This window comes from Hypomesus transpacificus, chromosome 21, assembly GCF_021917145.1.
Source record: "Hypomesus transpacificus isolate Combined female chromosome 21, fHypTra1, whole genome shotgun sequence".
Lineage (NCBI taxonomy): Eukaryota > Metazoa > Chordata > Actinopteri > Osmeriformes > Osmeridae > Hypomesus > Hypomesus transpacificus.
Window position 1 is genome coordinate 7928023 of NC_061080.1, and position 61419 is coordinate 7989441.

The 61419-nt window shown below is 43.6% G+C and overlaps 1 protein-coding gene, 2 long non-coding RNA genes and 1 pseudogene across 5 annotated transcripts; 3 read left to right on the forward strand and 1 right to left on the reverse strand.

Moving 5' to 3' along the window:
* The first annotated feature begins 7904 nt into the window (after positions 1-7904).
* LOC124483737 lies at positions 7905-9250 on the forward strand (annotated as a pseudogene).
* A 38319-nt stretch (positions 9251-47569) lies between these two features.
* LOC124483157 lies at positions 47570-52159 on the reverse strand. Of its 3 annotated transcripts, none has more exons than XM_047043450.1 (14): positions 51251-51593; positions 51074-51152; positions 49922-50033; positions 49700-49819; positions 49525-49575; positions 49375-49434; positions 49179-49217; positions 48974-49030; positions 48842-48895; positions 48696-48746; positions 48478-48570; positions 48067-48207; positions 47848-47942; positions 47570-47724 (listed from the first exon to the last, which is right to left on the reverse strand). In XM_047043450.1, coding segments are annotated over exons 5-13 (519 nt in total). In that variant the 5' UTR covers positions 49547-49575; positions 49700-49819; positions 49922-50033; positions 51074-51152; positions 51251-51593; the 3' UTR covers positions 47570-47724; positions 47848-47940. The 3 variants fall into 3 exon arrangements, with proteins under 3 accessions (XP_046899406.1, XP_046899405.1, XP_046899404.1); XM_047043449.1 differs by having other exon boundaries at positions 48376-48570; XM_047043448.1 differs by lacking the exons at positions 47570-47724; positions 47848-47942; positions 48067-48207; ... (4 more) ...; positions 49179-49217; positions 49375-49434 and having other exon boundaries at positions 49537-49575; positions 51251-52159.
* Positions 52160-52175: 16 nt separating this feature from the next.
* Positions 52176-54118, forward strand: LOC124483158. The gene is made up of 4 exons (XR_006957776.1): positions 52176-52244; positions 52421-52648; positions 52748-52837; positions 52928-54118. It is a non-coding gene; the product is annotated as an uncharacterized LOC124483158 (long non-coding RNA).
* A 649-nt stretch (positions 54119-54767) lies between these two features.
* LOC124483159 lies at positions 54768-55620 on the forward strand. The gene is made up of 3 exons (XR_006957777.1): positions 54768-54830; positions 54940-55020; positions 55157-55620. It is a non-coding gene; the product is annotated as an uncharacterized LOC124483159 (long non-coding RNA).
* The last annotated feature ends 5799 nt before the right edge of the window (positions 55621-61419 follow it).

Here is a 61419-nt window from a genome sequence, read left to right on the forward strand (position 1 = left end):
TTCACGTGACCTGCATAGGCTCTGTACTGATAGCTAGGGGAAACGAACGATTGGTTCATTTCCCGACTTTGTCTTTCTACGAGTCTTTGGATAATTTTTCACGTGACCTGCATAGGCTCTATACTGGTAGCTAGGGGAAACGAACGATTCGTTCATTTCCCGACTCGGTCTTTCTACGAGTCTTTGGATCCTTTTTTCACGTGACCCACGTTGTATTTTTTAGTAGCCTAGAGGAAACAGTTTCCTCATTCCCTTTCGCGCGGCCGCTTTTTTTTGTAAGACGTGAATGATATTCGCTCAAGTCATCATACTGACTGGTTTTGTTATTTTCACTTTACATTTACACTTACAGTTTAGTGCAGTGTAATGGTTTGCCGTTATAGTGTGATAATAAATGACAATTTAAAACCATACAAACTGTCATGTTGTACTGTATTTAATAGAGGTTTTCTTAAAAAAAAAAAAAAGATCTGGCACACAAATGTGCAATTCAAGTAAAATGGTCTTATATTATATGGACAATTCTGTGTAAGAAAACACTTGATGTGTCTGTGAACTTTGAGTGACATTGTCCATAGGAGGGGGGCCAAATAAGGGTGGAGCCAGTGTTGAAGTACAGCTGTCAGTCTTGGCTGTCTCCAAAGGGACTGTGACCCTTCCCCACCCTCCCCCACTGTTTTGCATTAAGTGACTTGCAAGCAGAAGAGACCCCAGACAAATTGGAATAGGTCAAGAGAATGAGCACTCGAAAAAGGAGTGATGTTTGGTCTCATTTTGAACTTTTATCCATTCAAGGAGGAACCACCTCAAACTTGAGAAGGCACCTTAAATCTGCACATCCAACTGTGCTCTTAGCACAAGTTAGAGGACACAGTGATGATACTGTGGCAGCAGGAACTGTTTCCACCAGCAGCACCTCTACAACTGGGCCTGCAACTGCTACCTTGACCATGTCCACATCATCCACTATTCCAGCAGCACTTACCACCACCAAAGCAGCAGTTAGGCCATGGAGGCCACAACAACAAACCTCAATGGGCAGTTTTGTGACAAGGCCAATGGATCCGTTGAGACATAGTAAACTGGATGAGGCTCTAGTCAAAATGATTGCTTGCGATTTCCAGCCCTTTTCTGTGTTTGAGGACAAAGGCTTCAGGGAATATTCAAAGTTTATGGACCCATCATACAGTCTACCAGGTAGAAAAACTATATCAACAAAGGTTCTACCTACGATGTATGAGAAATTAAGAACTGAGGTCATGGACAAAATCAAGTCTGCCACGGCTGTATGTCTCTCAACAGACTGCTGGACCTCAGTAACTACCACAAGTTACATGTCTGTGACTTGTCATTTCATGGAGGATTTTCAAATGACTTCAAATCTCCTGGACTGTTTTTTCATTACAGAAAGACACACTGCTGACAATCTTGCAAGGGAGCTGACCAGGGTTAGTGAAGAATGGGGTGTAAAGGACAAAATTGTAGCCTGTGTTACAGACAATGCTGCCAACATTGTGTCAGCTGTGAGAGACCTTCACTGGGACCACATACCCTGTTTTGCCCATGTTCTGAACCTAATTGTCAGAGCTGCCCTGAAGATGGTCCAAAGCATTGTGCAAAAGGTCAAAGCCATTGTTGAGTTCTTTCACAGGAGCACAGTGGCTTCAGAGAAGCTCAAGGCCACACAGCAACAGATGGGACAGGAGCAATTACGCTTAAAGCAGGATGTGGCCACAAGGTGGAATTCAACATTCTACATGTTGAAAAGAATTCTAGAGGTCAAAGATCCTGTCATCTCCACCCTGGCACTTGTGAATGCTTCTCTGCCAACCTTGTCCCTGGAGGAATGGGACATTGTTAAAGAAACAGTGGATGTTGTCAAGCCCTTTGAGGAGGTCACAACTGAAGTGAGCGCTGAGAGGTATGTAGATTAAGTGATTAACACCTATTTTAAATCATGATTGCAAATTCTATTTCTCCCTAATGATGGATTGTTTTTGTGACCTTTTCACAAACAAGTATGTATTGGCTTTTTAGTAATACATTGTATTCATTATATTTAAATACTTGTTCATTTCTTTAAGTTTGTGACTGCCTCCAAAGTCATTTTAATGACAAGAGGCCTTCAGAAGATTGTTGCCCGCAATCAAAGGAATCCCTCCATCCATAAATCTTTCAAAGACCTCGTGGACAGCCTGATGACAGAAATGTTGAAGAGGCTCAGTAAAGTGGAGTTCACTGAGAAGCTTGCTGATGCTACCTGCTTGGACCCGAGGTTCAAAAAGCAAGCCTTTATCAACATCAAAGCAGCAGATGAGGCAGTGAAGAGAATGACATCAGCTGCAGCACATGTTAACCCCCTCCATAGGGAGGAAGAGGAGGATCAACAGTCTACAGCTGCCAGTACAGGGGCCATGTTTTGGGAGGACTTTGATGAGAGGGTTGCAAGCTTGAGGCCTTCTACTACAACACCAACTGTCTCAACTGATGCCATGATGGAGATGCGGGCTTACCTTACTGAGCCACTTTTACCCCGCACATCAGACCCTCTGGTATGGTGGATGAAGTATTCACCCGTTTATGAAAGCCTCTGTGAGGTCATGAAGACAAGACTGTGCATTGTGGCCACATCCCTGCCTTCTGAGAGTTTTTTCGATAACGGGGCAGATCATTTCAGATCGAAGAAACAGGCTCAGCCCATCCAAGGTCCGGGAGCGTGTTTTCTTGAATGCAAACCTGCCTTAGAGTACGCCCTAAACTGCAGAATGTTACAGAATGTTCCTTTGGTTTTTAGTGTGATTTAATTACTATTATTGTTGTCTATCTGTGACTGTATAGTGCGATTTAACTAAATTTTTATTTAAGTCTATCCTTTTGAGATGTATATCTTATATATATATATATATATATATATATATTTATATATTTTGTTACAAAGCTCTGCTTGACAAACTTTTTTAACTTAAAACATACGGTTGTATACTGTTTTCTATAATGTAAAGTGTGTTATTGTTATATGCAAAGAGTAAATTATTAATAAATGTAACATAGTGCAATATTAGGATTTTGGGCTACAATAAAAACATTTGACACCACATTTGATTAATTTGGCATTTCATTCAAAGAGACACACAAACTTCTAGATGACTTGAAAGTCACCTGGTTCAAAACTGTGGGTGAGGGTGGGGAAGGGCCACAGTCCCCTTGGAGACAGCCATGACAGACAGCTGTACTTCAACACTGGCTCCACCCTTATTTGGCACCAACATGAAGTGCAGTAGGCCCTACATGTGTAACCTGATCTCTTTCAATTGGTGTTAACTGTGAACTTGCTGCATGCCCCCCTCCTATGGCCAATGTCACTCAAAGTTCACAGAAATCAAGTGTTTCTTACACAGAACTTTCCATATAATATGAGACCATTTCACTTGAATTGCACATTTGTGTGTTAGATCATATCGTTTTTAAGAAAACCTCTAATAAATACAGTACAATATGACAGTTTGTATGGTTTTAAATGGTCATTTATTATCACACTAGCATTTAATTATCACGGCAAACAATTACACTACACTAAACTGTAGGTGTAAATGTAAAGTGAAAATAACAAAACCAGTCAGTATGATGACTTGAGCGAATTTCATTCACGTCTTACAAAAACAGCGGCCACGCGAAAGGGAATGAGGAAACAGTTTCCTCTACAAAAAAATACAATGTGGGTCACGTGAAAAAAGGATCGAAAAACTCATAGAAAGACCGAGTCGGGAAATGAATGAATTGTTTCTGTTTACTTGGACAAGCCTATGCAACAGTACCGATGGGCGGCCACGAGAAAATGAACGAATCACTCTTTGAGAGGACTCGTAAAAAGACAGAGTCGGGAAATGAACGAAATCGTTCGTTACCCCTAGCTACCAGTACAGAGCCTATGCAGGTCACGTGAAAAATGATCCAAAGACACGTAGAAAGACCGAGTCGGGAAATGAACGAAATCTTTCGTTACCCCTAGCTACCAGTACAGAGCCTATGCAGGTCACGTGAAAAATGATCCAAAGACTCATAGAAAGACCGAGTCGGGAAATGAATGAATTGTTTCTGTTTACTTGGACAAGCCTATGCAACAGTACCGATGGGCGGCCACGAGAAAATGAACGAATCACTCTTTGAGAGGACTCGTTACTCCCAAGTCCTTGTAAAGATTCGTTCAAAATGAACGAATCGTTCACGAACGACACATCACTACTGTTTACAGGCAAAGGTCGAGCTGGTCTTTGGTCAGATGTGTATATTGACCAGTTTAGAGCTAAATACTCTTGGCAGAGCCTGGAATCGAGCCAAATGTTTGGAGTGACTTTGCATGGCTGGGTCTCAATCAGTTCAACACATTTGGATTCAAGTTCAAGTAATGCCACTGCATTTCACAGTCAAAACTGCAGTTTATGTCAAGTGTAGATGTAAAAAGCTTCATTTCACAACTGACATGGATCCTTTCTTCACTTTTACAGGTCTGAAATTCAACAGAGGATGCTGAGAGAAAAACAGATCCCTTGCTACCCTGCTATAGCTGGACAGCTTTTCTTCAGCCCTGACCCCAGGACAGCTTCATCCAGCTGGCCTGCCCTGACTGCCTGCAGGCCCTGCTTGCCCCTGCCTGTCAGCCCTCCAGAGACAGACAGTGACCCCACAGACACAGTAGCTCTGCAGACTGCTTTTTTGAGGACATTGATGAAAAAGGAAAAACCTGCATTTTTTACTTTGATGAAAGTCAAAATGTTTAAGCCTTTCCATGTCCCAGCATGCCAAGCTGCTGACTTTTAATCTTTCGCATTACACACATTTAGTCAATGTACTTAAACTCCACCGATTGTTGTCATTTTACCATACTGTTCATATTGAACAAACATAAGTGTTTGGGAAGATTACTGTATATTTCCACTTTTGATCTGTATTTCCATCGTAAATTTGGTCTTTAATTTCAATTGGAAGGGGTATTAAAAGGTCTTAAAAAGTCTTAAATTTAACTTGTTTACACCTGTAGACACCCTGTGAAGCCCCGACCCCCCACTCCAGAGACAGTTGGTGACAGAGAGGCGCAGACATTAAGTTAAACATAGTTATGCCTTAAGAGTAGAGTAAAATATAGAGATTAAATGTGTAAATGGATGTTGAAACTCAGTTCTCTGAGTTGGTGCATGTCAGTTTAGGCAAAGGTTGTCTTTTAAACCTCTAGGTTTAAAAAGAATTCAGATTTGATTGGAATTCTCTTTTATAAATTTATAGTTGGATTTGACATTTAACAGCCATTGAATTCATTAAGCAAGTTGTTTAACTCAAACAAACAAGCGGAGCTGGTTCATGCAGGGGGACGCGAGACATAGCGCCTCATTAGCAGCGAGTCACTGGCAGCGCATCATATCGCACAGTAGGGGCACACCTTCTTAGCAGGGCGGGCTATTTAATCAGGATAGCGCTGCACTCTCTTTGCTAGTGCGACACAGGGTGCTTCTGTTTAATCTGCTGCCTCCGCCTCCCGGCCTCCACCCTTGGTTCTGTGTTTCCTGTTGTAGGGGGAATGCGTCGCTGCTCTCTGCTCGGAGGTCGAGACGGTGTCTCCGTTGGGTGCGGCAGGGAGCCGATGCAAGCAGAACCATAATGCCAAATCAAATGTTACAATGATGTGTTGTACCGTGTGAATAAGTATCAAGTAAATACTATACTGAGTCCTCCTGCCTGAACCATAACACAGTACATATGGTATACAAAGCTGCAGTCAGATTTGGCGAAATTGTTAGCTTGGAAGTTACGCCGAGACCTTAGCGCGTCACTAGCATCTCGTCATATCACGCAGTCGGAGCACAGCTAGATCATCAGCATCAGCGCTCTTGGGTACCCAGCATGCAGTGCGGCATGTCAAAAAACGCCAAGACTTGTGGAAAATAGTTTGGTTACAACAGCTACGCAAGGGATTTCAGTTGTTGCGTTCGTTCAGATGTTTGTAATATTGTTGTTTGTTAGTTAAAATAATCTTGTTGGTCACTCTGAGAGTGCATGTTATGTGGTTTAATGGGAAATTAAATGAGTCGCCCGGATTTCTTAGACATTGGCAAGGAGATGATCATTGGATGTGTCACAGTCCTGTTGCCAATGAGGCTCTTCTTGATTGTCAGTTGACTGTGGTTCTGGAAAGCGGTCTTCAAGCCATCTTTGAGAAATTCTTGAAACTGTGTTGCAATTAATGTGTTTAGATTGTAGGAGGCAATTTTTGGTCCGCTACAGCAGTGGTTCCCAACCCTGGTCCTCGGGACCCTCTGTCCTGCATGTTTTAGATGTTTCCCTGCTCCAACACACCTGATTCAAATGAATGATCATTAACAGGTTTCTGCAGAGCTGGATAACGACCCATTCATTTGAATCAGGTGTGTTGGGGCAGGGAAACATCTAAAACATGCAGGACAGGGGGTCCTGAGGACCAGGGTTGGGAACCACTGCGCTACAGCAATCATGCTTTGGCGTGACTTGCGCTGGAGGGAGGTAAATGACATGGATTCGGATAGTGTGCGGGCAGGTGTATTTTTATATAGGGTGAAATGGAATGAGAAATGTAGTACAAAATGTCTGAAATTTGTGTATTTATGTAAATGTCCACATTGCCTCGATATCTTTGTGTCGATAAATCTAATATCATTTTGACTGATGGTTTTGGAACACTTATTGGGTTCAAGATGACATCACGAAGTACCATCAACAATTTCACCTTGGTATGTCAATATATGATTGAATTAAATTGAATTGCTCCACAGCGCGCACGCTCCAAATTCTCACAGACTCATCCTGCCCCTTGACACCAGGGTGACCACTTGTCCCGGTTTGCGTTGTCGCACAGCATTTTCACTCCTTGTCCCGCACATCTCATATTGAATATGCTGTGCGATACAGCGCAAAGAGGGACAGGTGGTCAACCTACTTGACACGCGCGAGCTTGGCGAGACACACACACATCCTTTCTGGAAATGGTGTGCTGACCAAGCCCCCACCCTTGGTCTTTAGCTCCTGTTTCATTTCGCTTCCAATCGCAGCTCGCCGTTACGAATATACATTATTTTTCGGCGGCCATTGTTGTTTTCAACTGGAATCGCCTAATAGCCGTGTTGGATCAATGATTGGGTTCGTGAAAGTACACTACTCTTCAAATATGGTGAAGGTTTGAGCACCAGGTTAGATCGTGAGTTTGAAGTGACGGAAAACCAAACTCGAAAAGTAGCTAGCTTTTTCCCTCTGTGTAGTTGGTGAATCACGTAGGGCAGCTTTTAGGAGAACAAGCAATTCCCCACAGGCCTGTCTGCTCAGAATTTTGATTTGGGTTGTGAAAGTCTTTGTAATAAGCCTATGCGCCAGGGAGACCGCATAGGCTTACGCGGCAGCCATGTTTTGGTCGCGTCATGTTCATAAGTTCACCATTTTACAGTTTGGTCGACACCAAAACTACTTCTACTCCTAAACGTCAGAGGGCTGCTTTTTGAAGTCAAGAAGCCGCTGAAGATAGGCTTATTTGAAAGATCGTTCATAATGGCTATTTAATTTGTCATTTGCCTGAGAAAGCGACCTACGTTAACCAGGCTAGTTTAACTCGTCAGCCTATTTAAAGGTCTCTGACAGTCAGCATCACTGTTTACAGGCTAGGGTCGAGCTGGGGCCTGTACTACGAATCAAGATTTGACGTTAGCGAGGTAACTTCAGGTTCAACCCAGGGTTTTCTGTACTACGACGGTGGATCACTTGTTACCGGGGTAGATTGCCATGGTAACACATGCTGAACGGATAACCTGGTCGGGAGCAGGATAAGTTTGAGATCAGAGATGAACCGGTATAAAAACCCCGCCCACTAACTCATTCTTGAGAGGATAATGGCGTCACAGTTCATAGAAGACCCCGTGGAGCTTGGTGCGCGGATAGTGAGAGGTGCGCTCAGAAGAGCCAGAACTTTTAGAGACCGGCAAAATCCGTTGGCATTCCATGATGACCATCTTAATGAACTATATAGATTTTGAGCTGAGGGAATGACCTATCTTTGCCAGCTTCTTGAGCCGTATGTTGCAAATGCGACACATCGAAGCCGTGCGCTCCCAGTCCCACAGACTGTATGCATAGCGTTGCGGTATTTCGCAACGGGTACTTTCATGTACAGTGTGGGTGATGCGGAGAACATAAGTAAAAACATGGTCTGCCGCGCTATTCGCAAGGTGGTGCTTGCTTTAACGGCACATGTGGACACATTTGTTGTGTTCCCAGGGCACCTGCCCACACAGACAATAAAAGTGGGCTTTTATGAAATAGCAGGTAAATATTCACTTAAATTTAAACTTCATCTATAAATAATCCTGCATATGAAATATATATATAATAATATTGGATATTATATTCATCATACTCTTTAGGCTTCCCAAGGGTGATTGGGGCAATCAATTGCACCCATATCCCCATTGCTGCATCGCTGGAGGAGAATGAAGGCGACTTCATAAATCGCAGGTCATTCCACAGCATCGACGTTCAGGTAAAGCATAAAGGACAGGCTACACATGTTTGGTCATACTGGTAAAGGAGGAGTCCTTCTAATTCACATTGATGTATCCCTCACGTTAATGCTTTTATGTGGATGGATTTTAACACAAGATTATTTGCAGATGACTTGTGACCATCAGTGCTTGGTGACCAGCATTGAGGCAAAGTGGCCTGGGTCAGTCCATGACTCCAGGATCTTTTATGAGTCAGCACTGTGCCACAGACTAGAGCAAGGTATGGCAATTGCAACTAACATTTTGTATTGCATTTTGGTATGGCGATTATGCTAATATTAATTTTCTTCTTCAGGGCTCTTCAGTGGATTGCTGGTAGGGGGCCGAGGGTACGCCTGCCAGCCCTTTTTGATGACCCCCTATCCTGACCCCAACACACGGCACCGAATGCCTTTAATGTGGCCCTTAGCAGGACAAGGGTCAAGATAGAGATGACCTTTGGCATCCTGAAAGCACGCTTCAACTGCCTGCGTGGCCTCTGAGAGGCCCCAGACCGGGCTTGTCAAGTGGTGACAGCCTGTGACGTGCTCCACAATGTGGCCTCCATAAGAAGGGAGAGAGCACCACCTGTCAGCCAGAAACCCCCAGATGTGGTAGACCCTAACCCTAACCATCATCCTCGACTACCTACTGGCAGGGCCGGGAGAGACGCTATAATGCAGCTGTTTTTTGTTTAAGGGGAGACAGGCTAAGCCATTTTTCTTTACATTCAGTCATGTAGCGGCATTCTTTACCTTTTACTTTTCAGTTGGGCTATTTTGGTTCCATAGCATTTGAGCTATGTAGATTTTATTTGTGTCCTTGGACTAGGCACTTCACCCTACTTGCCCTGGGGGAATGTCCCTGTACTTACGCAAGTCGCTCTGGATAAGAGCGTCTGCTAAATGAGTAAATATAAATGTATTTAATGTTGCCACGATATTCAGAATATGGAATGATGAAAGATATCCAGAGTGCCCTCTTTAGAAACTTTGGACTCTTAATATGGTGACAAAATGAAACAAGGATTTGCATATTCTGTCTTTATCCAATGTTCTGATTTCCGTGCTGGAAATGTATGCAAATTATATCATATTTTACAACTTAATGCATCATTTGCTCATTGAAACATTTACAGGTGACTAGTATTGAAAACAATATTTGACCTAATATTAGTTATCAACTGCGGAGGTTTCATATTGATATGTTATCCCTATTCACTGGGGTGTCTCCCCTTAACCCTTTTGTCCTTGGGTTGCTTTGACCCATTTTCTAATCATTTCCATATCAGAAATTGGGGTTTCTTTCAACCAAAACATTTCAAATAAAAAAGAACAACGTGTATGGTACCATGCAATGCTCTTCACAAGTTAAATACATGATTTCACTACTTTCATTGAATTTTGATGTTTTTGTACATTTATTTCAATTTGCACAAACAATACATAGAATATTGAAAGAAAGAAATGTTGAAAACCCCCTCAAAGGACTAAGGCACAAAATAAATCTTTGGACAAGCCACAAAAAAAGGTATAAAAAGTCCAAAACATAGAAAACAAAATACATCCTCCTCATGCGTTCTCCCTTTCCTAGGAACACAGAAAAAGAATGTCAGTGTAACTGTAAGTTGATTGTAAGTCATTCATAAAAAAACGGACAGAGCAGGCAAAACTGGGTTCAAAAAAAAGAAACTGGTTTATTTACCAAAAACAGGTCAGGAAGTAAAACAAAAAGTTCCGTCAAACACAAAAACGTTGCTATGCTTGGATCCTACCAAGTATCAAAAACTCAGAAGTCTGGCACCGACCTCTGCTTATGCCAGGTACGCTCTCCTTCTCTTGGTCTCTGTATCAAACCTTTTGTCCTCTCTCCCTCCCCCGCCTGTGCTCCTGCCTCAATCAAAGGACTGAGGCATTTGCAGCTGTCGGCGTGGTGCATTCTGGGAGGTGTAGTTCTCACGTCAGCCATTCGCAGAGGGACACGTACCGCCCCTCTACAACACGTCCTCTCGTGATGCCCCACCCCCCGGGCCTGACGTCCTCAGCAGGACGAACGAGGACCAAAAGGCATCACGGCGGGATAGTGCATCAGCGTTTCCATGACTACAGCCGGGCTTGTGAACGACAGAGAAGGTAAAAGGTTGGAGCCCTTAAAACCACCTGGTTACTCTACTGTTAGACTCTTTGTTCTTGGCCATCCACTGCAACGGAGCATGAGTGAACGTTACTAGAGTGAACCTCCTTCCCAACAGATAGTATCAGAGTGTGTCCAGGGCCCACTTTATTGCTAAACCCTCTTTCTCAACCGTGGCATAGTTCCCTCTCCCTTAGCAGCAACTTCCGACTCAAATAAAGAACTGGATGTTCCTCACCCTCCTGGACCTGGGACAGGACAGCACACAGCCCCACCTCAGAGGCATCTGTCTGGACCACAAACTCCTTGCTTAAGTCGGGAGCCATGAGGACTGGTTTCGAACATAAGGCTCTCTTGAGACTGCCAAATGCTTCCGAGGTCCACTTCACCATCCTCGAGTGCTTCTTAGTGGTAAGTTCTGTGAGAGGGGCAGCTATCCCAGCAAAATCAGGAACGAACCGTCAGTAATAATTTGCAAGGCCTAAGAATGATCTCACCTGCTTCTTGGTCAAAGCCTTCGGCCACTTCTGGATGGCAGCAAGTTTCGCCTCCTGTGGGTTGACGAGGCCTCTGCCAATGGTATACCCCAGGTAGTTTGTCTCACTGTAAGCCAGCTTGCACTTTTTGGGGTTCGCTGTCAAGCCTGCTTCTCTTAGGGACTCCGGGACGCTCTCCACCCGAGGTAAGTGACTATCCCAATCTGGGCTCTGGATCACCACATCATCCAAGTACGCAGATGCGTAGGTTTCAGTACCTGATCCATGAAGCTCGCAGGTGCTCCACACAAACCGAAGGGCATCATCCGGTACTGCCAGAGACCTCCTGGGGTCTGCCAACGGAACCTGCCAATAGCCTTTTGTAAGATCGAGAGTAGTTATGAACCGGGCATTACCCAGGCTTTCAATGAGTTTGTCCACCCGAGGCATGGGGTAGGCATCGAATTCAGACACAGCATTCAGCTTTCTGAAGTCATTACAGAACTGTATAGTGTTATCCGGCTTGGACACAAGGACAATAGGACTTGACCAGGCACTCTTTGAGTCTTCGATCACATTCAATTCCAACATCTTGCTTACCTCCTCCTCTATAACTTTTTTGCGGGCCTCTGGTACCCGAAACGGCCTTTGGTTTACAGTTTTTCCCGCCTGGGTGCTGACTTCATGCTCCACCAGGTGGGTGCAGCCCGGGAGGGTGGAGAAAACATCTTGGTTGCGGTCTACCAGCTCCTTGGCTTGTTGTAGCTGGTGAAGGGGACAGTTCAGGGCCAAAACACATTGCTTCCCGGGCTAATTCTCTTGGCTCCCTTGGGGAAAAGGCGGTAAACAACGTCTCCCTGTCATGCCATTTCTTCAAGAGGTTAACATGGTATAATTGCTCCCCTTTACGTTTTCCGGGTTGTCGTATCTTGTAATTAACTGCCCCCACCTTTTCGATTACTTCGTAGGGTCCTTGCCAGGTGGCCAGGAATTTACATTCTGTGGTGGGTACCAGTACCAAGACCCTGTCCACGGGGTGGAACTCCCTGGGTTGAGCAGTTCGGTCATACACAGTCCTTTGATCTCTCTGTGCTTTCTCCATGTGCTCCTTCACAATGGGAAATATGGCAGCCATTCGCCTGCGCATTGCCGTCACGTGCTCGATCATAGTCCTATGGGGACATGGTTGTTCCTCCCAAGTCTCTTTGGCTATGTCTAGCAGCCCTCTAGGTTTGTGAGAATACAGAAGGTCAAAGGGCGAAAACCCAGTGGAGGACTGGGGAACTTCTCTAACTGCAAACATGAGGTAGGGGAGGAGCTGGTCCCAGTTTCGTCCATCCTGGCCGATTGCCTTCCGTAGCATGGCCTTAAGTGTTTTGTTGAACCTCTCCACTAATTCGTCGGTCTGGGGGTAACATATACAGAGGTACGGACCTGTTTCACTCGCAGCAGAGCACACAGCTGCCTCATGACCCGGGACATAAAAAGACTCCCTTGATCTGTCAGTATTTCTTTGGGCAAACCTACTCTGGTGCTGAAGAGGAACAGCTCGTGGGCTATTTGTCTAGCGTTAGCCTTTCTAAGGGGGATGGCTTCGGGATACCTGGTTGCGTAGTCCACCAGGACAAGGATGTACTGATGGCCTCAAGCGCTCTTGGGTAGCGGACCCACAATATCCTGCCCCACCCTCTCAAAAGGAGTTTCTATAATGGGTAAGGGAACGAGAGGACTCTTGTACCTTTGTTTTGGAGCGGTGACCTGGCACTCGGGGCAACTGCGACAGAAATTCTCTACCTCCCGGTGAATACCCGGCCAAAAGAACCTCTGCAGTATTCTCTCTTTGGTTTTCTCCACTCCCAAGTGAGCCCCGAGAATGTGCGTATGGGCTAACTGCAGGACCGTGGGTCGGTGAGGTTTTGGCACCAGGAGTTGCTCCACTACTTCGTCTTTACACTGAATGACCTGATACAAGAGCCCATTCTTGATGGCAAAGTGGGGGAATGCAAGAGTCGGTCTAGGTCCCACCCGGGTTCCCTCTACAACCTGGACATTTTGTAGAGCATTAGTTAGGGTAGCATCTTGTATTTGGGCCGTTCCAAAATGACCTTTCAGGGGGGGGTTCGCTTCCCCGTCCCCCTCCTCCTCCTCACTAGGCCCAGGTTGCAGCTCTGAGTTGGCCGTCTCTTCCGGTTCGGAATCCCTGGAGTCTGCTGCAAACACTTGAGCTACAACAGATGGCGGAATGCACGGCTTGGCCGGACCGACCCATGACTTATTAACTTTTGTGATTGAAGACTTACGTTTTCTGGGCGCTCGCTTACACATCTTTCCACAGCATGGAGAAGGCGGGGCAATCCCGACCGATCAGAATGGGGACAGGGAGGGCCTTGATCACCCCCACTTCGACATCGAACGTGCCTTTGGTAGTCGTCAGCCTCACCCAGGCAGTTGGTGTCTCCATGAACACACACGACCGGCACGTTTACTTTGAGTGTCAGAGGCGATGCTGCCAGCACGGACTCCTGGACTAGGGTTCGGGCACTTCCCAAATCGAGCAAGGCTTCTACATCACATTGTTTAACGGTTACGGGGTAGGTCGGTCGACAGTCCACACTTTCCCCCAGTAGAGCAGCAAAGTTGGCTTGCGGACTGCTGGAGGCCGCAGCTGTGGGCATGGGCTCATCCGGCTTGTAACACTGCCACGAGATATGGCCTATTTCGCCACAGCAGAAGCACTGACGTGGTTCTGGGTTAGCGGCCCCCCGTTCAACCCAGTTGAAACAGGTTGTTCATTCCTCTCTATGAGCTAGCAGGGGAACCAGCCTGTTGCACCCCTCCTGGGCGACTTCCGCTACGTCGCACAGGAGCCGGACAGAGCAGGCAAAACTGGTTTCAAACTAAAGAAACTGGTTTATTTACCGAAACAGGTCAGGAAGCAAAACGCTCCTCGCCTTGGATCCTACCAAGTATCAAAAACTCAGAAGTCTGGCACCGACCTCTGCTTATGCCAGGTACGCTTTCCTTCTCTTGGTCTCTGTATCGAGCCTTTTGTCCTCTCTCCCTCCCCCGCCTGTGCTCCTACCTCAATCAGAGGACTGAGGCATTTGCAGCTGTCGGCGTGGTGCATTCTGGGAGGTGTAGTTCTCCTGTCAGCAATCTTGTGGCATGGTAGCCATTCGCAGAGGGAAACGTACTGCCCCTCTACAACAGTGGTTCCCAAACTTTTCTGGCTCACGTCACCCCTAAACATATCTCTCTCCATCCACGGCACCCCTATTGTTTACTTTTTACTTTCAACCTCCTTTGTGTCATATTTGTACTTACTGCCATTTGATTTAACCCTGTGATATGTTGAATAGGCTATAACTGCTTTTATTATAGGCATTACATTGAGAAAGTGGGGTTTATCTAATTTTTGTTATATTCAAATGAACCACTCTCATTCAACTCATTTAATAGAACTTTTGAATAAATAGTGAACAGAATATGAACAGACAACATCTGTCCCTGTCACAACTATATCACTGTCACCCTGAATATCTCATTTCTGGTAACTTGTTCAACATGCAACATGTAACTTGTTCAACTACATGCTCCTATGGTTCTTCCCTTTGGGACTTATTTTGTGTTTACACTGTATGCTTCATGTTTTGGCTACCCGCAATGTTTGGGACTATCTCGTTGTTATGATCAGTGACTTATGCAGTTTTGTAAAACTCTCTTTTGGAAGTCGCTTTGGATAAAAACGTCTGAATGCATAAATGTAATGTAATGTAATGGTAGCATTGTTGTCCAGTTCTTTGCAAACTAAAAAGTTATCTGTAAACGTGTCCATTGTCCTCATCCACGTATTTCACGTTAGCAATCAGCTGGCAAAGGCCACTAGCATCAGTGGAGTCTATTTGAAGCGCCAATTTCCACTTTAGCCGTAGTTTCTCATTCAGTATAAAGATTTCATGTTCTCCGACATATCATCAATGCGATGTTTGATCGTGTTATCAGAGAGGGGGATTTTTTCTTTTGCAGCATCTGGCCCTAGCATTACCCCATCTCTTTTTTTGCAGACTGGTAATATGAGCGACTGCTAAAGTGTGTGGCTTTTTTGATTTAGCAAACAACTCGGCAACAAAAAAAAACAAGCCTTTTGTGCCTTCTCATACACGCACGGTGGAAAGCATACATTCGCTCTGTGTGGTGTTCTGTGTTTTAAGTTTTTTTTAATATTCTATGTCTTTGTTCTGGTGTGCCGGGTGTTACGTGCACCCCTAGAGGCAGGGTGAGAGGGAGGTTTATTGTCTTTTCTCAAAGTAACTTATATATATGATATATAATGTAATATATAAAATATATATGATATAAAACTTTAGTGGCGCGGCGGCCTTGCACCTGGTGGTGATTGGAGGAGAGTGGAACGGTGTCCTGATTGGGGCCCGGGTAATTAAGGGGAGGGGTTTATTGTTTTTAAACGCCCGGATGGCGGAAAGACGGGGGGAACCTGAGAGTTGTTTCGGTGTCACCATCGACGCGACCGGTTGTCCCCTGTGTGTTCCGTTTCCCCACGTCTGCGGATTCATATTACGTTGCACACGCCGTGCTTAACATACCAACTAAATCTATATACGCTGATCAACCCAACCAACCAACAGGCGAGCTGTCCGCCCAACTGAACGGCGGCTTGGGCTGTCCTGAAGCCCGGGTCAGGAGTCTACTTGAAAGGGGTGAGTGTTCCAGTCTTCTCCTTGTCACTTTCCACCTGTCCGGGCCGGCCGCGGTTTAGTGTAGCCTTCGGTTTAGCCTTGATATTGCCCCCTAGACAACGACGAGCGTAACAATTGGGGAGCTCGTCCGGGATCGGAATAGGAAGATGTTGGTTTAATTATATTAGCTAGCAGGGATCGTTTTTCTGACTTTAGACTAGTCTAGTACCGCAGTGTGGAGCTCCGTTTATTTTGTCGGGCTTGTTGTGGAACTAGATTGTGAGGTTAGGTAGTCAGGTTAAACAATTGTTAGTGATCGAGTTTAGTATTTGTGACGGCAGGTTGCGGACTGTGCGTGTCGAATTTGAGGTGGTAGCTAAGCTAGCCAGTTTTGGGGTTGACGGTCTGTGACTGCGAATTGGTTGGTGCTGTCTGGTTACTGTTTGGGAGAAGCTTGTTCGGTGGTGCAGGTCCCTTTGCTGGTTGGGGAGTTCTCTAAGTTTTGTGTCCGTGATTACCGCTGCCATGTCAAATGAGAGCTCCGACAGCTTTCAAAAGCTCACCTGCTGCAGTTGGCGGCAGAGCAAGAGGTAGAGGTGCCGGAAGGTACCCTGAAACCCGCTCTGGTTAAACTCCTTACTACCTCGCTGGAGTTGGAAGAGTTGTGGGCGGAGGAGGAGCGGGACAGGGGCCTTCGTGCAGAAAGGGAAGAGCGGGAATCTAGGGAGCTGTTGGCCCAGTTGGAGTTGGGGCGAGTAAAGGCCACCAGGGGGGGTGGCCCATTTGAGCCCCGGTTTGATGTCCGCTCCGCCCTGCCTTTAATGTCACTGTTCTCGGAGGAAGACGTGGATACTTTTTTTTATGCTTTTGAGGTTGTGGCTCGGGAATGTGACTGGCCCAAAGCTAAATGGCCTCTGCTGGTGCAGAGTGTGCTGAAGTTCAAGTTCAAGTCTTTTACTTGTCAGATGCACAGAACAACACAAGGTTAGACTGGGCACTGAAATTCTTAAGACAAGACAACGCAAGCACCTGGCATGACATAACATATAAGTACACGGAACAGATTTACATCTATGCTGAGCTTAGATAAGTGAACTTCCTAAATATACAGATAGCAATAAATAAACGACTATACTAACCCTAACACAAAAACTTCCTAAATTACAGATAACAATAAATAGTACGCTATACTAACCCTAATGCACACAAAAAAAAAAAAACTGTTTCAACCCTATAACCTATTCTAACCTAAGTGAAGTACAGTGCAATAGTGCAAATTTGCAGATCAGTGACTATGTCAATGACCAACAGGAACCTGGTGGCGAGGTACAGTGAGGTACAGTAGTGCAATGTTACTGAAGAGCAACCAGTAGCTGAAAGTGACACTGTATAAGTGACTCGTGCAGGGCCGGACTGGCCATCGGGGATACCGGGAGAATCCCCGGTGGGCCGACGGGGTTGGGATGGTCCAAAACACCGGCCCACTTCCATTACCAACCGGCCCACTGACATCGCCAGCACCTCATATTATTTCACATGTCACAGCTTGAATACGTGAAAATAGTTCTCAGACCTTTGGGGTCTAGATTCACTGACAGATAATTATACTGCTCCTTGCGATCTGTATTTAAACTCATGGTGCCAATTTTTCGAAAATGTTCTGACCTGTCTTCTGAAATGTGTTCTTACGGACTTTACGTTAAACTTCCGTTTAACGTAAGAAATTCAACATATATGATGTAATTTCTTTGTAATCATCCAAAATAATGCTAAGTGTATATGGGTATTTTTCCAAGTAGGCCAATGACTGGTCGATACGTGCGATCGATGCATTGAGTGGACAACGTGTTTTGAGTGGGCCGCGCACCGTTTACTGAGTGGGCCGGTCTGACAGTAAAACTCCCGGGCCACTTTTTCCCCCCAGTCCGTCCCTGGACTCGTGTGCAGTAAAAATGTCCATATCAGTGTCCATTGAGAAGCCTGATAACCCTTGGGTAGAAACTGTTGTCCAGTCTGCGTGTGCGCAACCGGATGCTGCGGTAACGCCTGCCAGAAGGCAACGGGGTAAAGAGACTGAAGGATGGGTGGGAACAGTCTCTTAGAATCCTGCCGGCTTTCCTTAGGCAACGTGTGTGGTAGGTGTCCTGTAGGGCTGAGAGCTTCCTGCCGATGATGAACTCAGCAGAACAGACCACACTTCGTAGGGCCTTGCGGTCCCGGTCTGTGCAGCTCCCATACCACACTGTGATACAACCAGTCAGAATGCTCTCTATAGTGCATCTGTAAAAGTTAGTGAGGATGACTGAGTCCATACCAAACTTCTTCAGTCTCCTCAGGAAGAAGAGGCGCTTACGGGCCGCTTTGACCACCTTGTCCGTGTGAACAGACCAGGTGAGGTCATTGCTGATGTTTACCCCGAGGAACTTGAAGCAGCTGACCTTCTCCACTTCCGATCCATTGATGAATAGGGGTGCATGCTCCTCCTCCTGCCGCCTCCTATAGTCCACAATCATCTCCTTGGTCTTGCTGATGTTAAGAGAGAGGTTGTTGTCCTGACACCATGATGTCAGGGTGTCAACCTCTTCTCTGTAGGCTGACTCGTCACTGTCAGAGATGAGGCCCACGATGGTTGTGTCGTCAGCAAACTTAACGAGGAGGTTGGAGCTGTGCGTTGCCGCACAGTCGTGGATGAACAAGGAGAACAGGAGAGGGCTGAGCACACATCCCTGGGGGGTGCCTGTGTTGGTGATCAGTACAGATGAGGTGCGGTCACCGATTCTCACCACCTGTGGCCTCCCTGTCAGGTAGTGGAAGATCCATTTGCAGAGGGAGGTGCTTAGTCCCAGATCCACAGGCTTGGAGACCAGTCTGGAGGGGATGATGGTGTTGAATGCAGAGCTGTAGTCAATGAACAGCATCCTCACATATGTATTCCCCTTGTCCAGGTGGGAGAGAGCGGTGTGCATAGTCAGAGCGATGGCATCATCTGTAGACCTGTTGGACCGGTATGCAAACTGCATAGGGTCCAGTGTGGGGGGCAGCGAGGAGCAGATGAATGATTTGACTAGCCGCTCAAAGCACATCATGATGACAGAGGTCAGTGCTATTGGGCGATAGTCGTTCAGACTTGTGACCTTGGTGTTCTTGGGCACAGGGATGATGGTGGTCCTCTTGAAGCAGGTGGGGAGTACAGACAGGTTAAGGGAGAGGTTGAAGATGTCACTGAAGACCCCTGCCAGCTGGTCAGCGCAGCCCCTAAGGGCCCTACCTGATATGCCGTCTGGGCCAGGTGCCTTGCGAGGGTTGATCTTCTTAAAGCATAGCCTCACCTCGGCTACAGTTAGTGTAGGCACACCACTGGCTTGGCCTTCAGGTAGCTCCACTGCAGGGGGGTCACTGTCCCTCTCAAAGCGAGCGTAGAAGGAGTTCAGCTCGTCTGGCAGTAGGACAGAGAACTGGGTCTCATTGTAGCCTCTCCCTTTGTAGTCTGTAATGGCTTTAAGTCCACTCCACATGTGCCTGGGGTCAGAGCCATGGTAGCTGGACTCCACCTTGGTCCTGTAAGCCCTTTTCGCTGCTTTGATGGCCTTCAGAAGGTCGTATCTGGCCTTCCTGTACTCATCAGGGTCCCCAGAATTAAAGGCGACAATACGGGCTCTCAGCTTTGCCCGGACCGTGGCATCAACCCAGGGCTTCTGATTTGGGAAAGACCGGACAACCTTCTTGGGGACAATATCGTCAATGCAGTGCTGGATGTAGCTGGAAACAGTGTCTGAGTATTCATTAATGTCCCCATTTGCTGCCTCCTTGAACATCAGCCAGTCAGTGGTGTCAAAGCAGTCCTGGAGGGTCGCCACACACTCGTCACTCCATAGGTGAACTGACCTCTCAACCGGTCTGACCTGTTTGAGCTTTTGTTCATATGCGGGGAGGAGAAGAATGGAGGTGTGATCAGCCTTCCCAAAAGGGCGGGGGAGGGGTTTGTAAGGGCAAGGCACAAGTGGCTTTTGCAGCCTTGGATCCTCGTCAGGGGTTGGAATATGAGGCCTTGAAGAAGGCTGTTCTGACGGCCTATGGTGGTGTGCCAGAGGCCTAACGGCAGCAGTTCCGCTCAGTGAGACGGAAGGAGCGGGAGTCTCACCTAGACTTGTCTAGAAAGTTAGGGGTAGCATGTGATCGTTGGCTGAAAGCCACCGAAACATATGATTTTGAGCACCTAAAAGAGCTGATTCTGCTGGAGCAGTTCAAGAACTGTGTCCCCAGGGCGGTGGAAATGTACCTCAGTGAGCAGAAGGTGACTACGCTCCAGGAGGCTGCTCAAGCCGCTGATGCCTATGAAATCATCCATGGTGGGCCCACGGGTTCGGGATGCCATGCCGGGGGACCTGCTGAGGAGGGACGTGGCCGGGAGGCTGTAGGGCAGGGGTGTCGAACTCCGGTCCTCGAGGGCCGCTGTCCTGCATGTTTTAGATTTTTCCCTGCTCCAACACACCTGATTCAATTAAATGGTTTGTTATAACGACCCTTCATTCAAATCAGGTGAGCTGGATCAGGGAAACATCTAAAACATGCAGGACAGCGGCCCTCGAGGACCGGACTTCGACACCCCTGCTGTAGGGGAAGGCAGCCGAGCTAGTGCCCAGCGGTTTGGGGTGGAGAGAGAAGGGAAGTCTCGCTTCACCGTAGTGTGTCACCACTGCCAGGAACCGGGCCACATTAAGCCCCGCTGCCCGCTCCTTAAGAGGGACCGGGAGATTGTCTGCCACGGGTGTCGGCGACCAGGGCATGTGCAGTCCCAGTGTCCCCAGCGTGGTCAGTGGGAAGGTCAGGCCAAGGCAGTGGCACTGGTGGCCGCCCTGACCCGAGGCACCGGGGAGTTAGGCTATGGGGGCCCCCGAGAGGTACCTTTGTCCCTCCCGTCCAGCTACAAGTCGTTCACCTCTATGGGGACTCTGTCCGTAACCCCAGGGGGAAAGGAGATGCCGATCACCATTCTGAGGGACACTGGTGCGGCTCAATCTCTCCTACTTGAGGGGGTGTTGGAGCTATTGGGTGCTGTTTCCACCCGGTCTGCCCTGATTAAGGGTCTAGGGGGGCAGTATGACCGTGTGCCACTGCACCGGGTATCTTTGAAATCCAACCTAGTGAGTGGGGAAGTGACTGTGGGTGTGGTGCCCATGCTGCCCGTTCCAGGCATTAGCCTGGTACTTGGCAATGACCTGGCAGGTTCCCAGGTGTGGGTGACACCTGTTGCCGTTTCCGCTCCAGTGGAGCTGCCAGAAACGCAGGCGGTGGTACGAGCACATCCTGACGTGTTCACGGCGTGTGTGGTGACTCTTGCCCAGACCTGGAAAACCGAAGCCCAGGCTGGTCCAGTTCCGCCTCTGGTTGAGGGGAGGCCAGGGGTTTCGCCCTCTGGTGGGGAGGAGGAAGTAATTGGGTTGACGGACACAGTGTTTGCTCAGGCTCTGGGTTGTGAGCACCTGTGTTCCATTAAGGAAGGCCCTGGTTCCCCTCTGGCTCCAGGACGGGATGATGAGTTGGAAGGTCGGGTGATCGCAGAGGGAGTTGGCCCTCTGCCCCGAAACAAGAAGGGGAATGAGTATTGGTTGACCATTATGGGGGTGGCCACGCAGTTTCCAGAGGTGGGGCCTTTGCCCGACCTCTGGGCGCCGACACTGATGCAGTTTGGTTCACTGGTGGAGCTCCCTAAAGAGGTTCAGTCAGGTAGGGGGACCCATTTTAAATCTGGAGTTTTCCCGAAGGACCTGCGTGAGCTTGGGATCCCACTGGTACAGTCCTCTGCCTATCACCCCGAGTCACAGGGGGCTCGTGAGAGGGGCCATCTGACTTTGAGGTCAAGGGTGCACACCTTTGGGGTGGAGTGTCCCAAGGACTGGGATGTGGCAATGCCTGTCCTTTTGGGTGCTAGGAGTGACAAGTAGGTTTCTACTCTCAAGGTGTAGGGTGGTTAGTGAAGAGAGGTAGACCTACTAGTACTACTACTGACGATAGTGAAAATGATTTTATTGGACTCCTCTAGGGTTAGGGGAGAGGAAATGCGAAAAGTAAAAAAATATTTGGTGATATGGTATTATTTTGTTGTCTTTTTCTCTTGAAGGGGGGAGGACTGTTACGTGCACGCCTAGTGGCAGGGTGAGAGGGAGGTTTATTGTCCTTTCTCAAAGTAACTTTTAGATATAACACTTTAGTGGCGCGGTGGCCTTGCACCTGGTGGTGATTGGAGGAGAGTGGAACGGTGTCCTGATTGGGGCCCGGGTAATTAAGGGGGAGGGGTTTATTGTTTTTAAAAGCCCGGATGGCGGAAAGACGGGGGGAACCTGAGAGTTGTTTCGGAGAGTGTCAACATCGACGCGACCGGTTGTCCCCCGTGTGTTCTGTTTCCCCACGTCTGCGGATCCATATTACGTTGCACACGCCGTGCTTAACATACCAACTAAATCTATATACGCTGATCAACCCAACCAACCAAGAGCGAGCTGTCCGCCGAACTGAACGGCGGCTTGGGCTGTCCTGGAGACCGGGGTGGGAGTCTACTTGAAAGGGGTGAGTGTTCCAGTCTTCTCCTTGTCACTTTCCACCTGTCCGGGCCGGCTGCTGTTTAGTGTAGCCTTCAGTTTAGCCTTGATATTGCCCCCTAGACAACGACGAGCGTAACACGGGTGCTTGGTCTCCAGGTGCCTTGCCAATTTGGTAGGCACCATGGCTGCATTAGCCAACGTCTCCCTGCAGACCAGGCATACTGGTGCGGGGCACGTTACCTACTGGAGGTACGAGTCGTTATAATGCCTCACTTTTCTCTTTGCTGAATTCGATTCCGATGTCTGTTCATCTGGAGGTGGATGAATTCTCTTTAAAAACGTATCCATTGCCCCTACCTGCGCTCCTCCATCTGCTGTCAATACGGAATAACGAACGAAGTCAACGAAATAACTGTTGTTGACGTTAAGCCCTGAATCAACTGTGAACTGTAGCCGATTGATGTTTGTGCCGCAAATAGCTTAATAGAATATCAACAAAATGAATATAAAATTATTTTACTTACATGTCATTATATGATCAAGTCTTGGGCCATTCCGCGGCACCCCTGAGCATGTGTCACGGCACCCCAGGGTGCCGGCACCCACTTTGAAAACCCCTGCTCTACAACACGTCCTCTCGTGATGCCACAATACATTCAGTCATATACTACCTTCTTCTCATACTGAAGTTTCTCAATCTCCAGCCTTGTTTTTTTTATTAAGAGTCTTATGCTCAATATCGAGCTCCAGGGTCCTCTTGTAGAGGGCCCTCACATTGTCTGCTCCAACCTGAAACAAATAAAGAGCATTGTCCCTTTGAAAGGCACACTTGGAGAAAGTTGAAGGTGTCCATTTGACTACTGTGTTTCGAGGTTCATCGCTTACCCCATGTCTTTGGCTTGACCTTGAGGTGGAGGCCCTAGGCTCAGGGGGAGACGTTCCTCTTCCTGCTGAGTTTAACACCAAAGCAATTTAATGAATTGAGTCATATTTGAAATGAGCAATTTAAGGACTTGTGTGTCATGTTCTGACCACCACAATTAGCAAGTCATTACAGACACTTAAATCACAGCCACACGTTCACACACTCAGCATCTGTGTTGGAAGTGGTAAAAAACTGAAAAGCATACCCCCAAAGCCTTCTCTGAGCAGGCTGACAGAGTTTCCTCATCTACGGCCTCCACCGGAGAAAGTGAATGGCATATTAGATCAATATTCAGCAACCACATATGGCATACATACTGGCGTATGACTATTAGTTTCACTGTTACCTTTGTATGGCACCGTGGGATGACAGTGGGTGGTGGCAGCAACACCACTGTATTTCCTTTCACTACAGAGAACAGTAACACATTTCACTCCTACAATATTCATTAATAAATGTTGAATGAACATGGTCACATAGATTACTTGACACATACTCTGTACATATGCCTGGGTGTCGGAGCTGCTGCCACCAGGGTCTGAAGAGATGCCCCCTTCCACTCCTTCCATCATTGGGCAACCCTGATTGCTGGAGAGGGCCAGCTCCTCAGCAGGAGTGAAGTCCTGTGGAGGAGGGCCCCCCCAGTTTTCTTCACTTCGCTTTTCTTCCTGTTGGCTGCAAGCGATTTAATTGTTGTTTTATAGGCCCTTTGTATACCAATATCCTACAAAAGGGACTGACTCAGGCAACTCAGCCTTGTACTTGTTGGCCTTAAAATATGTGCAAGTATTGCCTACTGCTACTTACCGGTTTGAATTATGTTTTTGTACTTGTTTTTTATTTGCTCCCAGGACCGTTTGGCACTGGCAGGGTTGCAACTAAAATATTACAACATCATAAGTTTAACGTTATGGAACGCACAAGTGTAATTAGGTAACATCTTGTGCCTGGGCCAGTGATATCAATAAGTCATGTAACGTGCGCATTAACAGCGTTGGGAAACTTCTGCCAGCTTTCTCTCCTCGACTTGGCAGCAGCGATGGTGAAATAAGTTTGCATGATTATCGTTTGCTCCTCCTGAGTAAAATATGCGGCTCTTGTTCTGTCCACGTTTGCGATTGGCCATAAGGTGCAAACACCGCCCTTTTATGTGAACGCGCACGTTTCTAGATTGGAAAGATCTGGGTTGAGTTAGAGAGATGATAACCGCCGTCGTGATACCACTTATCGTGATTGCGATTGTTAGGCTTCACGTAGCCGGGTAACTGAAAGTAATCCCAGAGCATGTTGATCTCGATTCGTAGTACAGGCCCCTGGTCTTTTGTCAGATGTGTATATATTGACCAGTTAAGAGCTAAATACTCTTGCCAGAGCCTGGAATCGAACCAAATGTTTTGAGTTACTTTACATGGCCAGGTCTCCATCAGGTCAACACATTTGGATTCAAGTTCAAGTAATGCCACTGCATTTCACAGTCAAAACTGTAGTTTATGTCAAGTGTAGATGTAAAAAGCTTCATTTTTCACAACTGACATGGATCCTTTCTTCACTTTTATAGGTCTGGAGTTCAACAGAGGATGCTGAGAGAAAAACAGATCCCTTGCTACCCTGCTATAGCTGGACAGCTTTTCTTCAGGCCTGACCCCAGGACAGCTTCATCCAGCTGGTCTGCCCTGACTGCCTGCAGGCCCTGCTTGCCCCTGCCTGTCAGCCCTCCAGAGACAGACAGTCACCCCACTGACACAGTAGCTCTGCAGACTGCTTTTTGAGGACATTAATGAAAAAGGACAAACCAGCATTTTTTACTTTGATGACAGTCTAAATATTTAATCCTTTCCATGTCCCAGCATGCCAAGCTGCTGACTTTTAGTGTATTAAGTAATGAAATCAGTTCAAGTGATAGACTTTTGAACTGAATCCAATGATTAGTCATTTGAATAAAAAACACTCAAGAGAAGTACTGCTTCTTGGATGATTTGTGCTCCACATCAGTTCATCTCACACATTTGCCTTTGTTTCCATGGGATTCATGGAATTGCTAGTTTCTGCTCCACCATTGTGTAATAACAAATATAATTTAGGACAGCAATTACATTTTTGTGCTATCCTTTCGCATTACACACATTTAGTCAATAGGCCTCATTCTCAAACATTTTCTGAAGTTTCTTCTGAAATGTTTACATGTACATTACATTTAGTCATTTAGCAGACGCTCTTATCCAGAGCGACTTACAGTAAGTACAGGGACATTATTCCCGAGGCAAGTAGGGCGAACTGCCTTGCCCAAGGACACATCGTCATTTGGCACATCCGGGAATCGAACTAGCAACCTTCGGATTACTCACGAATTGCTCAGCCACCTGACTCCGTTTCTTACGGACTTCGGAAAAACAACGTAAGAAAAAAACAACCGCCAAATCCATGAACGCTTGAAAATGTGTTCCTACGCAGTAAGTAGGAAGAAGTTTTCTGAGCTGTGCTCCCCGGGAAGAGTTTTCTTAAGTTGAAAGTGTGTACTCGTGCTCCTGAATTTGCATACATACACGCCCCGACAGCTCCTTATAAGGGCACGCAACCAGTAGCGGTTCTGGCACATTGTGCGCCCAGGGCGAGTCCCCCCCCCCCCAGGAGGAAGAAATCGTGTGCCGCCCCCTACCACGTCGGCCACCCCCGACAGCGCCCCCAGAACGAGCACCGCCACTACCTGGCTGCGACAAACTAAAACGAAACTGCTGCACGGCAAGCAGGGGTGCCTGCAGCTGCCTGAAGGGGGCACCAATATGAAAATTCCCCACAAACTGACATGATCGATAAGAGAAAACCGCGTAGAGATTTCTTTTTTTTAAATGCTCGTGCGCCCCCCAGGTGGCTGCCTGGTCTGCCCGTGCCTAAAACCGCCCCTGCACGCAACAGCAGTGACTTCTGCAGTCAGAATCGACACAGTTTGGAAAGCAACAGGAACGCAAGTTATTTCCAAGCAAAAAGCAACAGGTTTATCGGTGCAACATCATACCACCAAGATGAGCAGTGGAATTGTTCTCCACTGGATCTAACAGTGTGCACACTAAGCAAGGTTAATTAGCCTATTCTAATTATTTAAATCCGAGGATGTCTGTTATGGCAAGCCGTTTTATCATTTAACCAATGAATTGTTGATATCCAGAATTCGAATTGTTGATATCCAGAACTTAATTCTTGATATCCAAAATTTGAATTATTGATATCCAGAATTGAATTCTTGATATCCAGAATGCAATTCTTGATATCCCAAATTCGAATTCTTGATATATATATATATCGAATTCTTGATATCCAAAATCAGTTAACTGATTATTGTTCTTTTGCAACATCAAATAGCAGATGCAGAAACAGTCAAGTATGGAAAAAGAAAGTGATGGAGAAAGTGGAGTGGGGGGGGGGGGGGAGGGGCGGGCCGGTCTGTGTTTCAAAGTCCCGGGCTGTTTTTCAGTCCCAGTCCGACCCTGAGCTTGGATGTTATCTTGACATATACATGGGGTCTTGATGATGATGCGCACGCAGCTTCAAGGCAGAAAGACGCGTTCCATTACAGTTTTACTGTACCCTACACTTTTAATGTTCCCGCTATCCTCCCCTTTCTGAATAAAGTTCGACTGATCTGATTTGTTGATTTCTGTTGCTATGAAAACCGGTTTAGCCAAGCTAACCAATATTGTTTTAGCTAGCTTGCATTACCATTCAATCGCTAACAAAACATTAGGAAAAATAGCTTGCTAATCGGGCAGAACTTGTTAAATGCAGGAGACTCCGAGACCTTAGCGCGTCACTACAATTTCGTCATATCACTCAGTCGGAGCACAGCGAGATAATCAGTGTCAGCGCTCTTGGGTACCCAGCATGCAGTGCAGCATGTCAAAAAACGCAAAGACTTGTGGAGAATAGTTCGGTTACAACAGCCATGCGAGGGATTTCAGTTGTTATTTTCATTCAGTTAGATGTTTGTAATGTTACTGTTTATCAGTTAATATGATCTTGTTGGTCACCTTGAGTGTGCATGTTGTGTAGTTTAATCGAAACAGAGAGTCGGCCCCCCAGACGTCATATGCTACACTTGCATGCAGTTACATGTGGGCTGTGTCCAAGTCCAGTTTCCCATGGGCTGTTTGCAATTTGGTTATTGGTCACAGGTAATTTCTGCTTTAGCATGACCTGCGCTTGGAGAGAGGGAAACAGCATTCATCGAAACTTGTGCGTGGGCTGATATGTCTTCTATGTAGGGTGAATTGGAATAATTCATTCAATTGGATCATTCGGAGGGAACGACAGGTACAGCTGCGTATCGTCAGCGTAGCAGTGGTAGGAGAAGCCATGGGAAGTGATGATTGGTCCAAGTGAGGTGGTGTACAGAGAGAAGAGGAGGGGTCCAAGGACGGAGCCCTGTGGGCTCCAACTAGCCCTACTGACACTAGTGGAGAGCTGGCGAGGGCCTGACAGTTTGCCTCCCCAGAAGACCTGGTAGGATCTTCCCGACAGGTTGGATGAGATCCACTGGAGTGCAGTGCCAGTGATGCCCATCTCAGAAAGTCTGGAGAGCAGGATCTGGTGGTTAACCGTATCAAACGCTGCAGAAAGGTCCAGCATGACCTGGAAGCCGCTCTGGCAGACTGGAGGGCAGTCTCTGTGGAGTCTTGAAGCCTGATTGGTTGGGGTCAAGCAGGTTGTTCTGAGAGAGAAAGTTTGACAGCTGGTTAGATACAGCACGTTCAATTGTTTTTGAAAAGAAGGGTAACAATGATACCGGTCTGTAGTTCTGGAGGATGGCAGGGTTAAGGGAGGGTTTTTTGAGTAAAGGGGTAACTCTGGCCGGTTTGAAGGCAGAGGGAAAGGTGCCGGAGGTAAGAGAGGAGTTTAGGACATGGAGAAGAAAAGTTATGATGGAGGGGGAGATGGTTTGAAAGAGAGGGGAGGGGATAGGATCAAGGGGACAGGAGGTGGGGCGATGAGAGAGAATGAGGTCAGAGATCTCGGACAGGGGAGAGAAAGAGTTTAGACATTTAGTTGGGAACCGACTGCTAATGTCTGCGACTTTTTTCTCAAAGAAGGAGAAGTCGTCTGCAGTCAGGGTGGAGGGAGGGGGTGGGGGAGGTGGGTTAAGAAGGTGGAAAAAAGTTTGTGGGGGTTTGAAGCAGAGTTTGATCAAAAAGTTGAGGGCTCCAACTACAACAGCTTTAGCATGACCTGCGCTTGGAGAGAGCATTGCTACAGTACGGTTTTAGCACCAGTTATGTGAGTAAGTAAGTAAGTAAGACTATTTATATAGCACATTTCATACAAGAATTGCAGCTCAAGGTGCTTTACATAAAATTAACAAAAACAATAATACAAGTGATAAAAGTAATAGATCTCAAACATATAACAAACCAGACTATCCGCACTCTATCTGCGGTCTCTCGAATCAATCTTGGATCCGAGCTGCCTCGTGCAGTTTCCACACATATAACAACCCAGACAAGCCGCACTCTATCTGCGGTCTCTCAAATCCGTCTTGGATCCGAGCTGCCTCGTGCAGTTTCCAAACATATAACAAACCAGACAAACCGCACTCTATCTGCGGTCTCTCGAATTTGTCATAGACCCGAGCTGCCACTTGCAGTTTCCACACACATAACAACCCAGACAAGCCGCACTCTATTTGCGGTCTCTCGAATTTGTCTTGGATTCGAGCTGCCTTGTGCAGTTTCCAAACATATAACAACCCAGACAAGCCGCACTCTATCTGCGGTCTCTCGAATCCGTCTTAGATCCGAGCTGCCACTTGCAGTTTCCACACATAACAACCCAGACAAGCCGCACTCTATCTGCGGTCTCTCGAATCAGTCTTAGATCCGAGCTGCACTTGCAGTTTCCAACCATATAACAAAACACATGCACTCTTGCATAGTCTTTGTGGTTTCTCAATTAAAAAATTAAAAACTAAAATCAAGTAAAATTATTATAATAATAAAAGCTACAGAATAACAAAATACAATAAATCAACAAAATTGATCAAATGTAACACATAATAGTGCAAGTCAAACACAAGCCGCAATCTTTGCGGGAATACAAAGCAAATCTATAAAAACAGATTTGAAAGAGAAGGATTTAAGGAGGGAGTGATACTTATCAAGGTCCAGACTGTTTTTGGACTTGCGCCATTTCCTCTCAGCTGGTGGACCGTTTTTCACGAATGACATCCGTAAGCCACGGGCAGGATGGAGAAGATCGTGCAGGCCTGGTTGACAGGGGACAGAGAGAGTCAAGTGATGCAGTTAAAGTGGTTAACAAGGAGTCGGTGGCAGTGTTAGTGGGGTGGGATGAGAACTTGTCAATGGGAGGGAGGGAGGATGTTACAATAGAGGAGAAATGGGAGGGAGATAGGGAGCGGAGGTTGCGCCGGAAAGTTACGAGGGGAGGGGAGGTAGGAGGGGTTGGAGGGAGAGAGACAGAGAATAGGATAAAGTAGTGATCAGAAGTGTGCAGTGGGGTTACAGAGGTTAAGTCGGTGATACAGTTACGTGTCAGGATGAGGTCTAGCTGTTTGCCTGCCTTGTGGGTCGCCGGTTTGCTCAGCAGCGTCAGGTCGAAGGAAGTCAGGAGAGACAAGAAGTCAACGGCCTGCGTTCCTTGGAGGTGGATGTTGAAGTCCCCAAGGACTATCAGGGGGGTTCCATCATCCAGGAGGACGCTGAGGAGCATGTCCAGCTCCTCCACAAAGTCGGCTAGCGGTCCTGGTTGGCGATAAAGAACAATTTAAGCATGCTTTGATAGGATTAGTTAGCATCACATAATGGTGTTCAAATGATTTGGCAGTAACAGAGAGTGGTGTGGATGTGTATTTAATATGTGGGGAAAGAAGCAAACCTTTCCCACCTCCCCGCCCGGTTGAGCGGGGTGAGTGAGTGAAGGAGTGGTTGACGGAGAGGACAGCTGGAGTTGCAGTGTTCTCTGGGCGGATCCATGTCTCTGTCAGCGCAAGGACATGAAGAGAAGCATGAGATGCAAACTCCGGGATGAAGTCTGCCTTGTTCACAGCAGACTGGCAGTTCCAGAGCCCCAAAGAAAGAGAGAGGGCAGGTGGAGAAGATCTGGATGGGTAGTGAAGGTTAGAAGTAGACCGTATATACTTTGTGAAATATCTACGTCTACGGGTAGTGTAATGAACAGGAATGCTAAGGAAACACATTCTAGCTATGAATAAGTTCTCGGTAGAATATGATATAAATATGAATAGGGTGATCCTTATCAGAAGAGGTGATCCGGCCCCGTCGGCCTTCCTCGGTGGACTCCCGCAGGTAGACTCCCTGTCTTTGTTCGACCGAGTCTTCGTGCACCGAGCCAAGGGAGGCTGCCTCTGTAGTATCAGCTTCCTTAAATATGCAAGGCGCAGCTGACAATGGCCCTAATTATGTAAACAAAGCCAGGGTCTCACGCGGCGGCGAGTACCCTGGAAATACCCTGAAACTCGATCTCTAGCTAGCTACTTAACGGCTTGGATAGCTGCTGTCTCTCAGCTCTACTCAGACACAAGATTTAGCAGAAACACAACAAAAACTACAAGTTTAAAGTCACTTACTTAGTCAAATTACGTTGTGTCCTTGGGCAAAGCACTTCACCCTACTTGCCTAGGGGTAATGTCCCTGTACTTACTGTAAGTTGCTCTGGATATGAGCGTCTACTAAATGACTAAATGTAAATGATTAATCAGAAGGTTGTTGGTTCGATTCCTGGCTGTGCCGAATGACGTTGTGTCCTTAGGCAAGGCACTTCACGCTACTTGCCTCGGGGAGAATGTCCCTGTACTTACTGTAAGTTGCTCTGAATAAGAGCGTCTGCTAAATGACTAAATGTAGCTTTCTTGTCATTCTTGCGAAAACAGAAATGTGTTTGGTCATTAAATATTGAAACAGACAGAACAGGCAGGGTTGGAATCTGCTTGGGTTTTCTTGCCCTCCTCCCTCTGCATGGAGTGCTCCCTATTCGCCCCCTTTCTCTCTCTCGCTCTCTCTTTTCTATGCTCTTCTCATGGCATGTTAACAGCCAGTGGAGATCAGCTTCTACAAACCAGGATTCACATTTGCAAGCCTCAGCAACAATCAATTAATAAATATTCTCCTTTACAGCTTTTGTGTAAGACATTTAATTTTGTGAGTAAAACAACCGAGGTGTTACATAGCTCTACTACAGTAGTATGTGTAAAACATCTATTTTGTATCTTGATACGGCCTCACCACATTGACAAAGATGTCAACACCAATACATAGTATCTACTTTCCTTTGGCGCCTATTCCATAAAGGCCGCTCAAAAAAGCTAGACTTAAAGTCCTAAACCAGACTTGAATACGTTTAATTAGTCAAGCGGGGCTAAAGCGGTTCCATAAAGGCCAATTTCAGCTCACGCAGTCCTACTAATTCAAGTCAGATTTAAGTAGTCAAGCTAATTGCGCGTGCACTCTATTCTTAAGCAGCCCGAGAGGTAAAACATGGATCATACAATCCACCACGACAAAAGCAATGCACACGGCCACGTGACTTCTTCCAGAAAGAACGTTCCCTTTAAATCGTGTACAATGACAGCTCCCTCATCCACCGCTTCAATCCCCAAAAAATGACACGCCATGATTGACGTCGTGAACGATAGGCTCTAAACTCATCTAAATTGGCTTTTTTGACATCGTTTAAAAATAAATAGCCTACTATTAATCAATACATCCAGTAGCCTAACTTTTAACATGGTTTTTGTGTCGGGGAAATGGAGGGCGGATTTAGGTTTGTTTTGCAATTGTAGGCTACTGTTAACAATTATATTGCTATGATAATTATACTCAGATAATTTAGATTGAGATATAGGCCTATGTCTGATGCTTAAACATTTGAAATCACAAACTAATATCCATACATTAACGGCTATGGTGTGTAGCCTATCAAAGTATTGTTCATCATTGTTTAATGCATTAGGCTAAATGTTGTAGCCTATGTAGGCTATTTAAGTTGATTTTCTATCAATGTTGAACAGATTGAACTGATGAGAATAAGAAAATTAGAATATACGTGGTAAATTATCGTTTTCCCGTTGGGTCAGTGTTACAGGAACGTCTGGTTAAGCACCAAGTCAAGCTAAGCCTGACAGTTAGTCTGACCCTGACCAGAATAGTTTTGCAGCCTAAGTTGCCATAGTAACCGAGTTCGAACTACGTTGAGCTAGCTTTATGGAACCGAATGAACTAGAAATGACTCTGACTAACTGACTTAAGTCTGGCTTATTCGGTAAACTCGCTTTATGGGACAGGCCTCTGGTGTCAATGGTTAGAATATCAATGATTGAATGTTCCATGGGGATAGTTCTTAGGAATTCCGTACAACTTGTTATTTTTAATGCTATCTAACTTCCTCAACCTAGGAAAAGAGGGAGGCTCCTTTCCTTTGGAACACAATGTGTGTGGGGTTATTTTTGGCGGGGGGTTTGGGGGCATTGTGGATATTGTAGGGCTAGTTGGAAGACAATGTAAAACTTACAGCCTTGAGTTTAGAGCCTTGTGTGATGGAAACAAAATGCACATATTTTATTTCTTACTTTGGTAGGGTAGGTGATTCAATCTCAATAGATGGATACATAATTCAATAGATATAATAGATGTATTGATACCGTACACCAACTTTACTTAATATTCCTGGTCTTTGTCACAACTTGTTTTCCAGGCAGTCAAAGCAGAGGCCTTCTTCTGCTAGCCATCCAGAAGACCTTCCTACTTAATCACCCAATTAAAAAAAAGTGATGCGCCTCAGTAGACTATAATTCATTTACATAGCCCTTTATGCACTGCACTGTCTTTAGAACAGTGTGTGAGTGATTCTGCCTGCTGACAAAGAGGAAGCAGAACAGAGGCCATCTAGTGTTACTGTATCTCATTGTCATTATCCCATCATTGTCTTCATGTAAACAATGATCTCTAACACTGATACTGTACTATTTTGTGTCATGTGTAGAGCATATATATGTATGTTGTACAGTGTGACCTTAAACACTCAAATATGTATTTCAAATGATCTGATGAGACAGGGAGCTGATAAAACAGTCATGTCTACTTTCAGAAAATTTCTTAGACAATATCCCAGTTATGAATCAGCAGACATTTCTTCTCCAGAGGACAGATACAAGAGTTTCCAGTGCAAATTCAGTTAAATCGTTGCATACACTATTTATTTATATTTTTTATCATCGCACTTGTCAATTATAAGTGTTTTTTTCTGTATTTATGAATGACAGGAAATACAGATAGACAGACAATGGCAAACTGTAAATTTATAATTTTACATAAGAATTACAGCCAAATGTTGCTACTTAAAAATACAGTAAAATGTCAGTTTTTTTACAAATAATAAAAACATTTTCACGAAAATGTTCTGTTAAAACACATAACTTCACTTTATCAAAACTAGCTATTATAACTGTTATTTTGCAGATATTTACTTTCATCCCACGGACAAATAACTTGATAAAATAATTTTTGGTTTAGACATAGGAACCTTGAATTGTGAACTGAGCTCGGGTAGTTGACGTCATGCAATCCCATTATGATCCAGTCAATATCAAAGACTACAAAAGCCTGCAAAAGCCTTTTTGGGGCTTTTCGTTGTTTATAATCATTGACCAATGCACTTATAGTAAAGCTCTCTCTTGGAAGTTGCTTTGGATAAAAGTGTCTGCTAAATGAATAAATGTAATGACGCCAGAGTAGGACGAAAGAAAGTTGATTAGATAGTTGTGTAGCGGCAACGCTCCTGTTACCCAGAATACCCCGCGGCAAGCTGAAAAGCTACAGAGTTAAAGGTTTAAACTTCAGATAAGCATTGTTTGGAGTTTTGTTGTTGTGTTCGTTCTGAAATGTGTAATGTGATGGTTTGTAGTTTGGATACATTAAGTGTTAACCATGAGTGTGAATATTGTCCAGTTAGATTCCTATCTAAACTGTCATTCATTTGAATGTTTGAAACAAAATAAATCCTTTCCTGATCGTACAGTTTGCCGGGGCTACAGGTGTAATCTGAACCGTCGGTAATGTTTATAGTATTTGGATACTGATTACAGCATCTGAATGCTTATGTTGGGCACACGAAACTCTTTGAATGAACGTGTTAAATCATAACTTAATTTGGCTTCATTCATAATTTTTATCTGTTGAAAATGCCGTTATTTACAGAAAAGTTATATTAATAAAAGTAATATTTACCGGCAAAGAACAGCCTGTAATGTGATATTACAGATAATATCTCGTACATTTGGTACTGGAAAATTACAAATATTTTACGGTTAATTGATGTTAATGAAAACAATTATTTTACCATAATTTAATGGGTGTAATCTGGTGTCCCAGCTGCCAGATTGTTCCTGATTTTTTACACTATTTTTTTTTTTACAGTGTAGGCAGTGCAACACCTTCCAGCTTCTTTCTAGGCTGTGCTTTTAGCTCATCATGTGTTGCAGTTGTGTTTTGAGAGATGTGTAAACTCATTTATATCAAGTGAAGCTTTTATCAAATAGAACAAAAGTTTGGCCATCAAAACATATGCTCCACTCACAAAACCTAACTCCCTACCAGCATCAGACACATAAAGCCAATTGTGGTCCCTAAGCAACAGCAGACATGTAAAAGCACCGTTATGTGTAAAAGCAATGTTATTGTGTCAGAACAATATATTTGCAGTGATTTCTCTGTCTCTCTCTCTCCATAGGAAGGCCTGGCTGAGCACAGTTGGCAGTCCCAGTTCACGGATTGACAGTGCCGTTTTTTTCTAACCAGAGGGATATTCCCAAACTGGAGCTTCATGGCTTTGGTGCTCGCCACTGAATACTGGCAAACATGCACACTTTTCTAATTTTTGAATTGTTCCTGAGAATATTAATAATGGACTATAAATCGATTACTAATTTACTCATTTGTTTGTGGGAGAAAGACAAATAAAATGTAACATTGAAATTGGGTAGAGGGTTATTTTTGTCTTTCTAAACAACTTGTGTCAGTATAGTTGCATGACATGCTTTTAAGCACTTCTAAGCATTGCTGGTATAAGCATGTAGGTAGAACATCTTATCAGCAGGTTTAGCACCTACTGTATCAGGGTATATGCAGGAATCCTGAAGTTAATTTCAAAACCTTTTTAAGACTTTTTGAAGACCTTCTCAAAATATTTTAAGACCTCATCGCCACTTCAAGTTCTAATCTGCAAAAAACCTTAAACTTAATAAACAGTTGTAGTTTACAAATAAATCTATAGAGCACAACCATACAACAGAACTCAGATAAGCTCGGAAGAACAAAGCTCAAAATAATACATTAAAGAATAAAAGGCAAGGTTTATCGAAATATTTGAATGTTTGAGTTCAGTGAGCGGGGATTCACCGCAGTATTGAGACACCAGGGGGGTATTCCAGGTAGCGGGTTTAACAAACTCTGAGATTAACCCTGGACTATGAGTTGAGTTACTCCAACATGGGAAACTCTGAAAATTCGGTTCCAGAAAAGATGATATGAATTTGTTAACTCAACTCGGAGTACGTCAACTCAGAGTTAAGCGCGGGCATGAGAACTATTAAAAGCCAACATCAATGGAGCTCCAATTCTAGGATCCACCATGGCACACAGAGAAAAAAACGTTGCATACTCCACCAAACAGATAGTTCAGAAGTTTTATTTCGTGTTTATGGTCGAGCAATTATTCCAGGAAAAAAGCAACAAGGCTGTAGCAGCGTATACAAGTGGCGTGGGAGACAATTGCTGCCGAGTCAATGCATACATTTGAAGGCAATAGCCAGTCCATAAATTGAACATTTAACCCCACTGTTTGTTAATATTACAGGAGAAAAAGTGTTCAATGTTTTATTAAATTTAAAAAACATACTATGAACCGGTAACGCATATTTTGCTTCGGCTATACGCTTGTGATTGTAGCCTCGACGTCACCTTAGTTTTAATCATATTCGACATGATACTAAGTAAATATCAATTGGTGCCTCTTTCGATTGGTAGTAGCAGTTTCCCCCAACATAATGTTTTTCATCAAAAGATGATGATGATGATTAAGATGACGAAAAGACATTGACTGCTGCTGCAGAAATGGGTGCAGAGAATTATGTATGTCGCTACTGGTAGTTCTCTCAACATTTACTTTTATTTACAGGCTTGTACGGAATTGTCAGTTACACTGACATTGTGAGAATAATTAATATTAAAAAAAGATTTGCACATTCTGATCCTGTTGAACAAAGCATGGATGCTGTATACAGTGAGATGTTCATTTAATGGCAAGTGAATTTTGCATGTGGAACTGTGAAATGTAGCTAATTTAATGTAATGTATACCCAGTTACAAGTAAATGAGTTGTACAAATTGCACTTCGTGAAGAAAGTGCCAAAAACTGACCAAGAGATGGTGTAGGCCTACTTAAGGTAGAAGAATAAAGGCTAATCTCCAAAAAGATTTACTGGAACACCAGTTACGGGAGGATGCATGGTCACAGGTGATGTTAATTGTAGGAACAATAACATACATTAATATTAATTGTTGAATTTGCTGAATTTCTATTTTGACCTAGAGATGTTGTACATAGGGCATAAGAATAAACGCTGATCTTGTAAGGCTATCCACCTGCCCCCACCTCTCATATGGTAAAATATGGAGTTAATGGATGGAGTCTCAACTTGATGGCTCTCACATCTTTGTAACTTACTGTAGCATTACTAAACATGTTGATAAGTAAGGGTCAAGATTCTGGTGTGATTGTAGTTGTTCTTGGGTATAAAGGGAATTGTGAAGCATTGTTCTGTGGATTCTTGATCTCCTGAGACCTTCTCCTCAGCTCTGGCTTGGCCTAGGCCTACTCCTTCTTCCTCACCTCATGCTTTCTATCTCTGGTTTACAATAATCATGGTAGAGTAGGCATAAGAGTTAACTTAATTGATTGCATTCATTTGCAATATGATAAAATGATAATATTATTTAACCTTAATTTGACCATTCTTGCTCTGATTTAACCCAGAGTCAAATAACTGTAATTCCATTGGTATTGGCATTATTTGGTTAATGTTAATACACTGTTCAGTTTCCCATCTTCTTTCAAACCATAGGGGAATTAGTTTTGGTTGTTTGGCCAATATATTGACCCCCAACAATGTTGAAATAGATTTGCTGAAATAACAGTTACAGGACGGTAGCCTACATCATGTAAATTGTAGGAATCATATGAATCATGTAAATTGTAGGAACAATAGCCAATAGAAATAGGCTACTCATTGTTGGATTTCTATTTGTAGGCAATAAAGAAGACCAAATATAATTTCAATAATTTTTCTTTATTTCAGTGGCAAAAGGTATTTGGTCAATTCTGAGTGCAAATCCACGGCGAGCAACACTATCGATGAAGACCCAAGGGCTGAGAATGTTACTAAAATAAATTACAGATTGTGACAGGAAATGGTGACGTTAACTTAGGTATTTATCAGGGAATAAAAGTACATCAAACCGCAGTCTTAAAATCGTCTCCCGGCGTATAACTAAGCAAATTACATTTAGTTTGAGATCGCTCGGCTGAACTAGGAAATGCTATGCCGTGTCTGCCAACTAGGGGTGGAACGTAGGCTACACTTAAGTCACGGTTCGGTTCATACCGCGGTTCAGACATCACGGTTCGGTACGAGTTCGGTACAATGGGGGGAAAGCAAAACAAAAATGCAGAAGCAGGGCTCCAGAATAACTACTGTACATGCAAGTCTAAGCTAAATGTCTTAAATGTATGATGCGCTTGTCGATCAGTCCTCCTACACCACAACACGATAGGATACTTGCTGAGCAACAGCGCAAACACAGGCAGGGATACAGTAGCAGCAACGCTAGTGCTAAATAAGTATTAAGACATGTTCGTAGTCTAAGTATAGCGAAAAATAGCCTAACTTTACTAGACTTTTAGCTTCGGTACTAATGCTGAGGGCTTGCTGATATCGCTTTCTTACTAGAACAAGCATTAGTCATTTATTTAGCAGATGCTCTTATCCAGATCGTCGTATGTTTGAGTCGTTGCTAACGTGTGCTGATTTGTGCACACCCAATACATTCAAAATGTGTAGGTCGCACATGCGCGAGTACCAGTAAAACATTCTCGCACTGTCTCAAAAAACTGTCTGGAGCACTGTGAACTTGGAAGACAATTTTTTTTATTGTGTATGTCTCCTATCACTTACAGTCTCTCCCTAGCTAGCTGCAACAGTATGAAGTGTGTAAAAGAGTAAATAGTAAGTACCCCACATAATCACCAGACTCCACATGTAACTTGTAAACGAAATAAGAGTTATACAACTGAAAATACAGCATCTCTTATTTATTAAGTACATAGAATACCTCCTCACGAAGTTCTTGTCCTATCCACTACTCTCTAGCCTGTACGAGAGTAGCGTTAAGTGACTGGGAAACCGAAGTCGGCGGGTCCTCTAGCTCGTGTGTGTCGCCACCACTCGTCTTTAGTGCTGCTGCTAGCTATCTGCTGCTAGCTATCTCTGACTCACTCACCCAGCTAACACAGTTACGTCGCCCTTACGTAACTAGGACGTAATTTGATGACCAAACTTTCGTCGCCACAACGTAATTACATTACGTCGTGACAACCAGAAAAGTTAAAGTCGTGGATTCGTAACGACAACGTAATTTGGTTACGTTGTCAGATGGTCGTGACAACGTCGTGACAACGTAATGTCTTCATAGTTGTCACCCAGCTAACACATGACGTTGCGGCAACGTTGCCAGTAAGTGCTCAGTTGGTAACCCGCGACGTTACCTTCTGGCAACGTCGTGGCAACGTCGTGGCAACGTCGTAGCAACGTTATAAAGGGAATGTTGCCAGTTGGTCCCATGGGCAACGTTGCCACGACGTCGTTCCTTGGTCGGCTGGTTACGTTATTTTTAGACCAGTGGGCAACGTTGCCGCGACGTCGTACCTTGGTCCGCTGGTTACGTTATTTTTAGACCAGTGGGCGACGTTGCCGCGACGTCATACCTTGGTCCGCTGGTAACGTCATTTCTAGGTCCGTGGGCAACGTTGCCGCGACGTTGTACCTTGGTCGGCTGGTTACGTTATTTTTTGGTCCCATGGACAACGTTGCCGCGACGTTGTACCTTGGTCGGCTGGTAACGTCATTTTTAGGTCCGTGGGCAACGTTGCCGCGACGTTGTACCTTGGTCAGCTGGTTACGTTATTTTTTGGTCCCATGGACAACGTTGCCGCGACGTTGTACCTTGGTCGGCTGGTTACGTTATTTTTTGGTCCCATGGACAACGTTGCCGCGACTTTGTACCTTGGTCGGCTGGTTACGTTAATTTTGGTCCCGTGGACAACGTTGCCGCGACGTTGTACCTTGGTCGGCTGGTTACCTTATTTTTAGACCCGTGGACAACGTTGCCGCGACGTCGTCCCTTGGTCGGCTGGTTACCTTATTTTTGTCGCAGGACAACGGATCTTGAGTGCAATATAGTGGTTTATATATATAAATGTAGACACTGCATGTAATTCATGTGCTGCTCAGCCCCAGCAGGTCATTGGTCATCAATGTTCTCATATGCAGACACATCGTAAATTAAAAAAGACAGAATGTGGAATATAATTTAGTCTTTCATTCTTTACTATAAACATGTACAAAAGCAATCAATGTGTGATGAGTAACATGATTAAGCAAACATTATTTGTAGGCTATAGCACACCAAAGCTGTATGACACACAATGCAAATGTGTGCTCCAATAGTTTTGTAATAGGCCTACAAAATTGTTAAATGTGACCAAAAGGTAAGCGACTCTTAAGAGTTTCATTTTCAAAGACAAGTCATCACAGAATATTACAATTCTTCCTTAGCAAACCTGCCCCTCAGTCTGCCCCTGAGCAACAACTTTGCGCATGCCCATTTCAAGGCATAGCTGAAACTGGGCTTCCTAAACAAAATAAATCCTTTCCTGATCGTACAGTTTGCCGGGGCTACAGGTGTAATCTGAACCGTCGGTAATGTTTATAGTATTTGGATACTGATTACAGCATCTGAATGCTTATGTTGGGCACACGAAACTCTTTGAATGAACGTGTTAAATCATAACTTAATTTGGCTTCATTCATAATTTTTATCTGTTGAAAATGCCGTTATTTACAGAAAAGTTATATTAATAAAAGTAATATTTACCGGCAAAGAACAGCCTGTAATGTGATATTACAGATAATATCTCGTACATTTGGTACTGGAAAATTACAAATATTTTACGGTTAATTGATGTTAATGAAAACAATTATTTTACCATAATTTAATGGGTGTAATCTGGTGTCCCAGCTGCCAGATTGTTCCTGATTTTTTACACTATTTTTTTTTTTACAGTGTAGGCAGTGCAACACCTTCCAGCTTCTTTCTAGGCTGTGCTTTTAGCTCATCATGTGTTGCAGTTGTGTTTTGAGAGATGTGTAAACTCATTTATATCAAGTGAAGCTTTTATCAAATAGAACAAAAGTTTGGCCATCAAAACATATGCTCCACTCACAAAACCTAACTCCCTACCAGCATCAGACACATAAAGCCAATTGTGGTCCCTAAGCAACAGCAGACATGTAAAAGCACCGTTATGTGTAAAAGCAATGTTATTGTGTCAGAACAATATATTTGCAGTGATTTCTCTGTCTCTCTCTCTCCATAGGAAGGCCTGGCTGAGCACAGTTGGCAGTCCCAGTTCACGGATTGACAGTGCCGTTTTTTTCTAACCAGAGGGATATTCCCAAACTGGAGCTTCATGGCTTTGGTGCTCGCCACTGAATACTGGCAAACATGCACACTTTTCTAATTTTTGAATTGTTCCTGAGAATATTAATAATGGACTATAAATCGATTACTAATTTACTCATTTGTTTGTGGGAGAAAGACAAATAAAATGTAACATTGAAATTGGGTAGAGGGTTATTTTTGTCTTTCTAAACAACTTGTGTCAGTATAGTTGCATGACATGCTTTTAAGCACTTCTAAGCATTGCTGGTATAAGCATGTAGGTAGAACATCTTATCAGCAGGTTTAGCACCTACTGTATCAGGGTATATGCAGGAATCCTGAAGTTAATTTCAAAACCTTTTTAAGACTTTTTGAAGACCTTCTCAAAATATTTTAAGACCTCATCGCCACTTCAAGTTCTAATCTGCAAAAAACCTTAAACTTAATAAACAGTTGTAGTTTACAAATAAATCTATAGAGCACAACCATACAACAGAACTCAGATAAGCTCGGAAGAACAAAGCTCAAAATAATACATTAAAGAATAAAAGGCAAGGTTTATCGAAATATTTGAATGTTTGAGTTCAGTGAGCGGGGATTCACCGCAGTATTGAGACACCAGGGGGGTATTCCAGGTAGCGGGTTTAACAAACTCTGAGATTAACCCTGGACTATGAGTTGAGTTACTCCAACATGGGAAACTCTGAAAATTCGGTTCCAGAAAAGATGATATGAATTTGTTAACTCAACTCGGAGTACGTCAACTCAGAGTTAAGCGCGGGCATGAGAACTATTAAAAGCCAACATCAATGGAGCTCCAATTCTAGGATCCACCATGGCACACAGAGAAAAAAACGTTGCATACTCCACCAAACAGATAGTTCAGAAGTTTTATTTTGTGTTTATGGTCGAGCAATTATTCCAGGAAAAAAGCAACAAGGCTGTAGCAGCGTATACAAGTGGCGTGGGAGACAATTGCTGCCGAGTCAATGCATACATTTGAAGGCAATAGCCAGTCCATAAATTGAACATTTAACCCCACTGTTTGTTAATATTACAGGAGAAAAAGTGTTCAATGTTTTATTAAATTTAAAAAACATACTATGAACCGGTAACGCATATTTTGCTTCGGCTATACGCTTGTGATTGTAGCCTCGACGTCACCTTAGTTTTAATCATATTCGACATGATACTAAGTAAATATCAATTGGTGCCTCTTTCGATTGGTAGTAGCAGTTTCCCCCAACATAATGTTTTTCATCAAAAGATGATGATGATGATTAAGATGACGAAAAGACATTGACTGCTGCTGCAGAAATGGGTGCAGAGAATTATGTATGTCGCTACTGGTAGTTCTCTCAACATTTACTTTTATTTACAGGCTTGTACGGAATTGTCAGTTACACTGACATTGTGAGAATAATTAATATTAAAAAAAGATTTGCACATTCTGATCCTGTTGAACAAAGCATGGATGCTGTATACAGTGAGATGTTCATTTAATGGCAAGTGAATTTTGCATGTGGAACTGTGAAATGTAGCTAATTTAATGTAATGTATACCCAGTTACAAGTAAATGAGTTGTACAAATTGCACTTCGTGAAGAAAGTGCCAAAAACTGACCAAGAGATGGTGTAGGCCTACTTAAGGTAGAAGAATAAAGGCTAATCTCCAAAAAGATTTACTGGAACACCAGTTACGGGAGGATGCATGGTCACAGGTGATGTTAATTGTAGGAACAATAACATACATTAATATTAATTGTTGAATTTGCTGAATTTCTATTTTGACCTAGAGATGTTGTACATAGGGCATAAGAATAAACGCTGATCTTGTAAGGCTATCCACCTGCCCCCACCTCTCATATGGTAAAATATGGAGTTAATGGATGGAGTCTCAACTTGATGGCTCTCACATCTTTGTAACTTACTGTAGCATTACTAAACATGTTGATAAGTAAGGGTCAAGATTCTGGTGTGATTGTAGTTGTTCTTGGGTATAAAGGGAATTGTGAAGCATTGTTCTGTGGATTCTTGATCTCCTGAGACCTTCTCCTCAGCTCTGGCTTGGCCTAGGCCTACTCCTTCTTCCTCACCTCATGCTTTCTATCTCTGGTTTACAATAATCATGGTAGAGTAGGCATAAGAGTTAACTTAATTGATTGCATTCATTTGCAATATGATAAAATGATAATATTATTTAACCTTAATTTGACCATTCTTGCTCTGATTTAACCCAGAGTCAAATAACTGTAATTCCATTGGTATTGGCATTATTTGGTTAATGTTAATACACTGTTCAGTTTCCCATCTTCTTTCAAACCATAGGGGAATTAGTTTTGGTTGTTTGGCCAATATATTGACCCCCAACAATGTTGAAATAGATTTGCTGAAATAACAGTTACAGGACGGTAGCCTACATCATGTAAATTGTAGGAATCATATGAATCATGTAAATTGTAGGAACAATAGCCAATAGAAATAGGCTACTCATTGTTGGATTTCTATTTGTAGGCAATAAAGAAGACCAAATATAATTTCAATAATTTTTCTTTATTTCAGTGGCAAAAGGTATTTGGTCAATTCTGAGTGCAAATCCACGGCGAGCAACACTATCGATGAAGACCCAAGGGCTGAGAATGTTACTAAAATAAATTACAGATTGTGACAGGAAATGGTGACGTTAACTTAGGTATTTATCAGGGAATAAAAGTACATCAAACCGCAGTCTTAAAATCGTCTCCCGGCGTATAACTAAGCAAATTACATTTAGTTTGAGATCGCTCGGCTGAACTAGGAAATGCTATGCCGTGTCTGCCAACTAGGGGTGGAACGTAGGCTACACTTAAGTCACGGTTCGGTTCATACCGCGGTTCAGACATCACGGTTCGGTACGAGTTCGGTACAATGGGGGGAAAGCAAAACAAAAATGCAGAAGCAGGGCTCCAGAATAACTACTGTACATGCAAGTCTAAGCTAAATGTCTTAAATGTATGATGCGCTTGTCGATCAGTCCTCCTACACCACAACACGATAGGATACTTGCTGAGCAACAGCGCAAACACAGGCAGGGATACAGTAGCAGCAACGCTAGTGCTAAATAAGTATTAAGACATGTTCGTAGTCTAAGTATAGCGAAAAATAGCCTAACTTTACTAGACTTTTAGCTTCGGTACTAATGCTGAGGGCTTGCTGATATCGCTTTCTTACTAGAACAAGCATTAGTCATTTATTTAGCAGATGCTCTTATCCAGATCGTCGTATGTTTGAGTCGTTGCTAACGTGTGCTGATTTGTGCACACCCAATACATTCAAAATGTGTAGGTCGCACATGCGCGAGTACCAGTAAAACATTCTCGCACTGTCTCAAAAAACTGTCTGGAGCACTGTGAACTTGGAAGACAATTTTTTTTATTGTGTATGTCTCCTATCACTTACAGTCTCTCCCTAGCTAGCTGCAACAGTATGAAGTGTGTAAAAGAGTAAATAGTAAGTACCCCACATAATCACCAGACTCCACATGTAACTTGTAAACGAAATAAGAGTTATACAACTGAAAATACAGCATCTCTTATTTATTAAGTACATAGAATACCTCCTCACGAAGTTCTTGTCCTATCCACTACTCTCTAGCCTGTACGAGAGTAGCGTTAAGTGACTGGGAAACCGAAGTCGGCGGGTCCTCTAGCTCGTGTGTGTCGCCACCACTCGTCTTTAGTGCTGCTGCTAGCTATCTGCTGCTAGCTATCTCTGACTCACTCACCCAGCTAACACAGTTACGTCGCCCTTACGTAACTAGGACGTAATTTGATGACCAAACTTTCGTCGCCACAACGTAATTACATTACGTCGTGACAACCAGAAAAGTTAAAGTCGTGGATTCGTAACGACAACGTAATTTGGTTACGTTGTCAGATGGTCGTGACAACGTCGTGACAACGTAATGTCTTCATAGTTGTCACCCAGCTAACACATGACGTTGCGGCAACGTTGCCAGTAAGTGCTCAGTTGGTAACCCGCGACGTTACCTTCTGGCAACGTCGTGGCAACGTCGTAGCAACGTTATAAAGGGAATGTTGCCAGTTGGTCCCATGGGCAACGTTGCCACGACGTCGTTCCTTGGTCGGCTGGTTACGTTATTTTTAGACCAGTGGGCAACGTTGCCGCGACGTCGTACCTTGGTCCGCTGGTTACGTTATTTTTAGACCAGTGGGCGACGTTGCCGCGACGTCATACCTTGGTCCGCTGGTAACGTCATTTCTAGGTCCGTGGGCAACGTTGCCGCGACGTTGTACCTTGGTCGGCTGGTTACGTTATTTTTTGGTCCCATGGACAACGTTGCCGCGACGTTGTACCTTGGTCGGCTGGTAACGTCATTTTTAGGTCCGTGGGCAACGTTGCCGCGACGTTGTACCTTGGTCAGCTGGTTACGTTATTTTTTGGTCCCATGGACAACGTTGCCGCGACGTTGTACCTTGGTCGGCTGGTTACGTTATTTTTTGGTCCCATGGACAACGTTGCCGCGACTTTGTACCTTGGTCGGCTGGTTACGTTAATTTTGGTCACGTGGACAACGTTGCCGCGACGTTGTACCTTGGTCGGCTGGTTACCTTATTTTTAGACCCGTGGACAACGTTGCCGCGACGTCGTCCCTTGGTCGGCTGGTTACCTTATTTTTGTCGCAGGACAACGGATCTTGAGTGCAATATAGTGGTTTATATATATAAATGTAGACACTGCATGTAATTCATGTGCTGCTCAGCCCCAGCAGGTCATTGGTCATCAATGTTCTCATATGCAGACACATCGTAAATTAAAAAAGACAGAATGTGGAATATAATTTAGTCTTTCATTCTTTACTATAAACATGTACAAAAGCAATCAATGTGTGATGAGTAACATGATTAAGCAAACATTATTTGTAGGCTATAGCACACCAAAGCTGTATGACACACAATGCAAATGTGTGCTCCAATAGTTTTGTAATAGGCCTACAAAATTGTTAAATGTGACCAAAAGGTAAGCGACTCTTAAGAGTTTCATTTTCAAAGACAAGTCATCACAGAATATTACAATTCTTCCTTAGCAAACCTGCCCCTCAGTCTGCCCCTGAGCAACAACTTTGCGCATGCCCATTTCAAGGCATAGCTGAAACTGGGCTTCCTAAACAGTTTTTTTTTTGCCGGGGTCCTACCGTCTTTCACACAATGGATTTTACCTGGAAATAAGTTACTTCAAAGGTGAGTTTCTTTACAGACATAGTTTTAAATATATAAACATATTTTTAGAAATTGGATGGGGCATATAGGTTTGAAATTGAGTTGTTTATAGCGTTATATCAGATTCACATTGTTTACGTTAGAATTTCGCTAGCTAGGTTAAACCCTCCAGAAAGTTGTTTTGAAATACTGAAAATGCATACATGTTATCAAAGTTTAGAGTCTCAAAAATCACCCTCAAAAGAATCAGTGAAAATAAAAGTTCAGAACTGTTAGAAAACCTTGTCCCAAAATAGTTTATTTAGTTAGCTAGCCCTGAATTTTCAAAGACGCTAGCGCGTGGCTGATCACGTTCACAGTCGGTCATGGCATGCACAGCAATGGCGTCTGTAAAAGTATCATGTCACTAATTCTTCCAATTTGTACATGACATTTGTTTTTGGATAAGTTTATTCGTTTTAACCTTTAGATGCGTGAGTTCTAAATATTTCAGACACTTTCACCAGAGTACGTGAGTTATTTTTCCAAAACGGAAGGTATGTAGCTTTAATTAGCTTCTGTTACCTAGCAACCTAAGATAATACTCGTACCAATGCTACTACTTGCTAGTGTTACTTGTTAGCCTACTAATTGTACATTTTGAAGCCATACTGTAGTGTTTATCATATAGTTTCTGCCCATCGGAAAATAGTTGGTTGGAATGTTCAGAATCACACATGTGCGATGCTACGCTGTGGGGCCCTGCTTTCGAACGATCACATATGTGCGATGCTTCTTCAATATCAATATACTAATAGGCTACTATGTACGTAAACTACATTCCACTTTCATTTCTGTACAGGTGATCCGACCACCATCACAAGTACTGTGTCCCTTGGAAATTATGGTAAAGTAATGAATGACCGTTTATAACAGTGACAATAATTGTATGAGCCATGGCAACCCTAAAGGCTATGCTTTGAAGCAAAAGTTCAGTTGGTCATCAACAGGTAATTGAAAACCGCAGCCTATTCTAAGGCGGACTTGCATTAGCTGCTAGCAGTCCTCATTTGCCCAAAACTATTCCGGCAGATAGCCCCTTGCCGTTTTTAAGCAAAGCCGATATTTTGCATGGCAGATAGACATAAATTATGAATGTAGTGTTGCTGTAGCAGTCGGCCTAGAAGTTAGTTGGGATTACAACTAACTGTGTTACAGAGAGTCATTAATTATTTCGAGCTCCCAGCCATACCAACACACAACGTTATCCTATGTTGTAATTGTAAATGAGACAGGGACTTACTGGACCAAGTTATATGCAAGAACTTTATTTAAAAAGAAAACATGTCGAAAAGAAGGCCGTGGTTCCAGCAGCTATACTCCTCTAACTGAAGAGATCAGTTGCGCCTATCAACGAAACAATACACAAACAAAAAAGGTGAGTGTCAAGTCCACCCTATTTTACCTGTCTAGCTTTGAATCTGTCATTTTAAACATGATACAATATAACTGCCCATTGCTATTTGTTACCTTAATGGTCTGTGCTGGAGCATGTTTCAAAGTCTCTCCTATCAGGATCTCAACCTCCTTCTCTCCCAGCCCTGCCTTCCATTTCATAACTGCTTCTGCAATTGGACAGACAACACAAACATATACATTCAGTGTTAAGTGAGATCATCAACATTTTAAGACATGTGATTCTTTCACAGAAAGAAGTGCTCAGACTCAACGTTTAATTGTTGTGCATACAGTTGTGCCAATGAAAGGCAACTTCTCCCTTTTCCCCTTGAAGCTGTAGCAGCTCCAGACAGCATTTGTTGCCACCGACCGCATCACTCTCCTGACGGACTCTCCAGGAGTGGCCCCACCAGTGAGGCTGAGATGGTGAATCTGTTGAAAATAACCAGGCCTTGAAGGTAACCACATTCAACTGGCAATTTCAACAGTACATAATTCTTATTTTAAACTGTTTAATTTATGTTGGCAGTTAATATACCAAATTAGGTAGGTTATAAATTACAGGACAGTTCAACTTGAATTAAGCATTATACTAGCGACCTAGCACTCTCTTTCTGAACTCGTTCATCTTGAGGCGCTCCTCAAGATCCTGAAGGTCTTTTACGCATTGTGCCGCAACAAAGTTGAGTGCTGGCTCCTCACTTTGTCTTCCCTGGCTTCTGCGCAACAGAAGAAGTATCTCCCTCTGGCTTGCTTCAATTGTCTCCACCTTTCGAAGGAGAACTTGTAGTGTATCTGTAATTATGAATCACCTTCCATTACCACCGCGGTCACAGTGTCTGCAAACATGCTAGCGATTATTAGGCTACTTTAGGCTATATGGTAGATTAAGTTTAAATATGATGTTTAAAAAGGCATACCTTGGAGTTTTCTTGGCTCCCAAGCTGTCGCTGGCCAAGAGGGTCTCTTGTCTAATTTGGCAACATAGCAATATCGTGATTATATGAAAGTCTGTGTTTTCTTAGGAAATGTTCAAAAATCAATTCATGTAAAATGGTCAGTTTACCTTCGACAAAATGCTGGGTCAGAGTCATGGAGTGCTGGGATTCTGGTAGTTCATCTGCAAGCAAAATACAGATACAAAATACAAGAAAATTATGTTGCAATGGTAGTGACATTATTAATTTAGATTATTTACCATCAGTTCCATCTGTTGCCAGGGTCGGAGGTGGAGGGTTTGGGAATGGATCTGAGACTGTGGACATAGATGGGAATACATTTGAGAATGTGTAGAATTATCGAATCAACAGTATTTTCTATGTTGTAGATTTGTAATTGATTACTGTGAAATATTTCTGTCAAATACTGTGTATCTTGAGTGACTTGGTTGTTTTTTGCCGTACTTTTTGCTTTCTTTGGCTGGGGAGGGGTTGGAAGTTTAGCTGGAATCAGATTTGAAAGTTTGTCACAATGTAAAGTTTAAGGATATGCAGTTTTCTATTAAACTGATGGACTATCATAATGGCTAGTAAATAATAACTTTTTTATAGACAACAAATAATAAACAAAGACAGAAAAGACAAAAAGTGAGGACTTTACCTATATCTATCTTCTTTTTGAAAGAGTCTGTAGTTGCTTTGGTTCGTGGAAATGGTCCATCTTAAGAGCATGCACATTATTAAGTTATTGCATTTAGCCATATTTCAATGGTCTATTACTCCATTGAATGAGTATACATTGTATACCTACCTCGACGTTTTGTCTTTTTCATCGGCTCAACTTCCCATGATGAACCCTCATCTAAATAGGTCACATAACACACAGTCTTTGTTTTCCATGATCTCACTCTAAATCCTTTTTTCTGTTTTGTTTCAGCAGCAGACAAATGAGTACCACACCAAATATGTTTTTGGTAAGTTCTTACCTTCACTGCTGTCTCCAAATTTGTTAGGTCTTTTCTTTTTTCTCGGTTGGTCCTCCTCCGTTTCGACGGCAGACTTGTCCTCAGCTGTCTTGCTCCATCTGAGTGCTCTCTCAAAATCACCTTAAGTATCAAATAGTAACAGTTAAGTAAAATCAAATAGCTACAGTTAGAGTTAAACAATGAATACATTTTTGTACAAAGCTTATGTCGATTTCAACTGACCAGTTGCCGCAAAGATCCGGACTCTTCTGCTGATCCACAGCTCCTCATCCGGGATCTCCTGTTTTTTTGCCCTTTTGGTCGGGTTGGATGGTGGCCAGTAGCTGTATTGTTGCTGAAATGCATAAAACACCATTGTAATTACTGTATACAGGGTTCTTGCAGGTCTCAGTAAGTCAAATTTAAGACCTTTTTAAGACATTTTAAGACCATAGAGATTTAAATTTAAGACCTACACAACGCATTACCCGAAAAATATTTAAATCAAAAGACTGAAAAAAACATGTAATTTCTATGAATGGAATTCATTTAAATTAAAAGAAGCATACATTTAATTTACAGATAAAGCAATCACATTAGTAACCAAATTGAATATTTTTGGGGCAAAGTTTGCAGCGAGCCTGGAGCTGGGTAGTGCTTGTAACCAACAGCGGAAATCGCTGTGATCTCTAGCCATAGGTGCGTTCGACTTCATGCAGCGCCGGCGTCGTCTGCAGCCGGCTGTGCCGCTGCATGAATTCAGTCCATGTCGAATGCAACTCATGTCTCGTTGAAAGTACACTTTCCCATTTTCCACACGTCGCCGAATTTTAACAAACTCTGAGGAAGCGCAGACGTATTTCGCATGCAGGTATTGCAGTTATCACAGGATTTGTAGTTTTATCCCCGCGTACGGCTATCCTCCAGAAAGAAATACAACACACCAAACCAACGTTTGGAGGGCAGCGTTCTGCTGGTTTTGTTTGTAGCAAAGACTCGCTTTGTAGGCTACGACTCAATACTTTTTTGCTACCTTGTAATAACTTTCTGCAGCCTGCGTGTCTGGAAATTAACGAGGGTAATACCTTTTTAAGACCTGACAAAATGAAATTTAAGACCTCGGATGAAAATAGGGACGTTTTTAAGACTTTTTAAGGCCTTAAATTTAACGTTACAAATTTAAGACTTTTTAAGACCCCGCGGGAACCCTGTGTATAATATAAATATAAAATGTTACGTGCATACATTTTACAATTAATTATCCAAGATCTCCTTGTCAACAATTATCAAGAAGTAATGTATGCCCTTGAAAAGTTTAGCAACCAATCAGAATCGAGTATTCAACAACGCCACGGTATAAATAGTTAACAAGGGTTGTTAGAATATGAAATTTACCTCATTTTCTTCATAGGTCCATCACTGGGCCATTATTCCCACCAGGTTTTCCTCAAGGAATTCTACAATGTAGTACATTCTGTTGAAAATAGTAAGACAAACAGTTACTTAAAACATTACCCTTTCCATAGTAAATAATATACTATGCGAGTATACTTTCACAACATTTATACATACTCATAGTTTGTGTAAGATTTTCATGAAGATCGTTTTATCCCCCATTTGTGTCTTCATGGCGATACTCTTTATTGTTTCGCAGGGAATCCATCTCATTGTTGTGGTTGTGTTCTTGTATTGAAACACTCCAATGATGGATGAGTTACAAGGCTCCAAAAACAGTGGTTGCGGATTACCATATACACGGCACAGGTGGCACCCATTTTTTTCTGTCTCATCAATGACATCGCAGCCTTCCTCACTATCCAGCACGAAAGCTCTGTCCTTTGGGCTATTTGTAATTTTCTGTTTTTGCACTTGCAGGGGTTCTTCTTTTCTCTCCTCGATCCTCTTCACCACCTGGGAAAGGGGGCATCTTCCATTCCTCACCATCCTCTTCATGGTGTGCAAGAAACTTTCAAATTTAAAGGCACTGCAGTTGTCCAACCCATCGAACAAAACGGCATCTGCAGTTATGTGGAGCATTGTGTGCGTATTGTACACAAGAAACGTCTTGCCATAAAGCTCCCGTCCACTCACAACAAAGTACTGCAGTAGTTGTTGAGCGTATTGTGAATACTGCTTGAGAGTCGTAGAGCTCACTAAAATGCACATCGCCACACTGAAGGACAAGAAGTGGAGGTACAGGTCATCCCTCAGGATTCCCCTCAGCACCACCTTACCAGTGTACAGCATAAACTGCCGGAATTCCGTGGCTTTCCAACTTTCCAGCTCTTCAAGACCTCGTGGTTTGCGGGAGAAGATGGAGGGAATTTTAGGTTTAAGGTGAAGAAGCCTGCTGCTCACCTCCTGTATTTGTGTCACAGACATTCTACAACCTTTCTCTCCTCTGCTCCAGATGAGGAGAAGCTTTTTCATGACACCCAAGCATGCCTGATGCATGTAGTCAATGGGGAAGGCTTTTACCATGTCGATAGGCAAGTTGAGCAGGGGAGTGTTGCCATGATGGTGTTCTTCTTGGGTTTGATGTCTGAATGCTTCGTCTGTTCGCAGGGTGAGTTCTTCTGTTTCCTGATATGTAACTCTGTTAAACCACTATCCTTTCTGAGTGCATTTATCACAGCCGTAATAACCTGAGCACAGCTTTGTGTTACGGACCAAGGCTTTTGCTGGAGCATCGCACACAATGCAAAGAACATTAACTTTAAATGTTTTCTCTCTGTGTTGCAGGCCACTAGATTGTAGATCATTGAGGTCTGCCACCATGTCATCTAAAAAATGCAGGTCGGTTGGCCGCTTGTTTCCGCACGTCAGTGTGATTGGGAAAACAGTGATGGGCTTGAGGTGGACAGCACATAGGACAGGCCACATTGCTTTCCCTGAGCTCTTGAACAGCGGCAATCCATCAATGTTGAAGGACAGATTAACTGTGTCGCAGTCAGACAGCTGTTCAAATGGGTATTTCTTCAGGGTGTTTAGCAATGTATCACGCAATGGATAATTCAGATACTCCATTCCAGACTTCTGTGTTGTATTTACCTGCCTTGGTGTTTTTAGCAGGGTACGAGCGGAGGATGGGAGATCCGAGTGGCCATGATTCTGAAGAATCTTCAACAACTGATCAACGGCATTGTTCTTCACCTGACAGTGAGTGGCCCAGGTTGCCAGATCTGATGCAAGTGATGTACTTTCTATGTTGTTTTCTTGGTCGGACTCCTCATCATTACTTTCCTCAAGGTCAGTGGGTACCTCCCCATCATCCTCAAACGCTACCTCCCTGTCGTCTTCATAGGCTTCTCCCCTATCATCGTCCAATGCTACCTCCATGTCATCCTGCAAGTATTCCTCCAACTCTAATGATGCTGTAATGGACTGTGGGGATGACATGTTTTCAGTGTCGTCCACGTGGTTGCCCATGTGGCTGTCATCAATCAGATGCTCTGTGTCTATCTTTTTGAGCACACGTTTAGCTGATCTCCAGGATCGGAGGTATTGCCTTGATCTTTCTTGCTTCTCATCACTCATTCTGTTGAGAAATTTGTAGACTATTTACTATTTAACAACAATTGTTGTGTTTTAGATTGTATCACACTTTGGGCAGCAAAGATTACCTTATTTCACTGATTGCGCAATAAATGGAAACATAAATGTACATGAAACAAAATAGCTGGCTTGCAGTGTCATGAGACCTAAAGTAGCAAGCAAGCTTGTTCAGGGAAATGTAATTGTTGCTTGGCAACAGTACAGTTGGGAAACTGTATGTGTTGGCAGAGACAAATAATTTATTAAATATGCAGTAAATAATTTACAATTATTTACGGCACTCTTTAAAGATGTTCCGGCCACTTGGCGTCAAACCTAGGAAGTTCCGGCCACTTGGCGTCAAACCTAGTTGAAGAATGCACTTGAACGAGGGGAATCATCCACAACACTAGGGAGAGGTAAGTTGTTTCATACAGAAGGATATGCTTGGTGTAGATTAATGGTGCCATTGTCACATAAATATTCGTTTATCAGGTATCATGATGTCGCGTATTTGAAGGTTACCGCGAGTAACGTAAGGCTGATCAGTACGTTAGCTCTAACGTTGACACCCAGCTCGCTAGCTCTAGCTTGTTCATTCGCTCGTGCAATTGCGTTTAGCCGTTAGCTCCGAGGTTATAACTGTCAGATTAGCATAGGGAACCTGACCTTACCAAATGGTTATAGTAAGAAAAATCTGATTAATAACTAAATCTTTCACATCCCCATCAACGATTAAATACTTTACATTTAGCTACATGTACAACTACATACTAGTACACCAGTGTAGTCTCACCTGATTGTTGGTCTTGGTCAGCTACTGTACCGTACCGTACAAACCTAGCTCTAGCTAGCTCTATATCTAACGCTAAAACTAATTTAACTACAATATACAGCAAAATATCTACAATAAATTACACTAAAAACATTAATCGAAAACGAAGGATTAAACTACATATAATATTAAACTATTCTTACGCTAAAAAATACAAAAAGCTAATCTATACACTATCTAACGCTAATAACAACTATCAAAAACGATTAGGCTATGCTACTCTATAAAAGATTAAATAACAACTGTAATAAAACTTATATAAATACTAGCTAAACTCCAACTTTTATCTCTAGGTCAATACTGTACGTATTGTTTCTCTGTAATCCACCAACAACTGCGAAGAATAAAGTTAGCAGAATTTGAATGTTGTTGAACTATCCACGAGACGTTCCGACCATAGGCAGGTGCCGACCCGCAAGCTCAGTCTCTGGCTCTATTCAGACAGCTTGGTGTATTACGTTTCTGTAACCAATATACAGACTTTTGTCCCATACGTGTTGTATAATCCAGTACTGTGTTAGTAGTACTGGGAACATGTTACAAACTTGTACAAGTATGTTTTTCACTCATGGACTGTTGATGTAACTGACATGCATTCTGTCAAAGTAACTTTGTGACCAATCATATTTAATATATAGATGTTGATCTACTTGATACTACTGTAAAACGAATATTACCCTCATAGAACATATCTTTGTCTCCAGTTTCAATTTCCCTGGTGTCCACATTTCTGAAAACGTCTCCTGGTCCCTTAAACCTCAGTGCAAGAAAGGTGAAACATTGGTAATGAAATGTGTTACACTTCAGTAGTTGTCTTAACTAAGACATTTTTTATTATAACATTACCCAAGAGATATATATTATAACATTACTTCCCATCATATGGCAATAGGATCACGAAGGAAGAGCTGCATCTCCTGAAATGTAACTCCAAGAACACTCACCTCGTGAGGCCATTTACCACTTTCAAAAAGTATACATTTGTATCTTATTCTACATTGAAAGTTTTGGTTTGCAATACAAAATAATGTTTTCTGACTCAAACCATCTGTGGCATGTGCGTGTCTGTCAATGATCACCTATGCCAGTCATTTTTCCCTCTGCCTCAGGAACGTCACACCAGACTGCCTACCGTTCCTCTGTTGTCCAACCACGCCACAGCCTCGACAGTTCCACGTCTGCCATCTTCGCCTTTCCCTCATCAGCTGTCAGCAGTGCTTCCACAACCTTTAATACATTTACTTTTGCCAGTCCACTGATTGTAGCCAGAATATTGATTGTAGCCGAACATAGTGTAGTTGGGTTTGGTGTGAACAAAAATACTGCTTCATCATTACTATAATGTTCCTCCAGGTTTATTGACACACAAGGACTCAGACATATTGATAATTGAGCTTCCAGCTTGAAGTTACTGTCTGAATATAAATAGACTCATTATACTCAATAAATGTAATTCTCTGAATAATAATACCATAATGCGCCATAGTAAAACAATGAAACTGATGACAGTTTTTAATCTGTGACTTGATAGGTAATATGGTTATGTTCTCTTACCCTTGATGCCACCAATGTTTTAGATGGTAGGCTATTCCACAGTTATTTAAAGATAACAATGCAGGCTATTATTCATTTAAGCTATAATGTGCTTGTATATAGCTAGGCCTACTTATTAAAATCATACAACTGTTTTAAACATTGATCATTTTATTAATCTTCATTCTCCATACAAAATATCTCAGAGGAATTGCAATTCTTATATGTGTGTAATGTTGGTGACAAAGGTTTGGTCATCAAATTACGTCCTAGTTACGTATGGGCAACGTAACTGTATTAGCTATAGTTGCCAGCTGGTGACTTGTGACCAACGGATAATTGATCACAAAGTTACCATTGGGAGACGTAACCACAACGTCATGGATTGGTAAGATCTGGTTTAAAACTCCTGGTAATGAAATGACCGTCAAATGACGTAACCACAACGTCTCTAGCTGGTAAGTCAGGAACCGACCAAAAAGTACGAACATACAACGTTGCCGTTACGTCGTGTGTTGGCACAGCCCGGCTACACAGGTGGCGGCGACAATCAGAGCTAAGGCGGGGCTACAGATGAGGTGTTCCTAAAGAACACGAGTATCTAACACCGCATTACATTAATTAAATTGCACACAAGTAGTTTTTTTTTAACGTGTATTCTCCGTGTAATTTCATGTACCGAACCTTGACGCCCGTACCGTACGGTTCGGTACGAATACATGTACCGTTCCACCCCTGCTGCCAACGCTATCATGCTAAGAAAGTGGGGGCGGATTGGTTGAAAGCAGAGTTTGGCATGGAAAACTTGGTAGCGAGCAGGTTAGTTTTCAAGGAGTAAGTTACCATGGAAACTTACCAAAAGGTTTCGTTACCTCTCTTTCTGGAACGTGGAACTCGGAGTATGCCTCTTTTCAGGGTTAAACAACTCAGTTTTCATTAAACCCGCTACTTGGAATACCCCCCTGATAACGTCCGCGCGCATCGTTGATGTAGTACCCATAGCCACCCTGATGTCGCCAGACGATGGGGCAGAAGTCGCTGTCGTAGCCGTTTTGACAAGTTCAGCTGTCCTGTTGGGTAGTGGTGTCGCTGGTGGAGCACAGAAACTGGCAATGGACAGCTGCGGCTGCTCTCTGCAGCCAACGGCGGCCTTGACAGCGTTGATACTGTGGAAGAAATTGCGATTTTCTGTGTGCTTACATTATTCACTAATCAATAGAACTAGTCATTGCATACTAGTTAGTATGTTCTCATGTAATCTTGCTATTAATAAGAGTAGATTGTGTCTATGTGTCAGGGTTAGGAGGGATCAGGAGAAAGTACTGGTTAAACGTCCTTTGTCATGATTACAAGGAGAGCTCCACCAATGAACTCTAGTCTGAGAGTTGTCATATGTAGGGAGCAGTGAATCTCTTTCTCTGAGACTGTTGTAATGTCATTACTGCCTGACTGTCACTATCTATGTTTACATTCTTGTGCCCTATAAAAGATGGTCCTCCGGCCTTCAGAGCTGAGAGAGACATGATTGAGACCTAAGCCTGGTGTTGTGTTGCCATTTATTGTCAGAGGTCTGGTTTTCTCTCCCTATCTGCTGATTGATAAATACTTATTAAAATCCAGAACTCAACTGAATTTAGTGTCGGAGAAATTTAGAATGGAACATTATATCCTGAAAATACTGTTGCTAGCATTCCTTGCCAGCAGAGAACCCTCTCCTCACATGACCTATAGATGACACAAGGCTTGTATAAACAAACGGACCTAGGCTGACCATTATCATACTAGATGTGCAATAAATGTGTTTCTGTGTTGAGTGAATTATGTGGTCAAGCCTAGGGTCAGAGAACTCTGTAGGTTTCCACGCACACACTGTCCCTGGGATCGATCATATTGACAGCTGGTATGCAGAGGAGGGGACTTCTCTCCATTAAATGGTCATACCTGATAATTTGTGAAGCAGACACATTTTGTATTGCGATCAGACTTTGTCTCCTTGCTGGCAAGCATTAAACTATTGTACTTTCTTTGAATCCGACGACTTTTTGCATTACTTGAGAAATTATCTTAACAAATCGGGCCTTTGAGCCGGATCTCAAGAACTTTTTCCCGCCGTCCAGGGTCGGGACCGAATCCGTGCACGGCAAGGGTTTCTTAATCTCCTGATAAAAAGACCTTGCAGCTAATTGCTGTTTCTCAAAGGCCGGTCCCACTGGAGGTTGGCAAACAAGTTACGAGAACACGAGAACAAGTTAAAAGAATAGCCTGAGGCACAGTCTTGTTGGATTTCAAGATAAGAACAAGATTCGTGTTTTATTTGTAATAGTATGTTTTAAATTAAGAAAAATCCACAGTGAAGTTAGTCACTACGTTTATGAAGAGACGGACAAAACACTTTCTTCATCAATGCCCATCGAAGCTACGCTAATCTTCTTATTAAAATATGTACAGTAAGCCTGATTTCAGGGACAGGCTTCAGCCATTGTATAAACTTATCCTTCTCCAACCAGGAGTCCGCAAATTTACATTTCCCCATTTCGGAGTCTGTTTTGCGACATGTGGAGGGCAACACATCACCTGACCGTGCATTTCGCAAAATACGTGACTCGCTGATACGTCGACCGTTGTTTATAATAGTCATGGGGAGGAAAATTAATATATTTATGCATTCCTTTTGGAGTCAAACTCTTTGGACAAAGCGTGATCAAAATGTAATACCTCATAAAATCGTGATTAAAACTTTTTAATACCCTTTAAGGGCCTTAATTTTCCCTAAATGGATTTATCAACTTTTAATATTTTTTAAGACCCCGCGGATACCCTGTGTATAGACCACTCCATGCCACCTACAAGATAGATAGATAGAGTACTTTATTCATCCCCGAAGGGAAATTAAGTTGTCATAGCAGCCGGTATATTTGAATACAATACAATACAATTGAATTAAGTGCAAGGAGACAGGTTTAGTGCAGTTCTGTGATGGTGGCTCTGACAGAGGTAGATGAGTTGAACAGTCTTATTGCCAAGATACCTTTTCATCCCAACATACACCACTGCAGAAACTTATAGTCATGGCAGACAGGCCATGACTCTTAAATGACAGCTACCAGATTAGATCAGAGGCTTAATGGTTTATATACAGCAGTGGCACCCAGATAAAACGTAGAACAACAGAAGGAGGCCTGCATTGGAATGTGTCTTTATGTGTGTGAGCGTTCATGTGTCACTGTAGCAGAGAGTCAACAGACAAAGCACGGTACCATCCACACTTTCCCCTACCCCCGACAAGGAAAGGGTTTTTCCCCCCGTCCTTATCAGGAGAAGCTTCAAAGCTTCTGGCACACTAAAAACAAAATAATTTATGAATGTTGTATTGTTATATTCTGAAGTTTAAGCATTCCATGGACATTTGAGATAGCAGAACTCAAAGCTAGCAGCCACTTCACACCTCTGGGCAGATCTCAGGATGACGCCCAGGTGGGAAGTGACTGACCAATCAGGAATTCACCTTTACAAGGATACCCCTCTTTCCTTGGGAAGTATAAAACCCCCAATGTACAATCACCCCTGCTTGTTGGTTGGATTAACCTGAGGTCAACGCGATGCTCTCTATCCTATTCCTCTTAACCTGCACATTCATTGAGCACCCGGAACTTAGACGAGAGATTCTTTTAATGGTTTGCAGTTCCCACTTTACACCCTCTGGGCAGTCCAAAGGTTTTGTTGGAGAGCACAGTGTTTGACTGTAAATTGTGATGCCAGTGGTAGTTCTGGGAGCAGCCTAGCTGACTCAGTAGCCTAGGACCTTAAGTTCTTTTGTACACGATACAAATGTCAAAAATAAAAGTCCATAATCCAAAAAGTGTATATTATTGTTTGTTTACTGATTAACTTTGAATAAACAATATAACAAGATCAGGATAGTATTTTTAACAAGTAAGTATAGGTCAAAAGACTGGTGCTTCAAGGTCCAAAAGCTTTTGACTGATTCGCGGGGATTCTTGACTTTTACATGCAAACAAACAGCCAATCAAATTAGGTAGAAAATGGCTAAAACATATCTCGGCCCCTTATTGACTAGGCCTTAGCATATCAATTATCAACTTAAAATTGGGGCCATCAACAACATTTTTGTAAAACTTCTTTAAAGCGAGGATCTTCCTCTTTTCACAAGTAAATACGGGTAAATATATACATATACAAATATTTCCAGTCTTATCAAACTTTCTCTTTCATCTTCATTCTTCACCCTGCAATAAACAAAGTTTAGTTATGGGTCTGTAAATGACACCGGTCTTGGTCCGGACCTCAGCGCTTCGGACAACTCCTTTGTAGTCTGGCATCACCTTGTTGATTCTGCCTAACAGCCAGGAGTTCCTTGGCAATGATGAATCAGCGACGAGGACAACATCTCCAACCTTGAAACTTCTCATCAGGCCAAGCCACTTTTGCTGTTCTGGCAGGAGTGGTAGGTACTCATGAGTCCACCTCCGCCAGAATAGATCCGCCATGTTTTGGATTTGTCTCCGGCGACAGCGAGCATAGACATAACGAACACGCCAGGTGGAAAGCTGAGGTGTGCCTTCAAAGTGAGCAGATGATTCGGTGTCAGTGGTTCGAGGTCATTGGCTTGTTCTGTGTTGGTGGTTAAGGGTCTCCCATTGATGATGCTCTCAACCTCGCATAGAAGAGTCTGTAGTCCTTCGTCATCTAACAGCTGTTTGCTTTACCACGGAACTGAGCACTTTTCTCACTGTGCGGATCTGACGCTCCCAGATGCCACCATGCTGGGATGTAGCAGTAGGGTTGAAAATCCACTGTACACCTTTTATCATAATGGCTTCATTGATACGAGACTGGTCTAGCTCTGCTAAAGCTTCTCGCAGCTCTCGCAGCTTGCAGTTCAGTGCCAACAAAATTTCTGCCATTGCCGGAACGAAGGATTGACACTTCTTCTGGCTTGGAAACGCCGCAGGGCATTAATACACAAATCAGTGTCAAGGGAATGAGCTACTTCTAAATGCAGTGCTCTCACAATTAAGCATGTGAGAAGCACTCCATAACGCGTCACCTTGACACGTCCTCTTCTGACCTCGATAGGTCCAAAATAATCCACACCCGTGTTGGTGAAGGGTGGTTTGTCAGGAAGCAGACGATCTTGCGGCAGGTCCGCCATTTTTTGCTCTCCTGTCTTTGCATTCAATATTCTGCAGAGATTGCACTCTGTAATCACTCTTCTTGCTGCTGCATTGGCTCTTGGTATCCAATACCGTTGTCTAAGTCTGGCTAACACGTGGTTTCTGCCTCCATGTCCAGTCTCTTGGTGGATGTGGTGAAGAATGAGGTGGGCTATTCTGTGTTGTTTATGCAGAATGGCAGGATGCTTGGCCTCCTCAGGCATAGCCGATCGGTTCAGATGTCCTCCTACCCTCAACACACCATCTTCGATGTATGGATCCAGTTTGAAAATTGGACTATTCCTTTTCACAGGGGAGTATCCTGTGTGCAAGGCCTTTATCTCTTCGGCATAGGTTTGTCTCTCACTGAATTTGATCAGTTCTATTTCAGCTCTAGATATATATCTGCCACAGTAAGTGTTCTTTTTTCTAGGTTTTTCTTACATGTCACCATCTGCTGATCAACCCTGGATTTGCGCCTTTTTGGATCATTCTCTGTCAACTGCATGCTCCGCTCCAACTCTTTTCTTTTTCTCGCTCAAGTGTTGCAACCGGCAACCTTCTGATTACTAGCACGATTCCATAACCACTCAGCAACTTGTATTAGGACACAACGCCATAACCATCTTGACTTGCGTCTGAGAAGTGATGAATTCGAGCAGCCT

Coding starts and splice junctions, on each gene's coding strand:
- LOC124483157 (XM_047043448.1), bottom strand. CDS start 52,159: ATGGTAAAAGCCTTCCCCATTGACTACATGCATCAGGCATGCTTGGGT.